The sequence below is a fragment of the Danio rerio genome, chromosome 7 (assembly GCF_049306965.1).
Source record: "Danio rerio strain Tuebingen ecotype United States chromosome 7, GRCz12tu, whole genome shotgun sequence".
Taxonomy (NCBI): Eukaryota; Metazoa; Chordata; class Actinopteri; order Cypriniformes; family Danionidae; genus Danio; species Danio rerio.
Genome location: NC_133182.1, coordinates 5,211,603 through 5,275,000, shown reverse-complemented (window position 1 = coordinate 5,275,000; position 63,398 = coordinate 5,211,603). Strand labels below are relative to the sequence as shown.

Sequence of the window (63,398 nt, the reverse complement as noted above, 5' to 3'; positions counted from 1 at the left end):
AAAATTCTGCAAGTTAACAGAAACGTATAAAAATAAACACTAAAGTGTGTTTACTAAGAGTTTTTAAACCATACTATAGTAAAGTACTATAGTATCAATAGGGTATGCGAAGTTTACTACAGTAAAAAAGTAAGTAATTCTATAGTTGCTATGGTAACACAACAACTATAGTAATATAAACAAATGACCCAATACTGTAGGGTATTATGTACTACAAAGCATTGGTTTACTGTAGTAAAAAAAAAAGTGTTGTAAATACTATATATACAGTCCAATATGCTGTACTGTATGGTAAAAACACTAATAGAGGTAAAGTTGGTTTTATATTGGGATATTCAGACATTCCCCTAAATAAAATCATTTCAGAAAAGTAATTGTAAATAAGGAAAACATATGAGCAGCAAATGACTATCAAAGTACAGCATTGTTCACACTGAATTAGATAGTGTTACGGTTGTTTAGAAGTCATGCATGCTAATTCCGAATGAATATTCAAAGTATCATTGTAAACAATACAAAGACTGCTAACTGAACGAATGTGTGAATATAAAACCAACTTTACCTCTATAAAACACCATTACTTACAAATGACTATAGTATTTGTGTGAATGTTGGTGAATAAATCACACTTTGTAGCTTTGTAAGTATGCACATAAAATCAAGTATACATGAAAACACTTCAAACACTCCAGTGTAACAACATTAAACATTTAAACCCCATGTTTTAGGATATTAGCGGTATTTTCTTACCTCCCATCTTCTTGTCTTGTCTTCAATCAGGCACTGTGATGTATAAAAATGATCTTCAATTAAATATTTTGAATCTAAAATGTCCTCCAGTCGCGGCTTCTGCTGCTCTATCTGTTCAGCTAGCGTAGAGCTACAGCACACTTAAACACCATCGCATGTCTGTCACTGAACAAAACGCTCTTAAATGAGTTAGTTAAAGCTGCTGATGAGAGACAGGAGTAGCCAGAATGGCCAGTTTTTACTCACCTCTCCTATTTCAGGACATCCCAGAACAATCAAAGCCCCGAAACCCACCCTGAGAGAGAAACAGCTGGGGGCTGTTTCATAAAAGTGGTTAAGAAAAGCGGGATTAAAGTCAAAAGCCTGACTTCAGTGAGCCGAGCTAAACATCCACGCGTAAATTGATTCCATAACAGCAAGTTGAAGATCATTTGATCTGACTAATCTGGGTTCAGTTTAAATAATTTAGATAAATGCTTATTATTTAGATTATATTTAGAGTATATAGATTATAGCTGCGTCTTAAATGGTACAATATGCACTATATGCACCTACACACTCAACAGCAAATAAATATGTTGGGGAAAATGTTAAATACATTTTTTTAAACAGGGAAAATCAACAGAAACATAAAAAATGTAAAAATTTTGTTGGAATGTTGTAGTTTGAATTTGTTTTGTTTGAAATAATTTACGAATTTAAAGATGTAGGAGCCACTTTTTTGTGTTGTAGTGATTTTTGTTGTCCACTAGGTGTCGCTGACTGATAAGTATAACTAAGGTGCCCGTGTAAGCGTCAGGAATGGGAAAGCGCACGGTTTTTGACCGTGCTAAAGGGTAACTTGCTTGCTAGTGTGGGAAAACTGCAGTGTTCAGATACGTGTTGTGTTTACAAGGAGCGAATGTTGTATGCACAGGATAATGAAGAAAGGAGAAGCAAAGATTTGAGGCTTTGTTTTATTCACCTGCACAAAATAAAGACATTCTGCCTGAAATCAACTTTAGCATGCATGGACTCTGATTGCACGTGTGAAATAAGTGCTCACCCTCGTTACTGGCGACAACAACAATGGAAGGCTGTTATAAAAGACGCATGCACATTAACACATTACCTTTGATTGTTTATCCATACCTGCCAACATTGGGATGTGAAAATAAGGGATATGCCCACTATAATAAGAGATTCGCCCCTCAAAAATCCCCAAATTACGTTCATTTGGAGCTGTTTCATTATAAATAAACAGTTAAATGGACAGTAAAATGTTTTATTATTATTATTATTATTAATCACAGAAGAAAAAATAAATATACACATTAGCAGCAAATAAATTAGCAAACAGTTCAGCTTATTAAAATTAATAGCTATTGTAATGAAATAGAATCATGCTATCAAATCTCATTAGCTGTTTCTTCACTGTGTAACTTGCATATTCTGATTAAAGAGCAACGAATGAATCTCTTATTTATTTAGATTTTTTCGTGTGATTACATTAAAGGGGTGGTCCACTACGATATTATATTTTAAACTTCAGTTGATGTGTAATGTAGCTGTGTGAACATAAACAGCATCTCTGAATGTAAAATATTCAAAGTTTAATGCAAAGGGAGACCTTGATTTGTACAGAGTTAGCTTAGCAACGCCTACAATTAACGAATTTTGGGGACTACAAAAAATACTTCCGCCCCCTGTGAGATCACAAAAGTTCGTTATTGCGCATCCCACACTGCGCAGGTAAAGGCCGTGGCCAGAGGCGCTGTAACGTTACTGCAGAGAGAGAAATGCCATCCTGCTGTTTCCACATAGCTGTTCTGTTTCTGTTGTTGGGCTTCCAAATGACACGACCCAAACACAGAAGTGCTTACAGTTCAATATTAATTATGTTCCAGAGAACTATAAAATACATAGCAAGCATGATTTGACAAAACACAGCTTCCAGAATCTCTCCCAGTTCAGTGCTGGATTCAGTTAAAATCTCCTCAAAGATGGAGCAAGGAGACGCTGTGAACTCTGAGTCATGACCTGTAAGTGTTTTTATTTGTTAAAATTGATCATGACATGTACAGTGTCTAACTTTAACGGTGTGTTGTAGCAAAGATGTAAACAACGGGAAATTATGGTAACCGCTAACGACTTAGCTAACGTTACAAATCTATATTTATCAAACGGCTGTAAACGCACACACACACATACACATACACATACACGCACTCTTGGCCAGCACCTGCGTCTCTCTGTGGGAGACGGCAGAGTTTCTCTCTATAGGCAGCTTTGCTATGCGTTTTACAACTCGGACAATAAAGTCGCAAAAGATATGTGAACGATTCATGTTACTTACACAGGCATATTCCGCATATGCATGAAAGACGTCCTGTAACGCGTTGATTTAAAAAAAATACAGCAATGATTTCCCAACTGGAGTGTAACATCAAAAACAAATCAATCCAGGCTCACAAAGGTCTCATCTCACATCTTGTGCTTTATTCTGTCACCATAGAAAATAACTTAATCCGAGCATGAGAGAAAAAGAACAATAAAAATCTCTCCCGCGCACATGCGCTTCTCGTGTTACAGATACTTCATCGTATACACGCATAAACACACTAAAAGGCACAGAAACAGTTAAAGGAGCCGCATCCCATTTTCACTCGTTACAGACACGTGTTGACTGACTGACTGACTGACTGTTTACACAAAACGCGCGTGCTTGTCAGGGCGTGACGTGGAGCCGATCGGCGAATCACAGCATATTATGATGATGACCAATCAGAGTCACTTGAGGGTGGGCCTTTTAGAGAAACTAGGAAATATGACAGTCGTTTTCATGTTAGCTGAGTAGCTGTGTATAATCAAAGTGAGATTTATGAAAAAATAACACGATTTCCTTCAAGTTAAACATGAGCACACATTGCTTTGCATCTTATTAACACAACCAAGCCTTAAAAATAACATTCTGGACCACCCCTTTAAATAACAGGTGTCACTTTAAAAGTGCACACATTTATTGTTATTATGAAAGCATCCCACTGCTTTCCTAACTTTTTGTGCTCATTTAGGACTAAACTATTTGTGTTTGAAAAAAAAAAAAACACCAAGATCGACGTCTTTAGATATTATTATTATTAATTATGTGAATATGTCTATTCAAACACGCACCCAAAACCCAGACTTTCTTTCCTCTTCAAATCACATGTACAGAATTTGTTTGGGAAACAGCATCTATTTATCTCTATGGAGCGCATCAACTGACAGTCACGCACTGCTATATAACTGTTTTGAGGTTTGCACAGGAGGGGCGACGCCACCTGAATTGAAAAGGAAGGGGAATACCGCCGTTTTTATTTTGATTTCAAAGAGTTTCATGCAGTTCAATTTTGACTTTATAACTCGAAATTCTGACTTTATAACTCGGAATTATAACTAATAACTCGGAATTCTGACTTACTCAGAATTCTGACTTTATAACTTGCAATTCAAACTTAATAACTCAGAATTCTAACTTTATAAATCAGAAATCTGACCTAATAACTCGGAATTCTAACTTTATAACTCGGAATTCTGACATTAGCCCCTTTCACACAGTGATACTGGTAAATATCTGGAAAATTTCTGGAACGACTATACCGGTATATTCAAAAAAGCGCTGTTCACACAGGCGAGGACGTTACGGAAATTTTCCGGAAAAGAGCATTCACACATCCATTCCAAAATACCGGTAAATTCTGACATCATTCACCACAAATGAGCTTTAAACGGCTGCGCTTGTATTTGTAAACATTTGACTAAATTACAGACTCTGTGGATGATCAATATTGTGAACAACTTTCGCAGGATCACTTTCGCATGTCGAGATGTTCATAATATGTGCGTGTGCAGGCGCTCACAGGCTGTTTCACAGGCACACGAAAGCTTGAAGGTAAACAAACAACGGCTTATCATAAGCATCTCATCAATGATTATTTACACAGTTGGCATTAAGAAGAACATATAAACGTGATCTGACTAACTTCTAGCAGCTAAATGTGTCTGGGAAAATATTCAAAGGTTTTTATCCTCACAAACCGCGCGGACGTAAATGCGTCTGACTGTTGTGATTGGCTAAAGCAGACGTCTCACGTCAGCATGTTCTAGACGTGCACGCGCTTATTACGGGAATCTTCCTTCTGCATTCACACAGCGCAGCATTCCGGCAAATTGCCGGTAATGTTACAACTTCTCTTTCCGGAAAATAGCCAGAACAAATTTACCGGTATTTTCAAAAAGGACTGCAATTTGCCGGCAATTTTCCGGAAAGGTCTGTATGTGTGAAAGGGGCTTATAACTCACAATTCTAACCTAATAACTCAGAATTCTGACCTAATAACTCGGAGTTCTAACTTAATAACATGGAATTCTGACTTTAAAACTCGGAATTCTGACTTTACAACTCACAATTCTAACTTAAAAATTCTGAATTCTAACTTTATAAATCGGAATTCTGACCCTATAACTCGGAATTCTAACTTTATAACTCGGAATTCTGACTTAATTACTCGGAATTCTGACTACAACTCACAATTCTTACCTAATAACTCGGAATTCTGACTATAACTCACAATTCTAACCTATAAACTCAGAATTCTGACCTAATAACTCGGAGTTCTACATTTATAACATGGAATTCTGAATTTATAACTCACTATTCTAACTTAACTCGGAATTCTGACTAAATAACTCAGAATTATAACTTAATAACTCGGGATTCTGACTTTACAACTTACAATTGAAACTTAATAACTCTGAATTCTAACTTTATAACTCAGAATTCTGACTTAATAATTTGGAATTCTGCCTTTATAACACACAATTCTAACTTGATACCTCTAAATTCTAACTTTATAACTTGGAATTCTGACTTCATAACTCGCAATTCTAACTTAGTAACTTTGAATTCTAACTTTATAACTCAGAATTCTGACTTAATAATTCGGAATTCTGACTTTATAACTCGCAATTCCAACTTAATACCTCAAAATTCTAACTTTATAACTTGGAATTCTGACTTCATATCTCGCAATTCTAACTTAATAACTCATAATTGAGACTTTATAACTCGGAATTCTGACTATAACTCTCAATTCTCACTTAATAACTTAATAACTGTACACAGCTCTAAAACATTTAGTTATGCAGAAATTATTAAAATATAGCTAAAATATCGATACTTTTAAAAACAAAAAGTCAAGTCCAAATGTGTTTTAGGGGCAGAAGGGCTTAAGGAGAGAACGTAATTTAACTCTTTTTGCGTCTCTAAGTTAATGCTGACAGCGCAATTTAAATATTTAATTTTTTTTAAGTGGATTGAATTATTGGTGTGAACATTTCAATGGTCAGAGGATATTGATGGAGACACATCCCCTCCGTCCACCCTAAATCTACGCCTTTGAAGCAAGCGATTGCACAATTGCAGATACATCTGTACCAGCTCTGCTTCTCAACTCTCTAGTGCATTCATGTTGTTTATTTGTTGTGTTCGTTTTTGTTCCAGAACACACCCAATGACTGTATAATTGTAACAAACCAATGCTCAAATGTGTTTAGGAGCCAAAACTAACTCCCCAAAAGGTCGCTTTGGTGGGCAGTTTTGAACTGCCAAAGCAAACTTAGGTTTGTCTGTTTTTAACATAATTTCAGTTTGTTCTTCATTTTATTTAAAGCATGTTTGTTTGTGAAACTGTGGTAATAGCTTAATAAAAGTTATCATTCTAATTTATCATTCTTTTTGATTTTCAAAAGTTTGTGTTGATGTTTTTGGGCTTTCTTCACCACACCTTTGGCATTCTCATAATTTATTTTTGCTGCATTTTTAATGGCGTCACACACAGAATCTGATTCATCCGCTGCTTTGCATCCAGTAATTCCTCCACCAATTGCTCCAGCAAGAGCTGCGGCTCCAACAACAATCCCTGCCGTGATTCCTGAACCAGCAGCCGCTCCAAGACCTGCTCCAATGCCTGCACTGGCACCGGTGACCAGCCCTGCCTCCACTGCCACAGTTCCCGCTGCTAATCCCGAAGCTCCAGCCGCGAGTCCTGAAGCTCCAGTCACTAGTCCCGAGGCTCCGGCTGCTAATCCTGAGGCTCCACCTGCTAGTCCTGAAGCTCCGGCTGCTGCGGCTCCTGCTATTGTTCCTACAGCTTTCAGTAAAGTAACGACAGATGCCACAGCAACTCCGATGCCCAGAAAGGCTCCAGTCAGAGTGCCTGTAGCGACTCCAGCAAGTCGAATGAGAAGTTTCTTATGCACAATCTTTTTCGCAATCTCCCGTTTTTCCTCAGGAGACAAACTGACTTCATCCATGTTCTTGACCTCCTCTTGAATTTCCTCCTCCACCATCTGGAGCAGCTCATTGGTGTAGCAGCTGTTCTTGTTGTCCTTCAGCTTCTCCTCGATGGTCTCCAGGAGTTTCTTCACCTGAACTCTGTTGCTTCTGTATCCCATTTGTCGTTTCTTCCAGTACTTGCTGTCGATGACGTGACAGCGACCGCCACATTTATTAACCAGCTCCTGAAGTTTTGGACTCATCTTCACAAACTCCTCGATGGTTTGACCTTCTAGCTGCTCTCCATGAGTGAACAAAACCACAGAGTGATTAAAGGTATCTTCTCCACAATATTCCACAATTTTATCCACTATCTCCATCTCATGTCCCGTGTATCTGCCAACCTTCAGGACGATGGTGAACACGTCTGGACCTGGAGAGCTTTCGATCACTGATCTAATGATCTCAGATTTAATGGTCTCCTCATCGACGGCAGTGTCAAAGAGTCCAGGCGTGTCGATGACTGTGATCTTCTTTCCATCAATCTTTCGATCTCCGCTGACACATTCGACTGTCACAGATTCAGGTGAAGCTTTGCTCTTGAATACCTCTTGTTTGAGAATCGTGTTCCCCGCGCTGCTCTTGCCATCTCCAGTTTTCCCAAGAAGAACAATCCTTTTCTCTTGAAGAGACTCGGATGCTGTTTGAGAAACATGCTATTGTTAATACTGGGATTAATGGTGTTGATTATACTATGTAAAATTGATTGTATCCATGTAAAATGAAGATATTAAGTTAGTAAAGAAATGCAAAGTAAAATATGATGAGCAGTTTCAAATAAAACTCATGGTTGCTCAGTTGAACCACCATTTGCGGTTCTACATGTCCTGCACCTTTGTTACCACCCGTCCCCTAAAGCTGAAGATCTTTGCCCAAATTTGAACTGTAAAAAAATGTCTTGTGTGCCATAGAAGTTAAATATATGAGATAATCATTAAAAATTATTAAATAAATTCAAAAAAGGTCAATGACATGAATAAAACATCGGGACATTTATGGAACATGATTATTACTGACGTTTAATACCTTGTGATAAAAGGTTTTAAATGTTATTGTTCTTTGACATCTACGAGTTGGTATAGCATCAAAGACTCAGACAGACAGACTCAGACTCTTTATTATCCCATTTAGGGAAACTAAAACTGCAGCAAGGTGCCGTAACACAGGCGAAGTTCCATGTACACATTAACAAAATATTACCACACAGCATACAATACATCATTTTGTAGGTGCATCTCCCTTCCTCCTGGACCTATTAAATGACCTAATGGCCACCATCATAAAAGAATTTCTAGTTCTGTTTGTCCTGCAAATCGGAACTTTAAAACGACGTCCTGATGGCAGCAGCTGATACACAGAGTGGTCTGGGGTGCATAGGATACCCTGAGCTCTCTTTAAAACACAACTATGGTAAATTACCATTGGACCAGTTTGGTTAAAACCAAAGATCACCAGCTGTGACAGAAGACAAGATTGAATCGGTTAACAGCACATTTGTGTACCCCTGATTTGTTTGCCCATTTTTGTCTGCTTGGAGCAGGAGAGTTTCTCTCTCAAGGAGCATGTAGAAGATTTTCTCCATATCGACCATCAGATCTTCCTGCACCGCCTTCCTGAGCCCTCGAGAGACCTTTCCTGATTTCATGGAATGGATGCTGGGTGACGGAGTGAATTGTCACCATGAATAAGCCACTGCTGGTTCTACTCAGTAGCAAATCCCCTATGTTCCCACTGGTCTTGTCCAGCAAAGACTCCTGCTGGTTACAGCCAATCAAAACTTTCCAGAGCCTCTGCTATTTCCCACCAGCAAAGACTTATCTGGCATAAGCAGCACCCCACCCACCAAGCCCTCCCTCTTCTCTGCCACCTGTTCCTTCCATCCCTGCGGCCAGTCAACAAACTGTACCATTGCTAGCTCCTGTAACTCCACTATGGCCTTCCAACCCTGCACTTCCACCTTGGCTTACTACTCCCTCATCTCCACCATCATCCAACCAGCTCTGTCGGCCCCTCTTGTCCCTCCAGCTACACCTTGGTTACTCATTGCCCCCTCCTATGCCTCTTTATTACACTCCTCAATCTACACCTCGTCCACTCCATCCTGCAAGCCTCTGTAAGCTCTGCCTCAGTCCTCTGTCACTCTGGAATTACTGAGGTCATCCTGATCCATGTTGCTGTCTTGCTGTGCTTTCCAAACGGATATCTTCTCTTCCAGTGTGGGCACTTTGAAGTGAGAAAATTAAGGCCATCATATTGAAGTGCCATTTGAAACCAAAGAGTTTGATCATGATCCTTTGAACAAGGAAGTTGTTTGTTTTCACACACTGTGCTCAATTTGGATGAGTTCTTCCCTTTACTCTAATCCCTTCACACAACGGATGTCAAACTCCTAGAATCCAAAGTACCTAGACGGCCGCAGCCCTGTAGAGTTCCATCCCTACTTCAACACACTTACCTGTTGGTTTCAGACATGGCTCAAGGGCTGAATTAGTTTAATCAAGTGTATTTAATTAGGGTTGAAACTAAACTGTAGAGAGCTGCGGCCCTCGTGGAACTGAGTTTGACACTTGTGCTTCAGCGGGACCCTCTGAAGGGATTAGGGCAAAGGGATGAGCACTACCAAATGAAACTCACGGTTGGTCGAGTGAACACCTTGGCCCTCCAGATCATTAGCATCACCCTGGCTTTGTGGTTCTATATGTCCTGCACCTGCACACCCCCTCCCCCCAACCTGAATGTCCCGTGAACCAATACTCCTTCATGGGTTCTGCCTCCCTCAACAGGCTGTGTCCTAGGCCCCCAATAATCTCCTGCTCCAGCACCTGGCTCATCCTAAATCTACACATCCTTGGTTCTGCCCATGTCTTGTCTTGCCTCTGGTCCCCTCCTGGGCTACTTCCTCTGTTACTGCCACAATGGTAACCATCCCCCACCCCTAATTTACCAGCCTTAAACTGATGAAGTTAAAGTAAATAATGGCCTTGTGGCATTCATGCACAAAACAGTCAAGCCAATCAAATAGGAATTGCGGATCCAATAGTGTTCGAGGATGTTGATTCTTTTCCTATTTTTCTTTAATGGCTTTTTAATCGAAGGTTAAACATAGATGCAAAAGTTTCCACAATTAATCCAAAGAAAAAAGCATAATGGTGACTTCTTCATCAATGTGTGCAGCGCCACCATGTGGGCCGGGGTATTTTTGTTTTTATTAAGCACCATCTAACATCCGCGAGTGATTTTGCACATTTACTCGGCTTAACGCTAGTAAAATTTATTTGAACATGAATGTACAAAAAGTCTCAAAAAATGTCTCAAACAACACTGGTCATAAGCAGAAGAGATAAATGTCTCGTTGGGCATGAGCCTTTATTCCACAAATAAAGGCTAAATATTTTTTTTAAGGATCCATGCTTTATCTCAATATCAGCAATGACATAAGTCAAAATAAAAATTTAATTATATTATTTAAAGATTATATATAATTTTATAATTATGTATAAATAATAATGAGACATATTTTTATAAAATTAGACATTGCTACTAAATGCTACTGTTTATGTAATATACAGTGTGGTCTACGGACTTATATTATGCTCAACCTGAGTTAATGTTGCATTAAAATGGTTTAAAACTTCAACAAAATCTGGCATTATTCCTTTTGCACAAGATAAAAATATCTATTTTAAAGAGCTTTGGGGCTCAACAGCATCACACAATGATTTTTCAATGTTTGCAAATAAAAATAGATTAGATTAGATATAACTTTATCGTCATTACACATGTACAAGTACAAGGCAACGGAATGCAGTTTAGGTCTAACCAGCAGTGCAATATCAGCAAGTGTAGGATACAGGTATAAGTAATAAAGTGCAGTTATAGAAAAACGATGGTGATATTTACAGATGGATGTACTAGCAACATTATATACAGGTTGGATTAGCTATGAACAGATTTACAATATATGAATATATGTGCAGGTTGCTATTAATAATCAGTGGTGTGCAGATAAATAAGCATGATTACAAGTGTATATGTTACAATATATGAATATATGTAGAGGTTAAAATTTTGCTTCCAATACCGGGAGTCAAACCCTTAGGCCGCCTGGGTGAAAATGAGGAATCCTAACCGCTAGACCATATGGGAGATATAAAGAATAAAGGGTAACACTTTACAATAACAGTACATGAATAATGATGTATTCATATGTAAACTAAACATTACTTTATTATGAATTAATGATGAGTTAAGGTATGCACTAATCATGAATTAACTTTAAGTACAACATGAGTCACATGAGTTCATGTGTAAATAACGACTACCTTAATTACTTGTTAGTACATGTTGTTAATTAATGTATTAATTAACATTTAAGTTTAGGCTAAATGTAACCAACATGAACTCATGAGCTGTTAATGTATAGTTATGTCACGACTTTACTTGGAGGGGCACATCACCAATAACTCATCCTTAACTACTTATGAACTCCTCTTCATGTTGATGTTGACAGAACACTTTACTATTGTTATTCAGTGTAAACTCACTAGTTGGACGTGCATAAGGAGTTTATGAGTAGTTAAGAATCGGTTAATGATGATGTGCCCCTCCAAGTAAAGTCACAACATAATTATACATTAACATATCACGAGTTCATCATGGTTAAATTAAGCATAAACGAATGTGGTAATTAATACATTAATTAACAAACAATCATGAACTAACAAGTAATTAAAGTAGCCATTATTCACACATGAACTCATGCGACTCATGTTGTAGTTAAAGTTAATTCATAATTAGTGCATACCTTAACTCATCATTAATTCATAACAAAGTAATATTTAGTTTACATATTAATACATCATTATTCATGTACTGTTATTGTAAAGTGTTACCGAATAAAGCATTCTCACAAGTATTTTTGTATAACCACTAAAAAAATACTATAGTAATTAAAAGTACTATAGTGTATTTAATATGTGATATAGGTTTTGGACCATGTTACATAAAATTACTATAGTATTACTTTAGTATGCTAAGTTCACTACAGTGAAGAATCTGCTGACGTAATTATATAGTTGCTATGGTAACACAACAACTACAGTAATATAAACAAATGACCCAATACTGTAGGGTATGCACCACAATGCACTTGTTTACTGTAGTAAAAACCAATTTTTTGGTATAAATACTATATATACAGTCCAATTTGCTTTACTGTATGGTTCAAAGACACCATTACTATAAATGACTATAGTATTTGTTTTAATGTTGGTGAATAAAACCAACTTTGTAGCTTTGTATGTCAATAAAATTAAGTATAAAGAACGCTTCATATTCTTCAATGTCACAGTATAAAAACAGTTAAACCCCATGTTTTAGGATATTAGCTGTATTTTCTTACCTCCCATCTTCTTGTCTCGTCTCTAATCAGGCACTGTGATGTGTGAAATGATCTTTAATTAAATATTTGTGTTCTGAATCTAAAATGTCCTCCAGTCGCGGCTTCTGCTGCTCTATCTGATCAGCTAGCCTAGAGCTAACGCATACATAAACACCATCGCATGTCTGTCAGTGAACAACTTGGAGTGTTTTGCTGCTAAAACGCCCTTTAATGAGTCATTTGATGATGCTGACGAGAGACTAGAATAACCAGAATGGCTAGTTTATACTAACATGTCCTATTTCAGGACGTCACAGCACATTCAGTGCCATAAAAGCCATCCTGAGAGAGAAACAGCTGGTAAACAAAGCCCACTCAATTATTAGCACTGAAAGTCATCAGAAGACTAAAGAATAAATGAAACCTGCTGTTTGGAGATTCAGATTTCCAACACCAGAATCATATTTGTTGTTACACAGCACATGCAATTATTCATTCATTTTCTTGTCGGCTTAGTCCCTTTATTAATCCGGGGTCGCCACAGCGGAATGAACTGCCAACTTATCCATCAAGTTTTTACGCAGCGGATGCCCTTCCAGCCGCAACCCATCTCTAGGAAACATGCAAGTATCAAAAACCTAAATTAATGAACTTTCACCATGTTAATAATGGGGTAAAACACTAGTGCTTAATCCAAAAACAAATAAAAGTCTCGTTATCTCCTGCTTACTGAACATTAGCTCTCCATGACACAAAATAAATGCTGTAATTAATAGCAAATTCATTCATTAGTGCCTTATTTATCAGGGATCACCACAGCGGAATGAACCGTCAACCATTCTGGCATTTAGTGCAGTCGTTTAGTTCATCAATTCACTTATAGTGCATGTGTTTGGACTGTGGGGGAAACCAGAGCACCCGGAGGAAACCCACACCAACACGTGGAGAACATGCCAACTCCACACAGATATGCCAACTGGCCCAGCTGAGGCTCGAACTAGTGACCTTGCTGGGAGGCCACAGTGCTGACCACTGAGCCACCGTTCCGCCCTAATAGCCTATTTATTTTTCTAAATGTATTAACTGCGCTGGTTCTAGATGTTTCCTGCGGCACGTTTGTTCATCATTGTTTCTCTGGCTGCAGGGTGGAGTGAACGCTGCTCTTTATGAACAACACACCCTAATGGCATTCCTCTGTTGATACTGTATACCTGTTTAAGAATGAGCACAAGTGAAAACACACCATTAACTGGTGAAATATGAAGCCGTTTTTAACCCTTGTGCACTGTTCAGACTGACCACCCTTTTGTTATGTTCATCAAGAAAACATCCGCTGAATTAAACTGCTGTAAAAATCCCTCAGATTAATATTATCTGTTAATCAGCCTCAGTCTTGATCAAAACCACTGAATAGTTTAGAAAATGACAGGATTTCTCTTTAATTTTTCTCTTTAATGTCAGCACAAATGAACTGTAATAACCAACCCAAGCTCATTCGGGAAACGTAGCCCCGCGGACGTTTCTGGAGACCGCGATTTACGTGGCCGGAGGTACATACAGCCGCGTTTATTTTTTTTTCGAGCGAACGCTGCAGGGCAGTGTGGCGCCGCTCCGCTCCTCCTCTTCGTGCTCGCCGGCCGACGGCTCTCCTCCGAGTGGAGGGCTTTCGCGATGCAAACAGTTTGTCCGCTAAGCTCACAGCGTTGCGTCGGCGGAGCAGAGGCCCCAAAGGAGGAGGAGGAGCTGGCCGCGGGGACGACAACCGGGATCGAGTCCAGGGAACAGTGGTTCCGGAAATCAGGTAAGATGAAAAACAGAATCCGAAAAATTAGGGTGAGAACGCAGCGGGATCCGAAAATGCAGTCGAAGACGAGGGCTTTTGCTTTTTTTTTTTTTTTCTGGACAGCTTTTGCAAAACGTCGCTCGGGTTTAGTGAAGGAGGAGGAGGAGGAGGAAGAGGAGGGTGGCCGGGTCGGCCGATCCGGCGGCTTTTCGCACGAGAAAAGCGCGGGCGCGGACGGCGTGTGCTCCCGCGGATCCGCAAAAACAAAAACTGCTTGAATACGTACCTCCCGGGACGTATCTCGCGGTCGGCAGAAACATCCGCGGGGCTACGTTTCCACAATGAGCCCGGGTTGGTAATAACATTTATTATAACTTATTATAACTATAAAATATTTTCTTTTCTAGGCCCACTATTGTTCACAATTTACCTAATCCCACTTGGTCTACAACGTCACGGTCTAAACTATCATCTTTATGCAGATGATATTCAACTTTACTCGGTATGTACACCTACCTCATCCGCCCAAATTGACAATATCTCCGCTTGTGTGAAGGATATTAATGATTGGCTCACTCAAATTCCCTGAAACTCCACATGGACAAAACAGAGATGATTTTTATTGGCACGCCAGCACTTACCAGCAATATTTCCACCAGTTTCTGCTGTGAGATTGCTGGCTCGCACATTAAAACATCTACTTCTGTAAAAAATGTAGGTGTAATCTTCGACTCCACACTCTCTTTTCAGTCTCACATTAAATCTGTCACTAAATCTGCATTCTTTCATTTACGTCGCTGTAATGAAGTTTACGGCCCTTTGGCCGCCGGGAAGAAGGAGGCGGAGAACCGACGCAGGTTTAAAATATTTATTAATAACAATGACGGCAGCTCCTTACGGAGACTGCCATCTAAACCAAAACAAACAGACGGCAGCTCCTCACGGAGACTGCCGTCAAACTGAAAGCAAAAGTAAAACAATATGCCCGGGCCCGGTCTTCTCTCGCCTTTCTCTGCCATCGGTCCTCCTTTTATGGTCCAGAGCTCCTTTCGTGGGATCCGAGGCAGGTGCGCACCGCACGTGTATCCACTTACGCGGTGGCCTCACCACGTTCCCACGGCTCTCGGCCACGCCCCCTCGCCACAGTCGCATTTCCCAACTGCGTCCCTTCATCAGCAGCAAGGATGCTGAGACTGTCATCAATGCATTTGTCTCCTCACGCATTGACTACTGTAAGGGCCTACTCACACTCTGCCATCCGTACCGTGCCCAGGCCTGTTTCCTGGATCATTTGAGAAGTGTGAGTGCGCTGAATCGGGCTCAGGCACGGTTCACTTGGGCTTTGGCGCGGTACGCTTGTGTGTGAGTGCAAAACGCGGCAAAGCCCGAAACTGAAAGCGAGACGTGACTTTTAAGGGGCTGTTTTATATGGATTTATTAATCATTCTTACTGTTCAGTGAACGCAAACTGCCGTAGTTTATTAAAGACGAGAACTCCTCACAGCATGACAGCTGCGCGCCTTCAGCAGACCTCCTCATTCCTGCAGCACAAGAGCTTTATGATTGTTTATGAGCGCCAAAAGTGGCGGATCTGTTCGGCGAAATATCTGACTGCGTGTCTCCGCATCCCTAAGGACTGTTTGGCGAAATATTTTATGGCATATCAAACAACTGAAACGATATAACTAGAGAAATCTCCACTGTGCTGCTGAGTGAGAGAGCGCTTCTCACAGCAGCGATGACGTAAGCGTACCGAAGCCCGTTTGTGGTGTGAGTGTGGGCCGTCGGGGGAGACGGGAGGGGGGACAAGCGTGCTTTGGCCCGGTTCGAGGCAACTGTACATAGTGTTAGTACGGCCTAATGCTCTTTTTATTGGTCTGCTGCCAGCCTCATCTCCAGATTACAGTATATTCAAACTCTGCGGCTAGAATACTCACTCACACCGAACATTCTGCTCACATAACCCCAATCTTGTACAACCTCCATTGGCTCCCAGTTGCTTATCGCATTAAATTTCAAATTCTTGCATTTAGATCCCTAAACAGCCTAGCTCCCTCCTATCTCTGCAACATGCTTGTCCCCTACACCCCGACTCGTTCATTATGTTCCGCTGATTCTGACCTTCTCGCTGCCCCTCTGTACCGCCTCTCTTCAATGGGGGGCAGATCATTTAGTGTCATTGCACCCAAACTCTGGAACTCTCCACCACACTCACTCCGCTCTGCTAATATTATCTCTGAATTCAAATCTTTACTTAAGACTCACTTATTTTCTGAATGCTTCGCTTCTGATCTGCCAAACTGACTACTTTAATCTGATCCACCTCCACTCTGCTCATTTGTCTCCTACGTCTTGTTTGTGTAATTCCAGTGTGTTATATTTCACTTCATGTATGTTTGTTTATCTTTTTGTCGCATTCCTTGTAAAGTGTCCTTGAGCTCTGGAAAGGCGCTATATAAATAAAAATTATTATTATCAAGCAGAAGTAAAGTTATCAATTCAACAAATTCATATTAAAACTCCTTGAAGCATCAGGATACAATCTGTAAATTCAAACACCTCAATAGTATTTTAAAAAGCACAGATTTACCTGCGGTCGATGTACCGGTCCGTTGTGGTGAAGAAGGAGCTCTGACACCTGTAGAGTCGCTGCTCCTCCACATCGAGAGAAGTCAGCTGAGGTGGCTCGGGCATCTGATGCCTCCTGGATGCCTACCTAGGGAGGTGTTCCAGACATGTCCCACCGGGAGGAAGCCTCGGGGAAGACCCAGGACACGCTGGAGGGACTATGTCTCTCAGCTGGCCTGGGAACGCCTCGGGATCCACCTGGAGGTGCTGGAGGAAGTGTCTGGAGAGAGGGAAGTCTGGGGTTCTCTCCTAAGACTGCTGCCCCCGCGACCCGGCCCCGGAAAAGTGGCAGAAGATGAATGAATGAATTAATGTCTTACCTGCTTTCTGGAACCGTTCTTCACCAGACTCAAACCCTGTTGTCGTGGTCATCTCCTCTCTGCATCTCAAGTCCATCAACACATACATGGCAAGCTACTGAACAAACTGGTAACAGCCGGAAAGCCGTCCATATGGAGGTAAGTGGTCAGCTGGTAATCGGGAAAAGGAATGGCCCGTATCGTTTGTTAAAAAAAATGAAATGCGGCCACGCGTACTTCTAGATCAGTGGATCTCAAACTTTTTTCATCAAGTACATCCTCAGAAAAAAATGTCTCTCCAAGTACCACCATAATGACCAGTATTGAAATACAGTGTAACTACCCAGGTAGCAAAGAATTCTGGCCCAGATTTGGCACAAATCTGGCACATCAGGCATTCATCCGGCACTGGCATACAGCATGTGGGCCAAACATGGCCCAGGTTTGGCAGAGGTGGCACCGTCTTGAAGGCGGCAGACAAGACATGGGCCAGATATCAAATGTAGTATTTGGCCCAGATGTTCAAAACTGATCTGTGGCCCACATAAGGTTGGCCTTTCTGGTACCACATTTAAAATACATAAAAATATTTTTTCGAGTAAAAAAATATTTCAATACGCAGTCATTCCATATTCCGCTTGCATCTTCTAATGCCTTTATTTTAATCTAGGAAACAATCAAGATTGAATTATTTGAATTAATCTATTCCTTTCTTGTATGTTGCAACTAAATTTACCCTACATTACATATTTTTTTATTATTCAAATTATTATTTTGCTAATTATATTATTATTAACCAATGATGATATTCCATAAAAACGTGAGTGTTAAAATGTTAAGTCATTTGTTTTTGTGCTGCTTGTCTCATGCACAAACACCAGAAAAAATTCAAAAATCCAAATCTACCAATCAGGTTGCTTTGAGAAAAAGCGCGCCCGTAGCGCGCCTAATGCGCAATGCTTTATGGGTTTATCCTTATGATATTGCAGTCGTGACCATTGGTCGGGTGGCCACTTGTACGCACTTCACAAACGGTCATGGATCTAACTGGAGCAAGGCATTTTGGTAAGTAATAATTGGATTTCTAATATATTGTTTCAGATCAGTTATCACTGACTCAAAACGTCAACATTTAACTTAAAATGTGCTTTTAAAAGTTAAAAATGATAGGTTACTGTTCTTGAAAAAAACCTCCTGTACTCCTGTAAAGTATTAACATAGTAGCCTATTCATCAACACCTGGAAACACAGGCTATATGTCATCATATTCATATATAAATCATTTTTTAAATATATGTAGCATGTACATATGACATATTTGATTTCTCCGCGTACCACTAGAAGGAAGCCCTAGTACCACTAGTGGTACACGTACCACAGTTTGAGAACCACTGTTCTAGATACATAATTCATGATCTCCAGAAATGTATTTAGGGGTACATTTTCAGAATGAGCCTATGTCTTGAATTTCGCAAAGCATTGATTTATCACTGTATGGAAAATAACAAGTTTAAAAGTGTGAGTGTTCTGAATTCTTTATATTATGGCTGTAACTCGATTTACTGAGTGTTCTGTAAAGGGCTTATATTATGAATGTAGGATGTAACTTCCGGAGGATGCATATTTGAGTCCATATATGAGAAGTTGAATGTGCTGACTCATCTGAGTGAGACGCGATTGCCATCCGTGAGATATTAGGCTCGTTTGAGGTGCGCCTCGCCTTGACTGCATTGTAAACGAGAGCAGGCGTGCGCAGTAAGAGGAGGGCTCAAAAATTACATCAGAAGTCGGACACCTGCCGAATCTCGCTGTTTAGCCACCTGGAAACGTCACCAGTGGCGGAGATCTCGTTCGCGTTTTTTATCGCAGACGAATGACCTCATGAAAAAATACTATGGTGATTTATAGTAAATATTATAGCATTTTTTAACATGTTTATTCAGTATTGGGTTGTGTTTATCGTTGTTGTGATACCAGAACTATAAAATTTAAATAGGCTATTTTATAACATGGTTCAAAAGCACTACAGTATACAGTATACGTATTTTTAATGTGGGAGTGGATGCAATAGAAATATGACTGTTTTTACAGAGATGGTCAGAATTACAGAAGATGAACAACTCATTAACTAAAAGGGTGTATTAAAATATAATTCTGTATATTCAACAAACGTTAAAAGAATAACAAAATAAACAGCTTATACAGCAAGAAAGCTTTCAAGAAACCTAATTTGGCTACATTATAAATGAAGTAGCCATAGCATGCTTTTGAGTGACAAGTCATGACAAATGTTTGTTTGACAAATAAATTCTTAGGGGGTTAATTATATTGACATGCTTATTAGGTCTATATAAACTGCTTTTACTCCAGCCAGACTAAAATAAACAGCCCAAGACTTTCTCCAGAATAAAAACTTAGACTGTAGGAAAAACTGTGAAAATGTTCTTGGTCTATTAAACATGACTTTTGACTCCACATACATATACATATGTGTGTGTGTGTGTGTGTGTGTGTGTGTGTGTGTGTGTGTGTGTGTGTCTTGTTTACTACACCCTTTTCACTTCTCATATGAAACCACATAAAGATGAGGCATAATGACAAAACAGTCTGATTACCTTTGTATTTCTAAATATATATGTATATATTGGATTGACTTTAATGCAATAACGCTGCATAAAAATTACAATACAAAATTCACACAAACATACATAAAGTGAAAATGACAACAAACAGGACTTAAGACTGAGAGAGAAATAAAATACAGCACATGCACATCCTAATGATTTATTAATAACATTCAGTTATATTGGATAGGTCACATTATGTTTTACAAAGATGTGTTTTGTTTTTGTTTGCGTGTAAATCTAAATAAATAACCATATGTAATGCTCTTTATGACTTTTTTTTAATTATCAACGAAAATACAAAAAGGTATTCAACAAATCCAGGAATAAACCTTAGTAAAACAAGATAATAAAGTGTAATGTGTCAGTCTCATCCAATCAGCATTAAGCTGTGTCGTCAGCCAGTCGTTTCCCATCATGCTTTTAGTGAGCGCAGTCTTTTGAGAGCAACTGCGGCCGACTGCTCTATCCGAGGTACCCACCTCGCGATCGCGAGAGTTTTTTGGCGCACGTCAGCGTGACATCAGAGCGAGGCGAAGGCAAGGCGGACACATTTCTAACCAACATGCAACTTGCGGTGATCACCGGTGATCCATTCTGCGCAGATTTTGGCCAAGTCAAACGAGCCTAATGTGAAGTACGGGGTAAAGTTATTGCCAAGTGAGTTTGTTCCTTCATATCATGTTTGTAATTACCCTTGTATGCTTGATGTTAAGAGCTTGATGTTGTTAATGACCCGCGATCGGCCGCGAGCATTAGTTTCCGTGTAAACCAAAAGTGAAAGTGCTGCTACCATCAGCATCGCGGCTAATCCCGATGTCATCGTTGAGATCTCGTTTGTTTTATTATGATTCAGTTTACTATATTCTACATTTGTTATGCCTTATGCTGTCACATGCCCTTTATATAATGCAGCTTTAGTCATTGATGTCTATTTATATTCTGTTTACATTCAGCATACATTAGTCTATTGACTGCACTTTAAGAGAGCTGCAAATACTGTGTTGTTTAGTTTAGGATATTTATTGTGTCAGTACATAAATATTTTCGTGTTTGATATTTTATTATTTACGTATACTTATTGTTTATTACAGGAAACTACCTCCCTGCTCATAAATAAAAGATTGAAATTATCTCCTGACTCCTGCTCCTTAACCAGAGTGCTGAAGTGGTCAGCAACATTTAAAGAACTGGCATTCTAAATTGGGCAATACCCAACAGTGAGCACAGCTGAGAAAATCAAAATAAAATACTATAGTAATTTTAAAGTAAATACTAATGTGTATTTACTATGAACTAGTGTTTTTGAACCACACTATGGCACAGTACTCCAGTTTACTATAGTACATAATTAATCTGCTGTGGTAATTCTTTGGCTGTTATGGGAACACAACAACTATAGTACTGTAGGTATATTAGATTATAAAAACACCAGTGTTTACTGTAGTAAAAAGCAATATTTTGTTGTAAATACAACAGTGCAATATATTTTACTATGGTATGCTTATTAACTCAAACTTAACACTAAAACCTGAACCACACTGTTCCAGTTACTGAACCACACTGTTCCAGTTACTATGACCATTTATGTGAAGCTGCTTTGACACAATCTACATTGTAAAAGCGCTATACAAATAAAGCTGAATTGAATTGAACTTAACACAGTGTTTTGGGCTGTACTCACAGCAAGAAGGTCGATGGTTCAAGCCTTGGCTGGGTCAGTTGGCATTTCTGTGTGGTGTTTGCATGATCTCCCTGTGTTGGCGTGGGTAAATTGGGTGAGCTAAATTGTTCGTAGTGTGAATGAGTGTTTATGGATGTTTCCCAGTGATGGGTTGCAGCTGGAAGGGCATCCGCTGTGTAAAACATATGCTGAATAAGTTGGGGGTTCATTCCGCTGTGGCGAGCCCAGATTAATAAAAGGACTAAGCCAAAATGAAAATGAATAATGGAATGCAGTAGTTTTTTTCATGTGGGTAAATTAAAAAACCCCAACCAACAAACACAATGAAATACAGACCACACACTTATTTACATATGCAAATTAAACTTTATTTCTGTTCACAATGCATTTATGAATATCATATAAAATCATATTTTATTAAAAAAAGGGTTTACTCTGGAATTGTTCAATGTAAAACACACACATGATGACAGAAATACTGTTTAGATGAGGCGTGTAAGTGACTACGTTTACATAGACGCCAATACTCTGATTTTAATGCGATTAAGACAATACTCTGATTAAGTGTCGACCATGTAAACAGACATATTTTATTAATCCGATTAAGGTCATAATCGAACTTAACAGAAACCAGATGAAGACATGGAGTATGCTGATTTTAGTTGCATTATTAAAGTGCATTGCAGAGATGTAAACACCGCAATAAAACTATTACAGTTGTGCAGGATTTTCACCACATTTTGTGAAAAGATGGTCTAAAGTAGGGGTGTCTAAAGTCGGTCCTGGCGGGCCAGTGTCCTGCATATTTTCCAACTTGCCTTTCTTAAAAGCCGAGTAAGAGCTTGATTAGCTAACCCAGGTGTGTCTGATTGAGGTTGGAACTAAACTTTGCAGGACACCGGCCCTCCAGGACAGAGTTTGGACATCCCAGGTCTAAACATCATAGGTCTCAAACTGGATTCCAGGAGGCCCGCAGCTCTGCACAGTTTTGCTCCAACCCTAATCAAACACAGCTGATCAAACTAATCAAGGTGTTCGAGACTCTTCTGACCAACTGGATTAGTTGGATCAGCTGTCTTTGATTAGGGTTGGAGCAAAACTGTGCAGAGCTGCGGCCCTCCAGGAAATGAGTTTGAGACCCATGGTCTAAAGGTTGTTTTCAATCACGTGGTTCTGGTGATGCACAAAATTCAGATGGAGGGAAGTAAGTAAAAAAACTGAATGGGAGACTGAGAGGAAAGTCCATATTTTTGCGAAGGGAGTCATTTCTCCTATAGGAAACTTGAATCTGAAGTTTTAAAACAATCGCAAAAACGAGCAAACTTCCGCATTGAAGAATAAGGTCAATACACACACGGCTGCTTGACACTAGTCTCTGCACCTACCGAATCAGTAGAAAACCACAGACACACACACACACACACAACATGAAATGCAGTTTTTTTCCCCCATACAGCATGCATTATCAAGTGTTAAATTAAAACAACACTTACAGCCGTTCGTGCTAGAGATCTGCACGAGACTAAATTTTTCATCCCGCTCCCGCCAGGTTTTAGTCCGATTCCGACCGCTTCCACTTATATTCACTATTTTTGTCCCACTGCCCAATCCGTTTTTACCCACCGCGACCATTCTCGCTAAGGCATGTGAATGACACAGCATCATGCTCTCTCATTCACACAAATACATACGTGTGCTCGCTCGGGAGCGATATTGTTAGAGACCGCCCGCTCCCATTTAAATTACACCAGTTACTGACGGCTCCTGCGCTTTTTCTTAAACTTTGATCGAGTCCCGCGGCTAGTTCATACTCGCATCCAATATCTCATCTGTCATGGGGACATGCATGAAATGATCGTGAATAACAGTAAAAGTGCCAAACTGCAGTTCAAGAGTTCACACTTAGCTGATAATCAATTAAGCGTATTTGGCATGCTGTCCCGGGAGAGAGCCCTGAGCTCGTAATATCCTCGAGCCCGGGGCTCCCTCCCGTTAGAAGGGCGAGAGGGGAATTCGAGGTCAGGTAGGTCTCGAGAACTCCCCTGCTTGTCACCGTGAGAAGTGTGAACTCAGGTTGTATTGGGTGATAATTTGTTTTAGTCGATTGGCTACGGTTTGTGTTTTTGGACGGTGGGAGGAAACCGGGGAACCCGGGGAAAACCCACGCGAACACGGGGAGAACCTGCAAACTCCACACAGAAACACCAACCGGCCCGATGGGTTGGACTGGCGGTGTTCTTGCTGTGAGGCAACAGTGCTAGCCACTGGGCCACCGTGTCGCCCGATCAGAAAAAGTGGGAGGATATAGGGGTGGAAAGGGGCGGAGCTTCAAGACGAAGATAACTGGAGTGAAAAACTCAGGTTATTTATAATGCTTCCGTAATCATCTAATAAGGTTGATTACGGAGCTAACAAGGAGCCAGCCGTGTTGATTATAAGCACGTGATCCTCTCGAAATTAGTTTATGAATAAACCACACTTAAAGTCGACAAATTAAAAATTAAATAGCCAAAATTACATAAAACTCCAGAGGAAACATGGATAGCGCTGTGATGCGATGACGTTAATCGAATTACAAGCTATAACATGTAAAATGGGACCATGAAAGGAACATTCAAACACTGGAACACCTTCATCATATTATTGTCTTATTCAGATTAAGGCAAATCATTTCATTACTGATGTCCATGTAAAGGCAGTCACTGATAACACTTATTTGTATCAAACATATACAGGAAGTCTAATTGAACGGCACAAAAGTGTACAGTAGTTCAACACAGCCGAGTGGGCGCAATACTACATCATAAGGCAGCAGCGGTACAATCACAACATGCAGAAAAACATTCAAAATACAATCTTATGGTGCCTTCAAGTCCTCATGTAAGGTTCGCATTGAAATTTTTACTCAATCTCAAGTTTTTCCAAACCTTTATGGGTTTGCTTTTGCTGTTGGACACACGATAATATAGGATATTTGATACTGGAAACCATTGAATTGCATAGAAGGAATAAAATACTATGGTAGTCAATGGCTTCCAGTTACAGAGTAAATAAATGATGACTGAATTTACATTTTCTTGAGGTGGACTGTCACTTTAAGAGTTGAGAAATTTTAATTACTGTGTCAGGTGTGTTCAAATCACTATGGTCGGAACAAGATGGGGGACGTACCTTTTCAACAAACATTACGCCCCAAAAATAAAGTGTTTTAGATTTTTAGCTTTAAAAAATTATGATATCCATAATGGTACAATATTCTTACATTTAGTACACGGCTCTCTGGAATACTTGATTCTGATTGGTCAGTCGAACATTCAATATATGTTGTTCACAAGACTCTTTAAAATTCTTGATTCTGATTGGTCAATTGTGATATGTCAAGGTATGTTATTTACCATAATTACACTGTTCTCTGGAATACTAGATTCTGATTGGTCGTAAGTATTTTACGTTTTGTCAGTTTAGCGGCTAATTCAAAGTTATAGTCATACGAAATTGTACAATTTTAAAAAGGAGGCGTGGCACCTAACCCCACCCCTAAACTTGACCGTCATTGGGTGATGAGCAAATCGTACTAAATTGTACAAGTTAGATCGTAAGAGTTTATACGAATTAGCCACTAAATCAAAAAGTTACAAATTGCCGTGAGATTGTGTTGGTTATTTATATTCTTCTGGGCCAGTTGCACTAGCAGTGCTTAAGTTAAAATGTAGCCTAGTTGTGACTGAAAGGGATACCAAGTTACAATTTACGCACTACTAAATATTTGTGTGTTGCAGCATTTCACTTAGTTTAAAAGTATGCCACAAACATAAAGTGTTTGGGATTTTTAGCTTAAAAAATGGTGCTATCCATAATGATACAATATTCTTGCATTTAGTACACGGCTCAGGGGAATACTTGATTCTGATTGGTTGATCGAACATTCTATATATATTGTTCACAGTTATTACAAGACTCTGTAAAATACTTGATTCTGATTGGTCAATTGTGATATTTCAAGGTATGCTAGTTACCATAATTAACTGCTCTCTGGAATATTAGATTCTGATTGGTCAGTTGGAACATTCCAAGGTATGTAATTCGCCATTATTACACGGCTCCTTGGAGTACTTGATTCTGATTGGTCAGTCGCAACATTCCAAGGTATGTTATTTACCATAACTACACTGCTCTCTGGAATAATTGATTCTGATTGGTCAATCGCAACATTCAATATATTTTATTCACCATAACCACAGCTGTCTGTAGCATATCTGATTCTGATTGGTCAGCTGCAACTTTCCAAGGTATGTTATTTTCCTTATTACAACTGCTCTCTGCAATACTTGATTCTGATTGGTCAGTTGCAACAATCAAGATATTTCATTCCTCGTTATTACATGGCTCTCTGGAATACCTGGTTCTGATTGGTCAGTCACAACATTCAAAGGTATGTTATTCCCGGTTATTACACTGCTCTCTGGAATACTTGATTCTGATTGGTCTGTCTCAACATTCCAAGTTATGTTACTTGCCATTATTACATGGCTCTCTAGAATACTTCATTCTTATGACATTTCAAGATATGTTTTTTTTACCATCATTAAACTGCTCCCTGGAATACTTGATTCTTATTGGTCAGTTATGACATTTCAAGGTATGTTTTTTTTACCATCATTAAACTGCTCTCTGGAATACTTGATTCTGATTGGTCAGTCATAACATTCAAAGGTATGTTATTCCCAGTTATTACACTGCTCTCTGGAATACTTGATTCTGATTGGTCAAAGGCAACATTTTAAGGCGTGTTATTTTTCGAAAATAACTGATAAAACTACTAATTGTACTAATATAAGTACTATGACTCATCTTAACCATTTAATGAATATATTCGTGTACAAATTTATACGTTTGTCACTCTGCTGTTCTTGACTGTTTGGTGCCACCTTGTGACCGATAAATAATAATAACAATGTTATCGTGGGCTGCAGCCATTTGTTAAGAACAAACTTTCTTTCTGCAGGCTTTATGTATTATTAAAGAGCTAGTACATTGAAACAGCTCAGATCAATGTTTTGTGTCTCAATTGTTTAGTTTTGTGGCAAGTGTAATAAACAGAATAATGTACATCCAGCCGGTTTTTACAACAACTGCAGTCACAACAGCTGCTGATGAACACATTGAGATTTAATCTGTGATAAAAACCATTTGGGTGCACATTATCCCTTACTTATATTAAAAAAGGAATTGATAACCTCATCAAGTTTTCCGTTTTTGTGTACAACATTAAACAACCCAAGCTCATTCTGAAAACGTAGTCCCGTGGACGTTTCTGGAGACAGCGGAATACGTCCCGGGAGGTACGTACGGCTGCATTTATTTTTTTCAAGCGAACGCCGCGGGGCGGTGTGACGCTGTTCCCTTTCGCACTTGCCGGCTGACCGCTTACCTCCTTGTGGAGGGCTTTCCCGCTGCAACCCGTTTGTCCACTCAGCTCACCGTGTAACGTCGGCAGGCTCGAGATGCAGAGAGGAGGAGTTGACCACGGCGATCGGTTTCGAGTCCGGGGAAGAGCCGTTCCAGCAATCAGGTAAGACAAAAACAGAATCCCGAAAATTAAGTGAACGAGTTTCATAACAGGGTGAGAACGCGGTGAAATCCGAAAACGCGGTAGAAAAAAAAATGAGGGCTTTTCTTTTTTTGAACGGCTTTTGTAAACTGTTGCTCGGGTTTAGGGAAGCGAGCGGGCGGACGGGTCAATCGGTAAAATTGGTTGGGTTCAGGGAAAGAGGAGGGCGGTCAGCCGATTGGCCGGTCGTGCAGTCAATCATCCGGTCAGTCGGACAGCGGCCTCTGGCGGGTTGACGCGAGAACAGCGCGGGCGCGAACCGCACTCGCGAGAGACGTTCAAGATGAGAAAAATCACACAACAGCGGCCTCTCGCGGATTCGCAAAAACAAAAACTGCAGCCGTACGTACCTGCTGGGACGTATTCCGCGGTCTCCAGAAACGTCCGCGGGACTACGTTTCCACAATGAGCCTGGGTTGACATTAAAATACCCCTCCCCCACTGTAATTTAGAAAATCCTGACTTTCTGACTTATATTGGAATGCTTGAATATTCAACCTATAAATATGATATCTGTGACTTGTATGCACCATTTATCAATCAACATTTGACTCCTGCTCCTGAAACTGCACACTGTCTTTGGCTTTTGTCAAGGAAAAGATGATGTTTTGCTCGCTTACACAGTCACAAACACTAGTCGAGCCGAATACGCCAGATCCGCCAGGTAGATAAGGAAGTTGAGAGCGGTGAGAACGGCCACGGCCACCAATTTATCCCATGGACACAAACCCTGGCGGGATTGACATTGGTACGGTCTGTTTGATTGTCCATTATAACGGCTGTCAAACTTGAAGACGGGCCAAATGATAGTGGCAGTGAGGTACATGAGGACGGCCAACAGCGCATAAGCAGAAAGAAAGCGCGCAAACGGGAAAGGCAAACACCCAGTGCATTCGCCAATGCACAACACTACGATGGCTGCCGAAATCACGAAACAGATGCAGTAGACGGCCAGGCACCATTTCAAAGCGGAGTGAGAGTCGTAAGAAATAGGGTCACTGATAAACACAAATATCACGCTTGCTACGAAGGTTTCACAGACTTTCAGTAGACCGGGAACTGTCGCCATGTACCCGGCAACTTCGCCCGGTCGAGCCCGTGCCAGACTCACTTCCACAAAGTACGCGATTGTGGCCAGACAGGAGAACACAGATGCGGCGATACGGTGGTCACGGATCTCATTGTAGGTTGTTACGCCCTTTAGGAAGTACAAAGGGAAAATGATGGACGCGGTCAGGCAAAGTAATGCAGCGTAGCAGGCGAATGTAATAGGGAAGTTATTCCAGGACACAGGCGAGCGAGACTGGAGACCCAAGAGCTCCACCAGCAGGACGACCAGGGTTCCGGCGAAGCTGAAAGCCCAGCAGAAGATGCTCCAATCACCAATGCTGCCATTGAGCGATCCTCCATGGGACGCCACGCTAAAGGCCACACAGGTAAACACCAGCGCCGCCAAACGCGCCCACATTAATTGGGTAGGCCTAAAAACCACCACAGGCATGATGTTGGATGTTTCTCAGACGTGTGTTGAGTCCTTCTGGTGACTCTGAAAAGGACATAAAAAAGAGGCAGATGACCATCTGAAACAACAAAACATGCAAAGCAGTTGTCACAGTTGTGTCACCTCGCAGCTGTGGTTGAAAAACACTAGTAACAAGTGGAGGAAATGGGTAAATCTCATAGAATAATTGAAAAAAGACTGCCTTTTCAGGCCATCTGCAGATAACATGATATCAAATTTAAGACTTTTTACGACCTTTTAAGACTAGGGATTAGGGATGGGAAGATTAACCGATATGTATTGATACGCGGTCATGCGCGTGCACGATGCGAGTGCATCGGTAGAGCAGCAGAGGATGAATGAAATTTTGGAAGCAAATCGAGATGCATCGGTTTTTGCGAGATGCATCGGTTTTTCCAAGATACAGCTTATATTTTTAATATAGAATGTATTTTTTTATTTATTAACAAGTGTTGTCAACCTGTTTTTGGCGCATAATTTAATCGACCTACATAAAGTAAGCCTTAGCAACAGACTTGCGGATGTGTACACTTACACTACAACTCAGTGTATCAGGTGTTCGGATGAAGCTAGTGGTGCGCCCTCAGAAAGCGCGAGAAGCAAAACAAACATTTTATTCCCCACTGGGTTTAAAATCTAAAGTATGGCAACATTATGGATTTAAGGATGGACGACTTGACAGGACAGATGCAATTTGCAAAATGTGCCGCGCATCTGTAAAATACGCGGGCAGTACGACTAATCTGAAATCTCACTTGAAGCGGCGCCACGGTGTTGTTGTGAAAGCATCTTCCAGTGTTCCTGCATCCCCGGCTTTCTGCTCTGCTTCAACTGTAGCTACCAGCTCCAAAAGTGGTGAGAAAAGCATTGCAAGTTTTTTTTCCATGCGCAACAGTTTTGTGCGCTCTATGCTAATAACGGATGTTACTGCATTATTCATCTGCAAAGATATTCAGCCTAGTGTCACGGAGAACGAAGGTTTTAAACACCTCCTCCTGTTAATTTGTATTTAATTATATTTTTATTAGCCTGTTGTTTACAGTGACAGTGATGTTTCAACGCAGCATAACACTGCTAGTTCACCACCTTAAGTTTTGAATAATCAGTGGCAAAATATCTTTGTAAAACTTGTTTTCATAGTTGAAAAGTTAAATCACAATTCTTGTTGTGCAATGGTAAACCTTTATGTTGAAAGAGTGCAAATATATATATATATATATATATATATATATATATATATATATATATATATATATATATATATATATATACATATTTTAATATATATATTGCACTTATACATTCTGTTTATCTTGAAAATACTTAAATAATATGTGCTATATGTTCTAAAATGGCCCTCTACTGTAAACTGACACTCTGGCTCTGAGAGAAAAGACAGTTTGTAAAAAAAGTCTTGGTTTTGCTTGGTTAATAAATAATCAAACTCATTCAATGGCACAGCATCCTCTTTCACATCATCTCATAAACTTGATCTAATTAGTTTTTTTTTTTTTTTTTTTTTTATTGGGTTTTTCACAACATTAAAACAAGACATCTGAACAACACATTACAATAAAACAACTCCAGAATAATAAACAAAACTTTAAAAAAATAAAATAAATAAATAGCAACAGTAAAAAAGTAAAAAATACAAATGAATAAATAAATAAAATAGAAAAATTATAAAAAAATTAAAATTAAAAAATTAAAATTAATAAGGAGTATTTTTTTGCCTACAACATCAAAAGTAGTTCACTGTTTGACCTTGATGCTTTAAGTTCTATTCTGCTGTCAGGTCCACTTGGTTGCAAAAGTGTAGAAAGGGGTTCCAAATGCAATAAAAGTCTTTTAACTTCCCTTTGATAATGTACGTTAGTTTTTCCAGAGCAAGATTACAGGACATTTCCTTGATCCATTGATTAGAAGAGGGCCTTTGAGTCTCTTTCCATTTTAATGCAATAACACGCTTGGCCTGCAGCAAACTAAAATCTATTAGTTTGCGCTTCTTTGTATTCACAACCAAAGTACTTGGGTATATATGAAATAAACACAGCTTGGGGTCAAGAGGAACATTTTCCTCTGTTAATTGACTAATCAAACAAAGAGTCTCCTTCCAGAATTTCTGCAACTCTTTACATGTCCACACACAGTGATAGAGTGTACCTATTTCTTCTCTGCATTTTGTACACACGTCAGAGATATTTGAATTAAATTTATTTAGCTTTACTGGGGTAATGTATGTTCTAAAAAGCCATTTATACTGCATTAGTCTACATCTAGTGTTGATACTATGGCTTTGGGCAAACACACATGATTCTTCCCATTCTTCCTTTGAAATATTTTCCTGGATATCATTTTCCCATGCAGATAGGTAAGATAAAGAATTTTCTTTTGACCCCTCAAGAAGTAAATTATAGAATGAGGATAGGTTACCCCTGCTGTTCAAGTGTTTTAAGGTGTGATTTTCAATGGTTGACAGTGGAGGTTCTGTATAATCTTTCCTTTGAGAGTATACAAAGCTCCTGACCTGTAAGTATTTAAAGAAGTGATTCTGAGGAAGGCCATAATGTTTCACCATTAATTGAAAAGACATTAATGAACCTTCTTCATACAAGTCTTTAATTTGACTAATGCCTTTAAGCATCCAGTTTTTAAATCCAATATCATTTCTACCAGGTATAAATACTGAATTACCCCAAATTGGTGAAAGACCTGATAATTTAATTTCTTCGTCTAAGAATTTATGCGCTTCATACCATACAGATATGGTATTTCTAAGAAAAGGGTTTTTAGTATTTTTTTTTAGAAATTTTATTGGGGAAGAATACAGATATGTCTGTAATGGGAATGTTGTTTCATTATTTTCCAGATCAACCCATGCCGGAGATGTGTTTGTATTTTTGAAGTAGTACATGGCTGTACAAAGTTGGGCTGCCCAATAATATAGTTTAACATTTGGTACTCTCAGTCCTCCTCGTTCATATGGCAGATAAAGGAGGGACAAGCGTAATCTAGGTTGTTTATTATTCCATATAAACTTTGTGAATGTTTTATTAAGTGTGGAAAAGAAAGAGGCCGAAAGTGGCAGTGGAATCGATTGGAAAAGATACAAAAACTTGGGCAGAATTGACATTTTTATGATATTTATGCGTCCAATAATAGAAATGGGTAATGAATTCCACCTCTCAAGTGAGTCTATAACTTTACTTACTAATGGGTCATAATTAGTCGAAATAATCTTATTTATATTGGAGGTTATCTTAATACCTAAATATATAAATCCTTCAGGGGTGTTAATAAATTGTCTATTAGATGTAGAATTTCTTCTTTCATCTTCATTTAAGATTAACAGGGCACTTTTATTATTGTTAATTTTATAACCAGAAAAGTCTTTAAATTCAGAAAGTATGTTGTTAAGTGTTGGAATAGAAGTCTTCAAATTTGAAAGAAAAACTATAATATCATCTGCAAACAAAGATATACAGTGTTCCTTTTCTCCTACTGTTATACCTTTTATATCAGGATTATTACGAATTGTCATTGCAAGAGGTTCAACTGCAAATAAAAACAATAGGGGGGACAAAGGGCATCCTTGGCGTGTGCCTCTACTTAATTTAAATGGTTTTGAAATTTGGTTATTTGTTATTAGTTCTGCCTGAGGTTCTGTATAAAGTAATCTGATCCATTTAAGATAACCATCTCCCAGTCCGAATCTTTTGAGTGTTTCAAACAGATAGCCCCACTCAATCCTGTCAAAGGCCTTTTCAGCGTCCAATGACAGGATTGCGTGGTCTTTGGCATTTCGCTTTTTGTATAGTATATTAATAACCCTACGGGTGTTATGAAAGGCTTGTCTTCCAAGCACAAATCCATTTTGGTCGTTCATGATGAGGTTGGGCACCAGTGTTTCAATTCTATTAGACAGCACTTTGCAAAGAATGTTCGTGTCACAAGACATTAAAGATATTGGTCTATAAGATGATTTATCCTTGGGAGATTTTCCTGGTTTTAATACAAGCGTTATTAGTGCAGCTCTTAACGAGGGTGGTAGAATACCTTTTTCCAGCGACTCATTAAATACTTCAAGTAAGTGGGGCATAAGTTTACCTGCAATTTTTTTGTAAAATTCTACAGGTATACCATCGGGCCCAGGAGCCTTTCCACGATTCATACACTGTAATGCTTCTTGCAGCTCTTCGATACTTAAATTTTCCTCCAATTTACATCTATCCTCATTTGATACAGTAGGGAAATTTAGTTTATCCAAAAAGGAATCTTGTTTTTCTAAGATGTTTGTGTTTTCCGATTTGTATAAATCCTCATAGTATGTCTTTAAAACATTATTAATTTCTTGTGGGTCTACAATATTCTCTCCATTTTCATTTATAATTGAATTAATTGCTCTATCTGCCCGAATCTTTTTGATTCTCCATGCCAGTAATTTCCCTGCTTTTTCGCCCTGGTCATAATAAGACTGTTTTAACCACATTAAATTTTTAACTATCTTGCTACTAGTTAATTCATTATATTGGGCTTTAAGTGTTAATATTTCTTTTTGTTTCAGAGGATCATATCTATTAAATAGTTGTTGCTCTATTGCTTTAATTTGCTTTTCTAGATTTTCAACTTGAGTATAATATAATTTGGTTTTATGCCTTGTAAAGCTTAGTATCTCCCCTCTTATATAGGCTTTAAAGGCCTCCCATTTCACAGAGGCACTTGTCTGGTCCGTATTCACTAGAAAATACTGATCTATTTTATTGTCCATAAAATTAACAAAGTCTGAATCTTGAAGCCATCTTGCCTGAAATCTGAATCTAAAAGGGGAGAACGAGAGCTTGCTAATTTGAATTGTTACTGTAATTGGGGCATGGTCCGAAAGTATAATGCTATCATAATAACATTTACCAACTTTTGAAATTAGGCTGTTAGAGATCAAAAAATAATCTATTCTAGAATATGTTTTATAGGTACTGGAAAAGCATGAAAATTCTTTTTTATTAGGGTTAAGGTATCTCCAGATTTCGGTTAAATTCAGATCCGATATATATTTTTCAATAACCTTTTTGGTTTGCTGATGTGCATTCCCCGTTCCTGAAGAGCGGTCATATAATGGGTTTAATACACAGTTGAAGTCCCCTCCAATTACGTAGTTACCGTTGTATGATGATATGGTGAGAAATAAATTTTGATAAAAGTTGGGATCGTTTTCATTAGGTGCATATAAACTTATTAGATTAATTTGTGTGGATAGAATTGTACCATTAAGAATAATGTATCTCCCTGAAGGATCTACATATTGTTCTTTTAATTGAAATGGGATTGATTTATGAATGAGAATCATGACTCCTCTTGCATGAGAGGTGAAAGACGCATAGTGAACTTGTCCCGGCCATCTTTTAGTAACTTTGCCAATATCATCTTTTTTCAAATGTGTTTCTTGTAAGAAGACAACACTTGATTTCATTTGCTTTAGTTTACCCAATACTTGTTTAAGTTTTACAAGATTATTCAACCCTCTTATATTCCAACTGGTAATTTTGATCTCCGAATTATAAGCCATTAATTACTTTGATTTGTCCTGCAATAATTGCACACATTGAACTGGAGGGAAGAAAAAAAAAAAAAAAAAAAAACTTTAACAAAGAAACCATAATCGAACATATATAGAACAGCCCTGAATGCATCACCTTATCGAAATGCATAGACCCCCCCAATAACCAACTTACAGTCATGAACAATGTTTGATCCATAATATGGAGCAAACTGTGCGAGCCTATATTCACGATATATCCACTGGGCTCGCTGCCAAGTATTTATCTGGTCTGGACCAGAGATCTAATCTTTTTAACTTCCACTCATAGTGGACAATGATAAACCGTATAATTTACAATCTTTTTAAATATATGGACATATTGAACTGCTTTATATTTAAGAGAAGGGAAAGAACTTGAACTATGTTAACTAACACAAAGATCTGCTGCTATTATAATGTGATCTGACTCAATAGTTATACATCGGTAATCACCTCATTTGGGCATCACCGTTAGGGTTTAAGTTCGTCATCCAGTTCCTTAATCACAGCATTCTACCTGTAGCTTGCACTGATCGAATAAAGTCCTCTGCCTCAGGGACGGACTTAAAAATGTGGCGCCGATCGGCGTGTGTGACTATCAGGCTGGCCGGATAGATCATGCCGTAACGAATTCCCTTGTCTCTGAGTTGGGCTTTCACACCGTCAAATTGTCGCTGCTGCTGGCGTGTCTCCGTTGACAGGTCCGGGAACAGGCTGACGTGTTTTCCGTCATACTGTAGCTCTTTAAGCCTTCTAGCTGCTCTCAAACATTTTTCCTTATCTTTGTAATTCAGGAACTTCATTACAATAGGTCGAGGAGTTGTTGGGCGATTAGAGTGTATTTGTCCGATCCGGTGAGCTCGTTCAATAACCGGCGCATGGTCGAAAGTGTCGGTCAAAATTTTTGGCAGCCAGTTTTTAAGAAAAGCGCAAGTGTCCGAGCCTTCTGTCTTTTCAGGTAAGCCCACCAGCCGCAAGTTGGAGCGCCTTCCGCGATCTTCCAGATCCTGTACTTTGTTGCGCAAGGATGAAGTTATTTCTTCCAGTTTTTTAACTTTGCGCTGGAGAGCTGTGACGTCTTCCTCGGTTTGCGAGATTCTCTCCTCGGATTCTCCGATTCTTTTCGAATGAGTCACCAAATCGGATTGTATACTTTTTATGGCATCTAGCATTTCAACAGATTGCTTAGAAAAGTCCGCTCTCAAAGAGTTAATTGCACTTAAAATTACTTCGTTTGTAGTCGCGTTAGCCGCGCTCTTTACCTCATCTTCATGTTGGCTAGTTTTCTCTCGGCTAACGTTATCTCCTTCAACTTGAATTGGTGACTTCGATTGTTGTCCTGGCTTGGTTGCTTTCGGTGGCATTTTCTCTGTGTATGTTTTAATATTATCTCGAATGGTTACGTACAGGTTTGGGTCTATTATAAGGATTTGTTCAGAAAATTGGCAGCGAGCTCTCCTCGTGCGTCCTCTCAGCTGCGCGCCATAACCGGAAGTCTGATCTAATTAGTTAGTGCTGAAATATCGCATCGTATCGTGATATGGGTGTGAATCGTATCGTGTTGCATCGCAATATGTCACAAATGTATCGCAAATATATCGGATCGTATTCTTTGTATCGAGATGCGTATCGGATCGGCATTATAGCTTAGATGCCCAACCCTACTAGGGATGTAACGGTATTGTAAATACCATCATACCGCAATAGCAATTTTTTTTTATATTACCGTAGTCGCATGACTCGGTAAAACTATTGGTCTTCTGAGAAAATTTGCTCAGGCGAATGAAGTGAATGGGAGGTAACGGAAACTACAATTCCCATCAGCCCACCCGTGGCCATCATCCTTTACAGTCTGTTGTCACTACAGATCCAGTAATGCGGAAATGGAGTGTGCTTCTAGTAGCGGGGACGAAAACCTCGATCGAAACCTAAAGCGGGTATTGTCGCCGTGCGCGTACTGAATAGCGGTGTTGTCGCGCGTGTACTGTAAAGCTGGAAGGGGGGGGGGGGGGGGGTTGAGCGCGCATAATCAAGAGCTGTGTTGTCGCGCGCCTACTGAAGGGCGGGACGGAGGGTGTGTCGCGCCGCAGGGGCACTTTTGATCATTTTGGAAGGGAACTTTCTATCCAAGACTAAAAAGGGCATGTGCACTGCACAGGTTGAGCCCTATGTGTGCACGTGCTTGCAAGTTGGGGAATACGACTAATAACAGTCATGGGGACTCCAGAACACAGCACACTGTTCAGATTGATGCAGACATTGACTTGTACCGCAAAGAGACCTCTATCTCACTCATGGCTTGTCCTCTCAAGTGGGGGAAAGACAATGCACAACGTTACCCACTGCTGTCAACCTGGGCCAAGTCATATCTCTGTCCCAGAAACCTCAGTCCCAAATGAGAGGGTTTTTTTTCTGTTGCAGGGGACATTGTAAATACCCAGAGATACCAGCTTTTACCAGAATATAGTTATATAATAATTTTCCTTAAAACCCATCTCTATCTAAGTGAGTGAGTGAGTGAGTGAGTGAGTGAGTGAGTGAGTGAGTGAGTGATTAAATGTTGAATGTGATGAGTTTTCAACAATGCTAAATTGAAACTTTATTTTTGTTATTAAAATTGAAGTTCCTGTTTCAAAGCTTACAGATAGATGGCTAATTTGTATGTCATTGACACTTTTGGCACTTTTTTGGAGTATTTTCATTAGTTTTGTTTTTCCTGTAAATGATTCAATAAATACCGTACCATGCCATTCACACCGAGGTATGACCGTACCGTGAAATTCTGATACCGTTACATCCCTATTTAAGACCATTAAGTATTAAAGACCTATACCACAATATCAAAAACACGCGAGAGGAAATGAAAAATCACAAAATTAGTGGTAAAATAAAGTCATTTAAATTGAACAGTACTAAAAAAAAAAGAACAGTACTCCTCTTTTCAAAAAACAGCCAATAGGGTTTTATTTTTAATCACAGCTCTGCCAGTGAGAGTGGTTGAGCTCAAGAGCATTAAATAAGAAGCGTCCTGAAGAGGGCTGGGCACAAGAAAGACACTAGATAGCATTTGCTTGAGATTTGATGATGAGGTGGCATCAAAAATAATTTTACACCTCTACCACCACATTTAGGTGGCAAAACTGTGGTACAAAACTACTTTAGTGACAAACTGCAAGCATTGGAGGCTTATAACAGGTTTAAATCTGCTAAACACTTTTTGTTCACTGTTTTGGAGCACACTAGCTTATAAATATCCTCATGAGTAACAGACGGAAGTGGAAGTGACAAACTGCGAGCTTTAGATGTTTATTTCAGGTTTGACTGATACCAACATCTGAAAAAAGATTAAGAAAGCTACATGGTACACTCTAAAAGTGCTGGGTGACACTTTTAAAACTTGAGCATTTTTAGAATGCACCTTCATTGACATTGACCACAATGTTATTATTATTATTTAGTCATAACAGTGTTGTAATAAACCCCAGTGATACTCCAGGGTTTTTCCAATACGTGTCTTATAAAAAGTCAGATGGATGAATGAAAACAGCTGTGATTACTTTACTTTTAAAGCCTAAATTTGATTTAAACAACAGTTTTACATAATATTCACACACGCTTTTCATAGAGCATGTATTTTATTTAATCAAATTTATTGTATATTGTAAATTAGCCCTGTAGGTACAGCATGATATATCATTCACACATATTATATCAGAATTTTTTATTTATTCTATCTCAAACTCAGACTTTTTAGTTCCCAAATGCAGGTTTGTATCTCCTAATTTCCACTTTAAGCCATTAATATTGTGTTTGACAATTCTGAATGGGAAAGAAAAAGCCCAGTGTGGGATGTACAAAAGAGAGACGTGAAGGACACGTTGATTTTCCTTATCAGTTCTGTGAAATATAGACAAGGGAGGTTTATTTATACAGCACATTTTATGTACAATGGTAATATAAAGTGTTTTACATAAACAAGAATAAAAAGAAACAAGAAAATAAAAACTATTCAAATAATTAAAAAACAATAAAATGATATACAGCTGAAGTCAAAATTATTAGAGCCCCTTTTATTATTATTTTTTCTTTATATATATACATATATATATATATATATGTGTGTGTGTGTGTATATATATGATATGTGTGTGTGTGTGTGTGTGTGTGTGTGTGTGTGTGTGTGTGTGTGTGTGTGTGTGTGTGTGTGTATATATTTCCCAAATGATGTTTACCAGAGCAAGGAAATTTTCACAGCATGTCTGATAATATTTTTTCTTCTGGAGAAAGTCTTATTTGTTTTATTTCGACTAGGATAAAAGCCTTTTCATTTTACGGTAAAAATTATTAGCCCCTTAAAGCTATATTTTTTCAATAGTCTACAGATCAAACCATTATTTTACAATAACTTGCCTAATTACCCTAACCTGCCTAGTTAACCTAATTACCCTAGTTAAGCCTTTAAATGTCACTTTAAGCTGTACAGAAGAGTCCTGAAGAATATCTAGTCAAATATTATTTACTATCATCATGACAAAGATAAAATAAATCAGTTACTAGAAAATGAGGTATTAAAACTATGTTTAGAAATGTGTTGAAAAAAATCTTCTCTCCGTTAATCAGAAATTGGTGAAAAAATAAACAGGGGGGCTAAAAATTCAGATTTCAGCTGTATATAATCTTGTAATTGCAAGTTAAAATTTAACTTAAAGCATTGTTTTGTTCTTCTAAATCTCTCACAGTTTTTCTTCAACTAGGTGCTCATACTGAATGTTTACTAAGCTATAATTAGCCTGTTAGCTCAGGGATGTGAAATGCTCCAATCACTGATATGGTGTGTCTAGAGTAACACTTTAACCTTGAATATGTGAACATGTGGCTCATTTCAGGTTTAACTCTTTTAAGCAGGACTGTGTGGCCTGTTTCCTCCAACGGATTGGCTTTCTAAAGTGTGCATTGTATTGCAGTCATGCCTTGGTTACGTAACTGTTAAGTACTGATCAAAAAAAACATGATAGGTTTCAATTTAGCTCAGGAAAATCACACAGGAATCTTGAGTGTTTTAAAATATATTGATATTTTTTTGATCAGATATCAATGTTTAGACATCAGTGCTATTATTTACACTCATTTTTTAATGTTATTTTGTGGCACACTACCAAAATTAGGTGTCATTCCCACACCAAATATGGCCACTATGAATATAAAGTTTTAATAATCATTCATATTCTATGGGAAACGCATAGTCATGGTTAAAATGATGTAAACACAGAGGAGTTGTATCACTTTAAGAGTGTTTTTTCAGCTACTGATTGTAATGAAGAATCAATAAGAATGCATTTAACTTTAATGGGTTTGAGCATCCGCAGATGACACTGACCAGATCAAAGTAGAACGCTGTACTTAGATTAAAGAAGATGTTATCATGTGTACAGTATAATAGTTATCATTTTTGGTGTGAACAGCCTTTTTATGCAATAACAATAAACAAAATTGGGATGTAATGCAATAAAAATTTTTGTTGTAAAACGTTTATTCGCCATTTGTATAATAACAATCCGCTTGTTAAGTGTGACGTCACGTGGAGGCGGAGCGGCTTCCGGGTCCAAGCGCTCTATTCAACTGAATGGGGAGATTCATGAAATGGTAATAATAAACGTTTACAAAGCAATTTAATACTTTCTAAAGTCACGATCGCAGTATATATATGTCCATGCCTAATAACCAATGGCCAGAAAGTGATTCATTGTTTTATAAATTGTTAAAATGTTGGTATTTGTTATGCAGCAAGCCCAGAGATTGTTGTGTACACTATGATTTTATATAAAATTAACTTTAATGTGTGATAGGAATAAAACGCGATCATAAACGAATGATTTCTCCACTCAAATGAGCGGCGGCTTGGACCCGGAAACAGTATACATACGTCACAAACACGTCACCACTTAACAAGCGGATATTCACATACACTATTCATAGAGAATGCATTAAAAAAATGCTAGCTTATCATCTAATATCAACAACTTTAGGGCAAATGTTTTTTCAGTTAAATTACTCTTTTTAACCGCACAGTTGATCCATATTTGACCCTAAATGAAGGAATTGTCATTTTTTGAGTGTACTGTATCTTTAAGAGCTCGGGTTTAGCTGCTGTTTTACCCTGTTGCGCATATCATGTACATAATTAAGCAACTTCAACTATCATATTGACCAATAACTACACTTATCTAGCAAAGCAGCAAATCTGACTCACTTCCTCCACATTCATGTGTACAGTATTATAGTTATCATGTTTGGCATGAATGGCCTTTATTTATACAATGGCAATAAATAAAATTGGGATGTAAAGCAATCGAATTTGGTTGTGAAATGTTCATGCACCATAACTATGATAACAACACTGAGTTGTCGTCTAATATGGACAGCTTTAGGGGTAATTTATTCAGTAAAATTTCAATTACACTTCTTAACCCAACAGTTGGTCCATATTTGACCTTGTTTTGGGTTAAAGCAACCCAGCATTTGTTTAGAGCTGAAGCAGATAACAATTTTAACGTGTGTCGACAAAAGATAAGCAAAGACAATGTTCATTGGATCTCTTTGAAACCACATTAGCTCAGCATTAAATACAGGAATTGTCATATCTGAGTGTACTGTATCTTTAAGAGCTCCGGTTTAGCTGGTGTTTTACCCTGTTGCGCATAACATGTACACAATTAAGCAACTTCAACTATCATATTAACCCATAACTTGGGCCAGATGGAATCTGCGTTTTTTGCTATTTCTGTGGAGAATTTTGGTAAAAGTCTGCAGATTTCTGCGGAATTATTTTGGGAGTATCATAACTAAAACCTTATTATAGACCTTTTTCATGCCTGCTGCATGGTGGGCGCCATAGCGACCAGCGTCTTCCTGTAGAATGCTTAAAACTTCCGTTTACAGCGTGTGCAACTGGTAATTTGGGCTCTGAAAATGGGATTCAATAACGTTTTTAATATACTACAGAGTGTTTTAGTGACACACAACTTAGAAATGTTTCTGTTAAAGCCGTTTTAATCTGCCAGATGTGGTTCAAGACTGTCAGTAATACGAGAAAAACATTCTCCTAGTTCACGTGTCTGCCGTCAGAAATACAGTGTGTGTGTGTGTGTGTGTGTTCCCGGCCTGTCAGCTGTTAGCTCAGCGGCTCTTCAATACACACACACACACGCAATACTTCGCTGCATTATAGAGCAAACCATATTATTAGCATGAAACTTAACTGGTATGAAAGTCGTGCAATTTACAAAAATGACCAATGAAAGTCTGTTATTGATCCTCTGCTGGCTGATTTGCTGTTCATTCTAATCGCGAGCCGTTTGTGTTTTACTTTGTGTGTTGTATTCACCACGGTTTGTGTTTTTCTGTCATTTTGAAATGACACTAGCCTATATTTTCACTTTGTCACCGTTATTAAATCAGTGTGTCAGTGGCACAGTACAGGCTACGTGTGTGTCAAACATTTTGGTGAATTACATTAGTTTGGGCTGGTTATTTATTTGAAAGAAAGAGAAACTGTTGACTTTAGCGATGACGAGGCTTTATTTAAACTGCAGAAGATGCCGTCTGACAACGAGGGGAAAACGCCTCACAGCAGCTGTTTTCCATCCTATCAGATCGCATTTCTCTAAATGATCAGTCCAGGAGATGCTGCTGATGGACAACAGTATTAGTTCAAAGAGGATAAAAGCAGGTAAAATAGATTAAAACTATCGTTTCAAAGCTGTCCAAATGTGACTGTTTACATGCATCAGCTGCCGACCGGAAGTTCTTCGCATTTTTCTTGCGCATACACGCAAAGCATCATGGGTAATTTTGCGTTCCAAGAAAAAGGTCTATATGAAATAAAAAATAATATATTTTTAACTTTTTTTTTTATGTTTACAATGCAAATTCATTTAGATTAACTTTATTTGGTAAATAAAGAAAGTTTGTCTTATAATATATCTAGTAAAAGACAGAAAATATTACTGTACAAACTGCATTTTACATAAATCAGATGAACATTGTCACATTAGTCAATAATATGACTGAAATTAATTAAAAAAATGAATAAATATAGATTTACACACATTTACTCAAGTGAATAAACAGAATTAATGATGCGCTAAAAATCTGCAGAATTCTGTGCGCGCAGATTCCGGGTGGGCCTACCCATAACGACACTTCTCCTCATTAGTAGCCTACCTACACTAAAAAAATGACGTTTGTTTAAACTACTTATTTATTTTGAGCTGAAACAACACAGGTCCTGTGGACAGGTGTTGAGAAATAGCCGTCTATTTTAGCAAGTCTGCTAAAACACTTAAACAAATGCCTTTGGTTGTCAAGTGTAATTGTGATGTCCATGTCAAATGAATAAATATTATTCTTGATTTTTTTTTGTTAGGACAACCAAGTTATTTTATGTTTAATCCACTTAAATTTGTAAAAACTAATAGTATAATGTAATTCCTTCATGTTTTCCCAACACAAATTGATTGTGAGGAACACAGAATTTTAACAGTGTACTATTTTAAGCAGACTCAACAAACAGCAAGCACATTTCAGCTGGAGTTTTTGATTTGAATACACAACATTTCTATGGCTACAGGGTATATTATACTACAATACGCCACTGTAATAAAAACTATAGTATTTTACAGTTTTTTTTTTTTACAGTTTTAGATCATTATTGTTGATACTGCAGCATTGTAAGTGCTGTAGATATTTTAATATATATTGATAAGTAAAAAATAAGGTAGACACAAATGAGCAATTCCAACGTTATGGATGTGACATTTGCAGTAAAAACTCAAAACATAAATTCACATAGAAAGTATACATTAACATTATATCGAAACATCTGTTTATATTTTCCAAAACTAACCACAAAGTTATGGGATCAGAAAAATATCAATATGTAAACACTTTATATATTTCAAATCAGAAAAATATACATGCGTTATGGATGTGACAAAAAAGCTTGCGCGTTTACAGTCTACAACAGACTTCGTAGAACTTCTTTCAGTTAAACTGCAGATCCCCACAAAAAAACAATGCTAATCAAACAGATATGAGTCGCCTCACTATAGAATTAAAATTAGGGGTGTCAAAATTAATCGTTTTTTCGGTGCATCGCGATGCAGACGCGGACAATTCGGTATCGGTTCAGTAATAATCATAACCGGTTATTACTGACGTCATTTACCTCATATGTGCTCTGTCGCGAGGGAGGCGATCGCGAGTATTTACAGCGCTTTAACTACTTAAAACTCATAAACTGTGCACAATTTCACTGTGTGTGTGTTCTGGATCAGTCTATCACTGACATATACAACAATAGCCCCTATTTCACTGAGATCGAGAGAATGAAAGTAGCCTACTCCATTTCTCTCTCGTGCTCTGTCTCTCTCTCTTTCTCACACACACACACACAGTGGCCCATTTGACCTGATGGGGTGGCTTTTCTTCTCTTCTCGGCTGTTTTACAGCGTTACTTGCAGAGTTTTCTCCACCGTGTCTATCATACATCAGCTGTGAGATCGCCGCTGCCGCCTGCCGCTTATCAGCATCACTCATCTGTGAAGAACGCAGCGCGCAAGAGCCAATCGCAACCGTTTTTTTTTTTGAGGGTGTGACCAATCAAAGAGGTGTAAGAGAACTAGACAAGGATCAGAAATTGAGCTGCATATTTATATTTGTTTATATTATTTGCTAAATGCTCGTTTTGTTTAAAGTTACAGTTTATAAATCTGACTGTTTGTATTAAACGACAAAATTGTATTACAATTAGTATATAAATATAAATATATTCATACATTTTAATACAAGAACTGCTGCTGTGAAGAAAATTTAAAACTGTGTATGGAAAGCACCGTCAATGCACCGTGATGCACAGAGATATCGAATTGAACCGAATCGATGGCATGATAATCGTAACCGAACCGAACCGTGAGACTAGTGTCGGTTCAAAGCTCTAATTAAAATGATTGATTTTATTTTATTTGACATTTTTGCAGTTACGTGGAAAAAGTTTTGTTATGGATGTGACACTTTTCCGTTATGGATGTGACAGCTGTGAAATTGCCACTTGTGTGATTTGGGCAAATAAATATAATAGTTTGAAACACTGACAGATACAATTATGAGTATTTTTGAAGTACTGTAAGATACTTGCTAACACAAAAAAAATTTTTTAGAAATGGTTACTCTATTTTGGTGAAAACTTCAATATTTTTCATGGCAAGGTTGACATTTGCATGGAATTGCTCAAATGTATTCACCATGAAAACTTAACTTAATTCCTTCATGTTGTCCCAACACAAGTGGTGGAAAGAGTACTGAAAAATCATACTTAAGTTAAAGTACTATTACTTGACTAAAAATGTAGCGTGAGTAGAGTGAAAGTATCTGTTGTAAATGTTACTCAAAGTCTGAGTAAAAAGGAGACCTTTCAAAAGTACTCAAGAGTAGTGAGTATTACGTTGTATAAAGCTGATGTGTTTACATGTAACTTGTGGATGTGTGTAAACGTAACATTCTGTAGTGCATTAAATATTGCCCAGCAGACACACAACGTCATAAGACATTAATATTAGGTTCGATTTAGTTCGATGTCAGGTGACCAAAATTCAATGGCTAGCCAGCATCTAAGGACAACGTTATTTTTGATGTTCAATAATGACGTCGATATTTGGTTGATTTTAGGTTGTTAGAACGTGACCAACATCCAACATCGAGTCAACATCTTAAACCAGCATTATACTGATGTTAAACATTGACATTTATTTGTCAGGTGTGACAACCAAAATCCAACGTCTGATAGACGTCATAGTGTTAACATCCACACAACGTCAAGCTGTAACATCATTAGATGTTGATATTTGCTTGACTTTAGGTTGGACACTGATGCTGACGTCAATGTGATTTTCATTTCCAAAACAAAATGCAACGTCCCCATACAACTTTAATCTGACGTCATGTTGACATCTTGTGCCAGCTGGGTGTTTAAGGCCATTTCGGTCTTCATACAGTAAACATTTGTCCTTTTTTCATCAGTGACCTGCATCTAAACAGTCTCTGGGTAAATGCGTGCAAAGCTTTTGGACATCTTCTTGGACAACTTTAATGCTTCCAGAGAGTTTGCTGCAATTATAAAGCACCCATGTCTTGAGGTAGTTCATTATGTGCGATTTGATTAAGCAGGAATAACAGGACTGATTTCTCTAATCCCCATAGACAAGATTAAATTAAGTAGGGACCGCAGGCAGGCCCGGATTGGCTAATCGGGAGTACCGGGAGAATTCCCTGTGGGCCAGTCCATTTTTTGGCCATGAGGGCTGGTGTCCCTAGCTGCTTGCACTCTCAGCAGTCGCACTTTTTTCATTTATTTATGTATTTGACCATAGCCTCACTCTTTTTATTCATTATTTTGCCGCAGCTCCGCTCTTTTTATTTATTTTCTCGCAGCCCCGTGAGCAAAATGCAGCCTACAGGGTAATGATGTAAATATCATCATTCGACCCCAAACAGCGGCACCTTAGTGAATATAAGAATTCGAATAATTAATATTAATGAATAATACACCTGCTCAATGAAAATCAGATGATTCACTACATTCATACAGCTGATGTAACTTGATGAGAAATCTGACATTTTTTCTCCCACCAGAACAGCGCCACTGTGGTCAAGTGGTCAGCACGTTTCTATAAAGCGCCGCCAACCCGTGTTCGAATCTCATCTAAATTATCATTATTTAATTTTTTTCATTTTTATTGTTAAGACATATAATACTGTGAGGGCTGTTGAACATTTAAAGTTCTAAAGCAGCTGTTTTCTTGAAAAAGACGTGGTAGTGTCATAAGAAACTGAATTGGAAATGACCTTATTTTAATATAGTACGTCGTGAACTGAGGTGGGCCGGTCTGGCTTGAAACTCAAGGGCTGAAAAGGAGTCCCACTCCGGCCCTGACTGCAGGTTTAAGGAAAGTAGTGGAGTAAAAGTACCAAATACCGCACAAAAAAATGTACACACTGAAAAGTAAAAATGCACATTTAAAAAACTACTTAGTAGTTTACAATTCCTGAGAAAAATTACTCAATTACAGTTACTTGAGTATTTGTAGTTAGTTACTAGGGTTGTAACAATATACCGGTATGACGGTTTACCACGATTTGATCGTGCACGATTATTATACCATGAACAATTGCATATCAACGGTTTTAACCCTTAAAGACCGAGACAGCCGCCCGCGGCTAAAAATAAGTATTGCTCTTAAATGTTTAATAACTTTTGATCCGCTGATCCGATTCATACAATTCAAAGATTGGCATAAAGAAGAGAATATCAGCTTTCCAGTGATGTATCACATAACATTTGCGGACTTTTAGAGGCTCCAGAATCAGTGCGGTTACGTCATCAAAATTTGACAACGCTGATTTGACAAAGAAACGCTCGTCACTGTGTCTCCAGACAAATCAGACATGATACATTGATGCATTGTCCCTCCTCCATGCCCAGATTGGTTCAAACTCGCTATATCACAACCAATAAGCATAGGTTTCGCTTTGGTTTGTGGACCAAGCTTTTTGAACAACACAGAATGAGAGAAAGGCATACATTTATGCGCGGCTAAATAAAACGCAAAAAAAAAAAAAGTTTTGCATGAAATAATTCTCATACTAAGTACTTTTGCATGCACAGCAGCACAGAAACATGACAAAACCGTGTCACAGCAAAGACGAACTGCTGCTCTTGCTGTTTTCAAAAGACGCAAATGAAGGTGCAGCTGTTTGTCTGCATTGCAGACAACCATATCCAAATCCATATCCACAGACAACCATATCCATGCTGGCACATAAAACCTAAGGATGTTCCATATTGAATCTAGTTTCGTTATGTAACTATTTATAGTATAGTAAATATTTATATCTGTTTTTTACTGAGGATTTGCACCATGTTTATTTGGACTTTATTTGGACTTTGACACATTATTTATTATTTTCTTATTTTTATTTGTTCATTGTAAGTGGTGTTGTTTATAGTAACTAAAAATATATTATTTGGAAAAAGTCAAATTTGCTTCACTGTTCTATTATTTTGTAACATTTGTAACATACCGTATACCGCGAAACCGTCAAACCGTGGTATTGTTTTAGACGATTATCATACCGTGAAAAATTCATACCGTTACAACCCTATTAGTTACTTTACACCACTGCCCAACACAAAATGATTGTGAGGAGCACAGAATTAGTGTATTATTTTAGGCAGACCAAACAAACATCAAGCACATTTCAGCTGGAGATTTTGAGTTGAACACACCACATTTCTAAGCTAGTTTACTAAATCACGCAGCACGCATTGGGCTACAGTGCTATATTTTACTTCATCATCATAACTTATTTCACCATCTCTATCAGCTAACGGATGCGGTGAGGGTGTGGCGGGGGTTTTATGGTTTCGGTGAGGTTTAGAAAAATTCGCGACAAGCGAAACACGAGGTTTAGATCGATTTAAACGATTATTTCACGATGTGATATTTAAATTAGTCGCACATTTAAACACATTTCTCACAGAACAGAACAATACACGCTTAAATAGTACAAAGTATTTAAAAGTTATCAGTCAGTATATACATAAAGCGTATTAAAATACTTCACGATGTTTTAGACAACCGTATTTATGTACCGTTCGCCTAAACAAAGCGCATTCCTCCTCATGATCAAGCGTAGACTCACGTTAGATGCGTACAAACAAAAGGAAACCAATTTTTTCCGTAATCTCTCGACGCAGAAGCCAACAAGTCCAGCACAACAATAAAGAAGCATTACTTACTTTATACAGACTGTCCTCTTTTTATTTTCAGTTTGTATCACAAAGCAGAACCGAGCCCCTGTCCTGTCCTGTCCGGTGACGCTGCCCAGATGTGCTCTTCCTTTAACGGAGCACTTTAGCTCAGCCTCCACGCCCATTTCCTTCCAAATTAGGAACTGTTTCTCTCTGTTAACCGATTGACCTCACCGTGCAGTCTGGAGTAGGGAGTTGTGTGCTAAAATTGGGGGTTTTACATTCCAGTTTCCTACATAAATACCAGAGTAATGCATAGAAAACGCTGCAGTGTTGTTGAACCGTAAATTAATCTGTTGTTGTGGTTTTAGAGTATCTATAGTAACGCAACACTTTTCTACTACTACAGGGTAGATTATACTACAACACGCGCTGTAGTAAATACTAAGGTATACTACAGTATTTATTACAGTTTTGGTTCACTATTGTTGATACTGCAGCTTTGTAAGTGTTGTAGATGCTTGCATATATAGAGATAAGTGAAAATAAGATGGAAAAGTGTTGTAGATACTACACTTACTGTAGTACGGTTCAAAATCAGGTTTTCACCATGAATTACTAAAGTATTTTATTCAAGTGAGTTGTTTCATGATAAAAAGAAAATGTAGAAGGAAGAATTTAATTGTTGACACTACTTTTTCATAATATTTTTTTAAGTGAGCTGTAGCTTTTTAAAGTTTAAAACTCATTAAATATACAGTAATTTCTTTAGCTGCTTTTGAACCTTAAGTGTATTATAATATTTACAATACTTTGTTAATGAATGCTATACACCACTTTAGTTAAAATCAATACTACAGTATTTATTACAATTTATTAATTCACTAGTTAACACTGCAGCATTCAACAAAGAGTTGTAGATACTTCAATATATATAAAGTAAAATACACGTTACTCAAATAGTTGGGTTAAAAATACCACAACATATAACCTAACTATAGGTTATTATAGCACCTTCCCAACTATGGGTTATATATTTAACCCAATGCATTGGGGTTATTTTGATTAAATGTTATTTTTTCCCATTCTGGTATAATGAAAAAAAAAATTGTTGCAAAAAATGTATTTGTGTTGAATTTAAACGAACAAATTAAATTTACTATTGTTCAACATAATTTATTTGTTTAAATTCAGCATAAACAAATTGTTTGCAACCACTTAACTTAAAAAAAAAGTTAATTCAAGGAATCATCTTTGAATACTTTTGTCAGCGTATATTAGCACTACTATTAATTTTTATAATTATGGCTGTGTGAATAAATAAACTGCAGTTTTCAAAAATATTGAAAACGCTTTATTTCAATTACATTTTAGTTCCAGACACTTTTGTTAAAATAAATCAAGAATCACAAACATTAAACAAACAAAACAAAGTGCAGACCGTTATAAACTGTGCTAGAAAAAAAAACATGTGTTTGACTGATATGCATATATTATTGCGCATATATAGTATACGCAATTATTGATCCTCGGAAGTCGTAATACCCAAACAGATCGTGGAAAAAGCATACTGAGTATATGTGCGTATAGCAAGGACTAAAACACTGGTCAGGATGTCCAAACTCGGTCCTGGAGGGCCGGTATCCTGCTGAGTTTAGCTCCAACTTGCTTCAACACACCTGCAAGGAAGTCTCAACTATGTCCAGTAAGCTTGATTAGCTGGTTCAGGTGTGTTGGATTAGGGATGGAGCTAAACTCTCTAGGACACCTGCCAGCCAGGACCGAGTTTGGACATCCCCACTCTGGGTGCTCCGATTTCCCCCACACAAACACATGTGGTACAGGTGAATTGGGTAGGCTAAATAGGTGGTAGTGTGTGGGAATGAGTGTATGGATGTTTCCCAGAGATAGGTTGCAGCTGGAAGGGTATCCGCTATGTAAAATATATGCTGGATAAGTTGGTGGTTCATTCCGCTGTGGCGATCCCAGATTAATAAAGAAACTAAGCTGAAAAAAAAATTAATGAATATACACTTTATTTATTCAACCCAATGGTTGAGTTAAAATATTTGATGCTTGGTTGGGTTATTTTTAACCTTTGATTGGTTATTTATTAATAACACAACCAGTTGGGTACAATATTTGGTCCTTTGTTAGGTTGTTTTGTTAGCCCAAGTTATTTATTTAATAACAAATGACCTTTCCGTGTCTTGTTTTTTGTGTCTGTTTCACTCTCAATTATTGATGATACAAATGTGCTTTGAAGCCGATATGAATTAGATAAAATCGCTGTGCCTGGAATTTAAAATATAATGGAAATAAAGCATTTTAAGTATTTTTTAAAACTGTATGTGATTTATTTACACAGCCATAATTATAACATTAATAGTATTATTAGTAATGGCAATAGTGATACCAGTATGAAAAATAATAATAATCAAAATAACCCAATGCACTGGGTTAAAATAACCCATAATTGGGAAGGTGCTTTAATAATCTATAGTTGGGTTATATGCTGGAGTATTTTTAACTCAACTATTTCAACTGAGTATTTTAATCTTTAGTTACTTTTTTAAATAGTAACTAAATGTGTTTCATAGTTACTGTTTACGAAAACAAATGAAAGTAATGCCCTGTATTTGCCTAGTATTTTAATGAATTATTTATTTGTTTATTTTTTTCAAAAAGTAACATGTGGTACGTCAGTAGAGATTGATATTTTAGGAGGTGTATGTGATGTTCAGAGAGCCTTAACAGCACCTCTCCCTGGTGGTCTAGTGGTTAGGATTCGGCGCTCTCACCGCCGCGGCCCGGGTTCGATTCCCGGTCAGGGAATGAAAACTTTTCTGTACTTGATTGATTATCAAGAACACAGTTTAAGAATCGCCTAGCTTTATCTCACCCTGAATAACAATATACTTGTGCAAATGTCATTTGTCCTAGTATCTATAAGGAAACAGACTAATCTATAGTGTTTATAGTTAAACAATTATTTTGTTCTTACTGTGTCAGTATACTCAATTTAATACTGTATTTTTATTTATTTACATATTTTAGTCATTCCTTAATCGAAATAATAAATGTGTGTCTATCTATCTGTCTCTCTGTCCATCCATCCATCCATTCAAACTGTTGCAAACACATTAAATGTAGTCATGTTCAACTTAATTAGTTTGTTTAAATTCAGCCTAAATAAATTCTTTGCAAACACTTAACTTTAAAAAAATGAATAAAAAAATCCAATGAATCTTCTTTGAATATTGTTTTTCAGTAGTACACTAATAATAAATAGTGTATACTTTAGTTTTTACTGCCGTAAACTGTGGTGCATTGTAGTATAATTGGGGAAATAAGAAAATGTTAGATCATTGGAATCAGAGAAACAGGATGTATTCTGCTTATTTTCATTTATTATAATGCTCAGAAACAGTGCATACTTAAGTATACAAAATAAAATATGCATAATTATCCTTAACGATGTAAATACACACAAATAAAAGGAAAGAAAAAAGAGAAACAACCAAACACTGCAGGCACTCAAAATATTAAAAATGCAAACTTAAATCCACTGTAAAAAGAAATCTGCCCAATTCATTCATGATGTGCCAATAGAAATCATTTAACTTGACGAAACAAAACCTTTTCATTTTGGTGGTATTTATTTATTGTGTGTGCTCAAGTTGACCCCATTAATAAATAGACTTGTTTTGTCTTTAATGTGCCATAAAATTCATAATTAAAAAAGTAAAAGTAAACATAACAAATTTAAATGGAGGGAACATAAAATAACAACTCTGTGAATGTCCTCGAGTGGCCCCGCCAGAGCCCAGACCTAAATCCTATTGAACATCTCTGGAGAGATCTGAAAATGTCTATACACAATCACTTCCTGTGTGACCTGATAGAGCTTGAGAGATATATTGAAAAAGCAAAGTCAAAAGTCTATGCTTCCACACAATTCATTCATGTTGTGCTAACATGAAATGGATTTAATAATGTAACAAATTTAAGTGGATTGACCATAAAACAATGAATTTTCCCTCTATTATTCTCCAGAATTGACTTGTTTCATCTTTTTAAAAATAACTATTTTGAACAAGCAGCAAAAAATGTATGTTTTAAGTGTCTAGTAAATGAACTGCAACTAGATAACGTAAATTATTTCATTAAAAACAGCAAACATAGGTCTAGAGTTTGAATATAAATGTAACATTTAGCACAAAGCCAAACCAAATTCACCACATGAAACAGTTTACGCTGTTCATATCTCAACAAAGCCCAAAACTATATGCAAAGCACATTCATAATAAATTCTGCTTCTAATAAAACCTAAGGTATTTTCCCAAAATGTTTAGATTTCTTTCCCTCACTTTATTAATTCAATTCTTCAAGAACAAGAGATATTACATATTCAAATAGTTTTCTGACAAAATAAATAAATAAAAATAGACATTTACATGAATTTAAATGTTTTCAGAGCAGGTTTTTAGTTCTTTTTTATTTTTGTGATCGTTCTGAAAGATTTACATGTAAATATAATGCATAAACTTACATAGAGCCTGCTTTTTCTTGTGTATATGGTATTTTCCTAATGACGTAAATTAAAAATATGTTGTCCTTTACAGTTCAACTTCTCATTATCAGACTGAAACAGCACATCAAATAAACAAATGCCTATCCTATGCTTCATTTTGTGTTAATAAACAATTGCAAATCTTTCCAGAATATTCTTGAGTAATTACAATATGCAAAAGTGTTTCTTTTTTTATCCTTCAAATGTTTTTTTTTTGTTTGTTTTTTTTTATTGTCAAACTTGTACAACAGGGAGGATAACATACAGAAGAAAATTTAAAATAACAAGAACAAAAAATAAATAAATGCAAAAATGTGGGTTTGCATGAATTAAAGCTATGATAACATGATATAGAAAAGGAAATAAAATCGACAAGGGTTCATGTTAAATGTTTTGTTTTTAATTAGGCCGTTTATGTCACACCTCTATATATTGAAACATATGCTAGCAGAGAGTGCTGTTTTGGCGTGTATGTCGAGTTTGGACGGTCTGAGTCGCACCTCTCCCTGGTGGTCTAGTGGTTAGGATTCGGCGCTCTCACCGCCGCGGCCCGGGTTCGATTCCCGGTCAGGGAATGAGAGTTTTTCTGTAATCAATTGGTTTAAAGAGAAAAAATACCACGGGTTCGTAGGCAAACTTTATCTCACCCTAAGTAATAATAATGTCCCTAAGTCACTTAGGCTAAGTGGCTATTGTTAGTCGTTCCTTTAATCGAATTTGTATCATATCTAATGTAAATGTGTATCTATCTATCTATCTATCTATCTATCTATCTATCTATCTATCTATCTATCTATCTATCTATCTATCTATCTATCTATCTATCTATCTATCTATCTATCTATTACATGAATTAATTAAAGCAAGATAAAGATACATAAAATTGAAAGGGGTTTTTGCTAAATGTTTTGGTTATAATGTAACGTCGTTTATGTCACGGCTCTATATATCGAAACGTGTCGAAAGTAACGTGGTACGACAGCAGAAATGGATGCTTTGGGGGGCATATCTAATGTTCAGAGAGCCATTATGGCACCTCTCCCTGGTGGTCTAGTGGTTAGGATTCGGCGCTCTCACCGCCGCGGCCCGGGTTCGATTCCCGGTCAGGGAATGACATTTTTTTCTGTAATCAATAAATAGAAGAGAAAACATTTCTACGGGTTTTTAGGCGATCTTTGTCTCACCCTAAATAATTTCTGTGAGTGTCTGTTGTTTAAAAAATAGTCCGTTTCTACTGTTTTGCATGCCTACATTTATTATATTTATTTTAATATTGTATTTATTTTAATATACATATTTTAGTCATTTCTTTTAATCAAATTTGCATCATACATAATGTGTATTTGTATCTGTCTATCTTTCTCTGTCTGTCTGTCCGTCTGTCTCTCTATCTATTACATGAATTAAAGCTAGATAAAGATACATAAAATTGTTTTAGTCATAATGAGTGGTTGTAACGTTGTTTATGTCACGCCTCTATAAATAAATAAATATATATATATATATATATATATATATATATATATATATATATATATATATATATATATATATATATATATATATAATTTATGTATTTTTTGTTTATTTGTTCATTCATTCATTCATTTATTTATTAATTCATTTTCGTTCAATTATTAATTAATTAATTTATTTATTTATTATTTATGAATTTATTTACTTATTCATTAATTTGTTCGTTCGTTCGTTCATTCATTCATTTATTCATTTATTCATCAATTTATTTATTTATTTATTCATCCATTCATTTATTCATTCACATTATCCCACAGAATCCCACCGCTAGTGGGCGAGCGCGAGTCTGTTTGCCTGCCCAGTGTCCAAACATAAACCCAAGGATGATGATGGTATTATTCCAGAATGGCGAACGCTCGAGCACGGGGAAAACACCACTATTAAAGACATGCGGACCGCACATCTCTGGGAAGCTGTGAGAGGATATACTGCTTAAACATCCCTACAGCTGGAGCCGGACGCAGAAGACGAGTCTGGCCGGGATTTAAGGAATTACGGAGCGTTTGCGGATCAAATGAATCTCACTGGAGACCAAACGAGCGCGAGCAAGTCGCTGAAATCCGCTTGATAACTAAACATTGAAAGCAAGCTGAGATTTATCGCACCAAAATCGTCCTCGGAGCTCGTTTTCCGCGGCTCTCTGAACGCCCGTGAAGGTGACCGGCTGTAGCCGCAGGAGTCGCTCTCGCGTGCGGCGCGTGTCCGTACGCGACGGCGGGGATGCGCGCGCTGAGGCCTCTTGTACACTGGAAGCTATCAAACAGCAAAAAACATGGAGTTTTATGGGTTTGCGCATTGCACATTATGTAGATCGTGCTTAATTGAGTGCATTTATGGTGCAAGCAGCTGCGGTAATCTGTCAGCACTGTGAACCTCGCTGCTCGTGAATTAGTTGAGTTGAATGCACTTTATTTCCCTCATATCACTGTGGTTTGCATGCATGCCAGCATTTGGTTTTAAATAAACGTAATTTGCACTGCATTCTAGCTCTAAAGACCGGACTAGCAATGCTAAAAACACTGAGGAGGAGGACCAAGTGGCTGTGAATCCTGTCGACCCTGTTATACACTGTAGTGAAAGAAGCCTCAGTGCAAACAACAAAGCTTCGAGTTATCTCATTCTGCTCAGCTGATTTTCAGACTGATTGTGTACGATCTTTTTCTTTGAACGGGAATATGATTCAGTCTTCAGGAATCTCCAATCTGGACATCAACTTGAAGCTTCGTAGATAAAACAGAAATGTGGGATATTGATGCGTCCCGTGGGAGAATCTAGCTGTGTTATGACACTACCAAATACAGTGAGCTGAAGAGATTCCGCAGACTTTGTTTTTGTTTTTAATCGGGGCGATGCTGGAGAGAAGGACCCCCGTGTTGTTGTCTAACAGGGAACTTTGACCCCTGAAGTGGCGAAAGGACAACAATATCACCTCAAGGAGAGGAAAAGGGAAATACAGCTCAAATACAGCTACTGACATGATCTCAAACTGACATCGAAACACTAAACTAATAACCGGACAAACCTCCGTCATGAATGTCCGACACCCGACCTCCACGCTGGACAGGTGAGTTCATTTGTTTAACTACCTTTAGACCGATACCGATTCTTATCTTAACGTGCTTATTCAGGGCTTCCTTAGTTTTCCAGACTGAAACTAAGTGTCCACAGTACGATTACAAGTATTTATTATAATTTAAGTTATTATTATTTATTACAGTATGAATTATCAAGAGTATTGTTTACAAATTTCATTCAAATTATCAGCTAGTATATTACTCGAATCTGATTGGCTGAGTGGCATCTCAAGAATTACGACATGCAGTTCAGCTGAAGCTCATTGGCCAATAAAAAATGGAAACGTCTACGTCATAGCGAGTGCAGGAGCGCTAAATGTAAATCAGTGCAAATCACCACAGAAAAAGCGTACTGTTTTATAGTAAAACCTGTAAAAAACATCCTACAAGCAGGTGTGGATGCCTTTATAACACCATAGCTAGTGCTGTTCCCATGCTGATACACTTCCGGTGACCTGTTATTGTGAACTTTTTACCATTTTATACGGTTCCTTATAGAGCATCGATGTTGTAATGTCATTAAAATACATTTAGTTAAATAAATTTTAGCATTTATTTAGTTGCTCTAGCGTAAAATGAGACAAAAAGCCATTTACTCGCATGCGCCCCTCAGAATCGGCAGGCTAACGCAGAAGCTCCATTGAATATACTGGGGTAAAACAAATGCTCATATTATAAACACATGGCGGAGGAAATGTAATTTAATGCAGTGCTTCTTGTACAATCTGAGACCCACTTTAAATCGGATATCACTCAGCTAGTGGAGATCACAGATTTTGAAGCAGACCTTAAACGCACCGGATTTTGCATTGGCATTCAATTCTCCGGAAGCGCTTAACCCAGGTTACTGGCAAATTAAAAGTCCTATTAGCATGCTTCGGCATATCCTCCATTGTGTTTAAATAACGTCTACCCCAACCCAAACCACATCGCAGTAACATAAAAAAAGTAGTTGTGATGAGTATTATTTATTATCTATTAAATTACCCCAAAACTATTTTTATTATTATTATTATATTAATGCGCATATCGCACTTCCGGCCGGCCGGGTATATGATCTAGACTTTAACCGTTCTAAACATAATAAATATGAGTGGTATTTGTCATGGTCAAATGACCTGCATCAGTTTGCGTCGCTACACTCACACTTATAAATTCTCTTGAAAAGCATCATGGAATAATATAGCGTCTATTCGATGCGCACTTCAGAATCTCGCAGGAAGTAATAAGTCATCCGGGTATTTCTCGCATACTGTTTTTCGAATTCTATGAATTCGGACATGCTACTAAGTAGGACTGCACAATACTGGAAAAATCTTACATCGCGATATTTTCTTATTCTGCGGTCATATGTTGCGATACGAATACAATATCACTAGATGAGTTGAATAACTTTTTGGAAAGAGCGGATCATTTTAGATCGATTGGGATGATTTTGTAGGGGAGTGCATATGCATAATATATAAGAAACAATTTACAAGCGTAGATAAATTCAATAAAGAAAAATATACCAATTAAATAAACAGGGTTTGGTTGTTTTCTGATTAATCGAATTAAATTCAGGTGTAGTGAATAATCAAATGTAAAATAATACTGCGTAGTCTTCATTTTATAAACAATTCAATTGTTAGTAATGTGTCAAAGTTACGAACGGCACAATTTCTTATAGGCCTGAATACTTTTAAAACACTTGCGAAATGGTGAATTATAATCCAGACTCAACATTGCGTTGGCTCGCGATGTGACTATTGTGACTGATCATATTGCGATATCGATGCTGAAACGATATATTGTGCAGCCCTACTACTCGGCTTACGTACTGTTTTTTCATGTGCTTTATAATATGGAAGTCTGCGATTTCGGATGCAGCCACTTTGTGTGTCTGAGAAGCTGAAAATAAGCAATCCATAATATTATTTCTCCGGCGCTAAAGTGAAACTTGAGTTTATCTTTAAGTCAGGAAGAAAAATTTTAACTTTTTTCCTCATTATTTTTGGTTTAAACGCTTAGTTTATTGCTGGTGAGTGTATATATGATACAATAAAGCAATAGAGATATATTGACCTTATTCTAAAATGCGGAAGTGCGCCTGTTTTTGCGATTGTCTTAGAACTTCCATTTCAGTCGCCTATGGGAGAAATGACAAGGAATAATAAACGGCAAAAAACGGTCAAACTACTTGCTCTACAAACAAATGTTTGCATAACTATACAGACCAACTAGAATAATATAACAAGGAAATATAAGTTTGCAACATCAAACCGCGAAACGAGCAGTTTTTAACGTCTAAAAATGAATGAAAGTGAATGAGACCGGAAGTCTCGTGCCAAAAAGATTCAAATTGCTCGTCCGCGGAGAATAAGGTCAATAGGATTCAGGTTCCTGTGTCCTAAACACCCAGAATGCATTGTGCTCTAACAACACACTTCCATTCTCATAACTGTCTGATTACATGGCTAGTAAGTTAGTTGAAATCTTCTGAACTAATATGAGGCTGGTAGTTTCAAGTTTGATTAAATATTTAGCTAATTATTCGTTTACAGAGGTCCCTTGTTATTTGCGGGAGCTACATTATAAACAATAACCAGAATAGACAAAATCCGCGAAGTAGTCCGCTTAATTTTTTCGAATTATTCTAGATGTTTTAAGGCTGTAAAACCCCTCACTGCACACTTTATACACATTTCTCAGACAGGTTATTAATGTTTTCACACATAATAGCAAATGTTTAAATGTTGCTTTAACCAATTTAACTTCAGTTAATCATGTTTCAACTAGGGTTGTAACAATATACCGGTATGACGGTCTACCACGATTTGAACGTGCACGATTATCATACCATGAACAATTGCATATCAACGGTTTTAACCCTTAAAGACCGAGACAGCCGCCCGCGGCTAAAAATAAGTATTGCTCTTAATTGTTTAATAACTTTTGATCCGCTGATCCGATTCATACAATTCAATTCGCGGACTTTTCTTTTTTTTTTTTTTTTACATTCGCAGACTTTCAGAGGCTCCGGAATCAGTGCGGTTACGTCATCAAAATTTGACAACGCTGATTTGACAAAGAAACGCTCGTCACTGTGTCTCCGGACAAACCAGACATGATACATTGATAGATTGTCCCACCTCCATGCCCAGATTGGTTCAAACTCGCTATATCACAACCAATAAGCATAGGTTTCACTTTTGTTTGGGGACCAACAATGAGCTTTTTGAACAACACGGAATGAGAGATAGGCATACATTTATGCACGGCTAAATAAAACGCAAAAAAAAAAAGTTTTGCATGAAATAATTCTCATACTAAGTTCTTTTGCATGCACAGCAGCACAGAAACATGACAAAACAGTGACACAGCAAAGACGAACTGCTGCTCTTGCTGTTTTCAAAAGACGCAAATGAAGGTGCAGCTGTTTGTCTGCATTGCAGACAACCATATCCAAATCCATATCCACAGACAACCATATCCATGCTGGCACATAAAACTTAAGGATGTTCCATATTGAATCTAGTTTCGTTATTTAACTATTTATAGTATAGTAAATATTTATATCTATTTTTTTACTGAGGATTTGCACTATGTTTATTTGGACTTTATTTGGACTATGACACATTATTTCTTATTTTTTTATTTGTTCATTGTAAGTGGTGTTGTTTATAGTAACTGAAAATATATTATTTGGAAAAAGTCAAATTTGTTTCACTGTTCTATTATTTTGTAACATTTGTAACACACCGTATACCGCGAAACCGTCAAACCGTGGTATTGTTTTAGACGATTATCATACAGTAAAAAATTCATACCGTTACAACCCTAGTTTCAACTAATGTTTTTAAGTTATGAGACGTTTAACGTAACATTTTCAGTCAGTTTGATCAACTCTTGAGTTGAGATGACAAAATTATGTTGATTCAACTTAAAAATTTAAACTAGCAAGATTGTTTTACAGTGTAACATTGTATAAATGCTCTATTCACAGTCAACCAGATTCACCTACGCAGGTTTTTTCCATTCGTCCCTTAGTTTCCTTGTTGCTATTTATTCCCCTCTTGCTGCTTCAGTTTCTATTAGTGTGTGTTTGTGTTTGTGTTGACTGATGAATGATGGAGTTGAGCTGTAACAGATCATTTATCAGAGGTCTCCATGTTCAAACACTATGTCTCTGTGTGTGTGAATCTGTCTTTATATGTGTGTCTCGGTCTTGTTTTTATTTTTCCATTCACTTGTTGTTTGTTTCTGTGCATCCGCTTCCTGTTTGTGTCATGTGACTGCAGGGCAGCCATTAAGAAACACACACACCTGCCCAGGTATGACGAATCAAAGTGAAACCAAACATGACCCACATTATGAGTCAGTCATTAACCGCAGGTGTCTGGAGATAAGCTGTCATGAGTTTGAGTAACAGTGACTGTGTTTACGTGGACATTAATAGTTGGTTTGTTTGCTTTAATCTGAATAAGACTGTAATATGGCGGTGTTTACATGAGCTGCTTTTTAAATGTTTCCCTCATCTTCCTGTTTTACATGTTGTAGCACATAGTAGAGGTTGCACCCACTTGTCAACTGGTCGACTTAATAGTCTGTCATGACGATGTTTTGACCAGTCGTGCTGCGCACATCACGTGGTTTGACCTGGGGCCTGTTTCAGAAAGAAGGTTAAGTGAAAACCCAGAGTATTTTAACCCAGAAATGAGACACACTCTGGGTTTTCCGTTTCAAAATGGCAGGTTTGTTAAACTTGAGAATGCAGGGTAAGTCAAGCCTGTTTCTAAAAGAGAGGTAACTTTAACTCAGAGTCAGTTACTGTGGTAACTTACTCTGTAAATCTAACCTGGTCAGGAGCTGGTTTATTCTCTAAACTCTGAGTTTCTGTCGGTCTCCTCCCCTTTTTTAAAGACGAATCGGTATTTCTCGCCTTAGCCTTACATTTCCACCCACCTATTTTAATGCTCATTTTGGAGATGTGCATAAAAACGCACTTAACTTTTGAAAATATGCATAAAAAACACGCAAAATTTAGCAGGATAAACTTTTATTCGATAGAAAATATGCGCATAAACTAAGGCCCCGTTTACACTAATGCGTTTTAGTTTGAAAACGCATACGTTTTGCTACGGTTACGCCAACTGTCCACACTACGCCGGAGTTCTCGAGCGCCGAAAACGGAGCGTTTCGAAAACGCTGGAGAGGCCGTTTTCATTCTGAAACGCTGCTGCTCCGTCTCAGTGTGGATGATGGAAAACGGAGACATCTGAAAACGGAGGCGGGGCTGCTGACATTCACCTCTCTGATTGGGGCTTTTCCTGAATATTAAGTAGCCTAACACACACAGTTCAGTCCTGCATCTTCTCCTTGTAAGTTCAGACTTCGCTAGTTTGATCAAGGCTGCAGTCTCTTCTTCTCAGTTTGATATGGAAAACAGACTACCGAGGACACGGGTAAATCTTCAAAGGGAACAGTGTACTGTATAACCTTATTCACATCACCCTGGCCACGCTGTTTCACTTTCTCAACAATAAATTGTATACATGATTTAAGGAGCTGCCTATTTTTATTTTGATATTAACAGCTTAACAGACAGCAGAAATGTTGAGGCGTCGTGCTGCATTCATGAGCCTCATCTTCACTGTGTGGATATTTATAACAAAACGGAGCCGATAACAACTGCCTCCTTTCAATTTCAGTGAAAATAGGAAACACACCCTCTCTTTTGCTGAATATCAGTTTTAATAATCGATAATGTCCATTATAAAAGTAAAACATACAATAAGTTTATACATTATTGGAAATAAAGGCAAGCGATCAGTCAATATACAGAATGTACGTGGTTTCATTAATCATTAACTTATCTTTGCGCTTAGCCAAAACACGTTACCTGAGAAAAAGTAAGATTCTAATGACCAAAGTCAGGGAATATGTCGTTAGATAAAGACAACAAGATGAATGAAATATCACCTTTAATAAATATAGTGAGATTTAGATCCAGAGGGAGATGCTTGATGAGCAGTCCGACTAGCACAGCTCTCATCTGGGTAGAAATGCTGCAGCGCTTGCCCGAGAGTGTGTGTGTGGTCACGTGATGTGCATTTTCAGCTTTTTGGTGTGGACGGAGAGCAGTTCAGAAACGCTGGGTGAAACGCGAGTGTGGACGCGGATCGTTTTCATTCTAAAACGCCGTTTTAAAACTAAAACGCACTAGTGTAAACGGGGCCTAAGATGGAAACACTTTTACTGAACAAATTACAGTATGTAAATTAAAAAAGGTCATCATATGATGATGAAAATGTGTGTGAATGGACAAACCAGCAGCCTGAGCACATTGTAAAACGTCTTAAATGTTGTTTTAGTCATTCTAAAATGCCTTTACTGTTTCAGTATTAATGTATATAATTAGGCTACCTAAGTAGAGTCTCCGCGTCTCATGGCTTCAAACGCCCCCACGTGTTCATTGTCTTCTGAGGCGCAAGTACATTTAGGCTATTAAATAAATAATTGCCGCAGCTTCTTCTACCACAGTAAATTCTGTTTTTACTGTTGATATTTGGCACCACTTAATCAGGAAGTGATGATTTTGTTCTCTTTGACTCGTTGGATGGAAACGCTGCTTTATTCGCACGTCTTTTATACAATATTCCAGTTTTGCACATACATTTATGTAATATATTTGGATGGAAACATAGATATTGCCTACTTTTTAGTCGCACACAGAACAATAAATAATTAGCTTAAATTTATTGACCTTAGACATGTACTGTAATCAGATTAATGGGATTATTATTATGGTGGCTTGAAAAGCCAACATACTGTTATCTCACGTAAACTTATTATTATTCTTCTTCTTCTTCTTCTTCTTTCTTCTGAGACTAATTTTAAAGTGTATCTCCTCCTAAACTTTTCAAGCTTCATACTTCAAACTTTCGTCAAACCTTCAAACTGGTCTGACTCGGGTTGCTATATCTGTTCCAACTGATCCGACTTTCGGTTTTCCGAAAAACGACCCGGAAAATTCCCAAAATTCCCATTGACTTAACATTGGGTCAAACTTTGTGACCTCATAACTCTGCATCAGACTGTCCTACAGACTTCTAACTGGGCTCATTTAACTCAGTCTAGCCAGCAGCCAATAACTGATGACCTTTAAACTTACTAGCCACTCCCTAGCAACCACTTTTGGCACCCTAGCAACTGTCCCATAGACTTCCATTGTAAAAGACTGCCATTGACTTAACATTGGGTCAACCTTTGTGAGCTCATAACTCTGCATCAGACTGTCCTACAGACTAGAGTCAGGCCTCATTCAACTCAGTCTAGCCAGCAGCTAATCACTGATGACCTTTAGACTTACTAGCCACTCCCTAGCAACCACTTATGGCACCCTAGCAACTGTCCCGTAGACTTCCATTCAAAAGACTCTCATTGACTTAACATGGGATCAAACTTTGTGAGCTCATAACTCTGCATCAGACTGTCATACAGACTAATGGCTGAGCTCATTTAACTCAGACTACTAAACTGCCAATAACTGATGAGCTTTTAACTTTCTAGCCACACCCCTAACTACCACATACTGCACCCTAGCAACTGTCCCGTAGACTTCCATTACAAAAGACTCTCATTGACTTAACATGGGATCAAACTTTGTGAGCTCATAACTCTGCATCAGACTGTCATAGAGACTAATGGCTGAG

General features: G+C 37.9%; 4 protein-coding genes and 3 non-coding genes across 23 annotated transcripts in view; 4 read left to right on the top strand and 3 right to left on the bottom strand.

Annotated features, from left to right (window-relative positions):
* Positions 1-923, bottom strand: part of si:ch211-165f21.6 — a 7,323-nt gene extending 6,400 nt beyond the window's left edge. The window contains exon 1 of the mRNA XM_688953.9: positions 751-923. Coding sequence (XP_694045.2) covers positions 751-757 — 7 coding nt within the window. The 5' untranslated portion in view covers positions 758-923. The remainder of the gene's footprint in view (positions 1-750) is intronic.
* Positions 924-3,208: 2,285 nt separating this feature from the next.
* On the bottom strand, positions 3,209-17,926 carry si:dkeyp-67a8.4. 2 transcript variants are annotated; one of them, XM_073907989.1, is made up of 3 exons: positions 17,220-17,926; positions 16,862-17,119; positions 3,209-7,748 (listed from the first exon to the last, which is right to left on the bottom strand). In XM_073907989.1, exons 2-3 carry the CDS (start codon positions 16,932-16,934, stop codon positions 6,487-6,489), a joined length of 1,335 nt encoding a protein of 444 aa, XP_073764090.1. In that variant the 5' UTR covers positions 16,935-17,119; positions 17,220-17,926; the 3' UTR covers positions 3,209-6,486. The 2 variants fall into 2 exon arrangements, with proteins under 2 accessions (XP_073764090.1, XP_693796.5); XM_688704.10 differs by lacking the exons at positions 16,862-17,119; positions 17,220-17,926 and adding an exon at positions 12,510-12,706.
* A 3,926-nt stretch (positions 17,927-21,852) lies between these two features.
* myadma (myeloid associated differentiation marker a) lies at positions 21,853-48,162 on the bottom strand. Of its 2 annotated transcripts, XR_012383020.1 has the most exons (3): positions 48,070-48,162; positions 22,623-28,663; positions 21,853-22,484 (listed from the first exon to the last, which is right to left on the bottom strand). XR_012383020.1 is itself a non-coding variant. In XM_001344498.9 (2 exons), the coding sequence occupies exon 2, from the start codon at positions 28,616-28,618 to the stop codon at positions 27,734-27,736; it is 885 nt and encodes a 294-aa protein (XP_001344534.2). In that variant the 5' UTR covers positions 28,619-28,663; positions 48,070-48,162; the 3' UTR covers positions 21,853-27,733. The 2 variants fall into 2 exon arrangements, 1 of the variants encoding a protein (XP_001344534.2); XM_001344498.9 differs by having other exon boundaries at positions 21,853-28,663.
* Positions 48,163-50,784: 2,622 nt separating this feature from the next.
* Positions 50,785-50,856, top strand: trnae-cuc (transfer RNA glutamic acid (anticodon CUC)). The gene has a single exon. It is a non-coding gene; the product is annotated as a tRNA-Glu (tRNA).
* A 2,241-nt stretch (positions 50,857-53,097) lies between these two features.
* trnae-cuc (transfer RNA glutamic acid (anticodon CUC)) lies at positions 53,098-53,169 on the top strand. Its single transcript has one exon. It is a non-coding gene; the product is annotated as a tRNA-Glu (tRNA).
* Positions 53,170-53,633: 464 nt separating this feature from the next.
* Positions 53,634-53,705, top strand: trnae-cuc (transfer RNA glutamic acid (anticodon CUC)). Its single transcript has one exon. It is a non-coding gene; the product is annotated as a tRNA-Glu (tRNA).
* A 728-nt stretch (positions 53,706-54,433) lies between these two features.
* Positions 54,434-63,398, top strand: part of arhgef11 (Rho guanine nucleotide exchange factor (GEF) 11) — a 106,882-nt gene continuing 97,917 nt past the window's right edge. For 7 of the 15 annotated variants that reach the window (XR_012382474.1, XM_073906860.1, XM_073906858.1 and 4 more), the window contains exons 1-2: positions 54,434-55,694; positions 59,985-60,017. Coding sequence is in view for 13 of the 15 variants with exons in the window: in XM_073906860.1 (XP_073762961.1) it covers positions 55,660-55,694; positions 59,985-60,017 (68 nt within the window). In the remaining 2 variants the exon portion in view is untranslated. 15 annotated transcript variants of the gene reach the window in all.

What these genes read in the sequence shown, in the direction of transcription:
- si:dkeyp-67a8.4 (XM_073907989.1), bottom strand. Translation starts at nt 16,934, where the DNA reads ATGTGGAGGAGCAGCGACTCTACAGGTGTCAGAGCTCCTTCTTCACCA. An exon ending in GACCGGTACATCGACCGCAG is followed by an intron (nt 7,749 to 16,861) that starts GTAAATCTGTGC and finishes TTTCTCAAACAG; the next exon opens with CATCCGAGTCTCTTCAAGAG.
- myadma (XM_001344498.9), bottom strand. Translation starts at nt 28,618, where the DNA reads ATGCCTGTGGTGGTTTTTAGGCCTACCCAATTAATGTGGGCGCGTTTG.